Source organism: Salvia splendens, chromosome 15 (genome assembly GCF_004379255.2).
Source record: "Salvia splendens isolate huo1 chromosome 15, SspV2, whole genome shotgun sequence".
NCBI lineage: Eukaryota > Viridiplantae > Streptophyta > Magnoliopsida > Lamiales > Lamiaceae > Salvia > Salvia splendens.
In genome coordinates this window covers 29,249,907-29,321,995 of record NC_056046.1, presented here as the reverse complement: position 1 = coordinate 29,321,995, position 72,089 = coordinate 29,249,907, and the positions used below count along the sequence as shown (strand labels likewise).

Below are 72,089 nucleotides of genomic sequence, written 5' to 3'. Positions count from 1 at the left end.
AATTGTATTCTTTATTGCTATCTACAGTAAGAATATATTTCAGAAAGTTTATTATTTTCTAGTCTATGGAATTAATATCAATATTGTTTATTCAGTCATACGCCACTTTGACTTATCAATATGTGAGAATTTGTTCATGATATCTTGGGTGGTAGTAATTGAATAACATGAAGGTATTGGAATATTATTTCATAGAATTCGCGGGCCCAGTGTGGTATGATTAAATCCCCAAGAGGTGTTTGAAAAAAGAATTTATTATTCAGAAATCTGCGTAGTTGGAATTTATTCCACAAATAATAAATAAAGTTTCAAACTAGAAAACTCTTTGGAGAATAAATTTAATTCAAGTCATATAGCAGACGAAAGAATTAAATTGATTGATTAAGATAATCTTAAACGCGGAAAATATTATAAAATAAAATGGACCCAAGTTATTTGTAATTTGGTGATTTAGATGGGAGTGCAATATTATTCTTTAGTGGAACAAAATAATATTCCATTGATAATATATTAAATCATGGGTCATTTAATTTAAGTAGTTATTTATCTAATGGGTGAGCCCAACATATATTTCATTCCATGGACCACCATCCTAGCCCAATAAGTCTAAGTCTATAAATAGTGAAGAGATGGGCAAACCCTAGCACACCATAGACCACAAGACAACACACTCCTCCTAAACCCTAGCCGCCAAGTCAGCGGTCTCTCTCTCTCCCTCTTGGTCTCGAATTTCGTGCCTAGCACGTGGGAGAATTAGGGTTTTGATCTTTGTTCTTGATCTATCCTAATTCCTAGGAATAGATCGAGGTAATCTCGTGTTTGTGATTGGTTTTCCCTAGATCTCATATCACTTTTATTTGGTTATTCAAAATCCACCCACACGGATGAGTAATCAAGGACAAGGGAATAGTATGGAAGATTCGTGGCCGATAAACCAAAGATATCTGAGTGGTGAAGCGAACAACATCAATCCAATGATGGATCAAGAGGTAACATAATTATCTACACGTCAAATTGCATGATTATGTGTTTATTTGATGTGTAATCTATAGATCTATGTTCATTGCATCACCTAAATAGATCCGTTTTGAGGACCCGTTTGGGTTCCATGTCTTCCGCTGCGGATGCGCCAACAATAAATTATGGTTTTCATCTTTGTTCTTGATCTATCCTAATTCATAGGATTAGATCGAGGCAATCTCGTGTTTAGTATTTGGTTTTCCTAGATCTCTTCAAAGCTATTTGTTGATTATCCAAGATCCGCCCACACGGATGGATGATCAAGGACAAGGCAATACGATAAGGCAAATTTCATGCATCGGTTATGGGGTTAAATTTAATAATTTTCGGGGCCTAACGCATTTTTTAAGCCAGGTATGTGGAAAAATCGCCAGATCTAGGAAGTGGAGGAGATAATTGCCTGGTGAAGGAATTCAGCAGAACAGTGAGTAGAAAAGGAATAAATTTCCAGACGGAGGAGATCACTAGAAGGAGGGCAAAGTGGAGAATTCAAAAGGAGATTCTAGAAGATCGACTCCTCATCTATAAATAGAGAGCACGCGACACACATGGGAGGATCATCACTCACATCACATTTTCGCTCTTCGCTCACTTTCATACACAATCCACACACACTTGGGGAATATGCGATTCATGGGGGTTCATCGGGGTTTTTAGTTGTTAGTTGTTGTGTACCACCGTCCTCGTGAAGGGCGAAGAAACAATTTACCGCTTTTTAGTTAATTTCTGTGTGGAATTCGTCCGAGACTTCGCTGTTCGAAGCTCGGCTCTCTTTTGCTTTTTTGAAGCGTAATTCTCGTGGTTATGAAAGTTCTAATTTCTGTTATTGCTATGTTTGATTCTGAGGTTGATGTTGATTTCTGAGTTTGGAATTGATTTACTTGTTGTTGATACTTTTCGCACTTGATATGATGGTTTGGAGTTGAATATTAGTTTAATTGTTGTTGATCGGAGTAGATTTGTTGAATCGGAGTTGATGGAGTTGGATTTGATCGTTGTTGGGTTCAGATTGCTTGGATCCGGAGTGGATTAAGCGTTCGACTTATGAATCTGGAGCAGAGTGGTTGGATTCTGCATGGTTTTTGATGTTTGGTTTATGTTCTTCTGTTTGCTTCGTCTAGTAGATGTAGATCTGTTCATTTTCCCGTTAATCGCTATTTCTGACGTTCGAATCATCATGCTCTGTTTTGATCTGGGTTTATGCTCTATTTTCTACATGTTTATGCTTGAATCGTTTGAAGGTATGAAGGTCGTTGTTGGTTAAATTCCAGAGTTAGTTATTTACAGCTTTTCATTCATACCTTGCTGTTTTGGGAAAATGGTCCCCACTGCAGGTTTGATCTCTGTTTCGCCAGTTTAAGCAGTATGTTTGCAAGGTCGAGGAATTTGCGTACTGTTTTCATGAGTTGTTTGAGAAGCTATGGTCCTGATGCATGCGTGCATGATGTTTTCCATTTCCTAGGTCTAGCTGGTAGATAAATTTCGTTTTCAGTCTAGTAGTTAAATTCTCAACCCAAAGTTGCGTGGCAGCAGCCAAAAACCTTTTCCAAAACTCTCTAAATGCATTCGAGCGCATCCGTCTTCGTGGGATCGATCCCTACTTCCCTGTACTAGCCAATAGTATAGCGGGTTGAGGGTTTTTAAACGGGAAATTGTGTGTCCGACGACCTAGATTTGAAGGTTCCTTGAGTTCCTAGACCTAGTGATCTAGCGAATCCTCTGGACCCGATAAGCTTGATATAACACACTGAACACACTGCACTTCCATGTCTTTTCAAATGGCGCCGTTGCCGGGGATGGATGGCGAATCCTCTGGACCCGATAAGCTTGATATAAGCTTGATATAGTTTCATTTTGAATGTTTGTTTTCTTTCCTTTTCAGTTTATGAGCAAGGGCTCAAGGTTCGGACACTGGAATTAGGCACCTGGTTGGAGAAGCGCCCAGTCTAGTTTGCAGGTCAAGGAAACAACTTTCCCAGTTACCACCAGATCGGGGCTAACTATAGGAGATCCGGAACCGTTGAGTTCGGATAGTGACGAGGATCACAAGTCGTCAGTCAAGGAGGAGTTTGAGTCATATTCAGATACAGAGGAAAGAGAGATCGGTGACATGGCACAAGTAGTCGATCCCGATCCTGAGATCGGTTCGCTCACTGCCCATCTAAATGGTGAGGCAGCCCAGGCTATTGTTACAAATCAGCGTCAGAGGTCCATCGATATCAAGACAAACGTGCTAGGCATTCTACTGACGTTCTCTGGACGAAGGAACGAGTGTCCATATGAGTTCCTGAACGAGTTCAGCAAGCTGTTCAGCATTCAGAAAAGGCCCAACGATGCGACGGAGGAAGACTATCGCCTACGCGCAATTCCATTTGCCTTGAAGGGAGAGGCCAACACATGGTTGTTGAGGTTACCTCATGATTCAGTTGTTGAGACTACCTCATGATTCTATCCGTACCTGGAGAGATTTCAAATTGGAGTTCCTATACTACTTTTTCCCCTCAAACAAAACGAATGCCTTCTAGAAGGAGATTGTGGAGTGTAAGCAGGAGTACGATGAATCTCTGATTCAATATTGGTCGCGTTTCAAGGGGTTGTTAGATGCTTGCCCGAATCACAGAATGATAGAGGCTGAAACTTATTACCTGTTTTACGAGGGAGCAACCCCTGAGTCAAAGGATCTGATGAATTCCTCGAGTAGGAGAAAATTTTACCAAGAATAAAGCAAGTGAAGCAAGAGAAACCTTGGGAAGGTTGATTGATGCCAAGAAGGCATACGACAACCCGCAGAGCATTATGAGAAGAGGTTCGGCTAATGCAGTGATGGAGCAGGGGGAAGAAAGGGTAGAGGCAAGGATTGATAGGCTTGAGAAAGTGCTTTTGAGCGCAATCGAGAAGAGCAACCCTCCTACCTCACAAGAGAAAGAGAAAACTCCAGGCCCAGGAGAAGCTCCACCCCAGCAATACTATGGCCCTCAAGAGGGAGACTACCAGGCCCAGGTGAATTCAATGGGAAGCTGGAATCCAGATGGGAGTTGGAATCAAGGGAAACAGAGGGAGACACCATGGAGAACCCACCCAAACTTTAGATGGTCCGACAATGATCCAACCCAGCCACCTCCACAGCAGAACACCAGAGATTATTCGCACCCACCAGAGAGACAGTTTAACTGGTCAGGGAGAAATCAGGAGGGGCAGAACAACTGGGGCAACCAGAATCAAGGGGACCAATCTAATCGGGGCAATAGGAACCAGAACAACCAAGGAAACTCCTATGTACCACCACACCAGAGGAGTAACCAGGGGAATTATCAGAATTCACAACCCAATTATCAGGGTAATCAGGGGCCAGGAAACCAGTACAACAATAACCCAGGAGGTCAAGGGAATTTCCGCCCGAACCAGGGGAGTGGATCTAATCACAGTCAAGGATCAGGAAATAGTCAACTGAATTCCAAGCCATAGAGAAGTAAGGATGACATGGTGAACGACCTAGTCAGTAATCAACAACATATGCAAAACAACATGCATAAACTTCAGGACGCTCAGATGGAGCACAAGGCGGCAATGGACATGATGGCGAAACAGTTATCTCAGATAGCAACCTCCTTAAGTGAGATACGAGGGAACGAAGGGAAGATCCCTGCCATAGTCAAGCCGCCAGACAGGGCAAACATTAGTCAGATTACCCTGAGGTCTGGGCGCGAGTACAAAGGGCCGACAATGAAGATTGATGAAAGCATATCTCAAAGGACATTGGAGAAAGAGAACCCAGTCCCCCACAGAGATGGCATGGAAACAGGGGATGACATCCAGACTGGTGATTTGGAACAACCACTACCTCAAATGACCGATCCATTCTTCCTAGACCCAGAACCTGAGGTGGAAGTCGAAGAAGTCAGGAAAGAGGTTGGGGAATCTTCTAAGAGAAACCAAGAAGAAGAAAGAGGACACAATAGACTTCATGGAAATCTTTGGGAAGCTGGTGATCAACCTGCCGTTCCTGCAGGCCCTGAAGCTGCCTATCTTAAGCAAATTCATCAAGGAGTTTATCGCCGGGAAGACTAAGCCCATTGGAAAAATTTTGATTGGAGATAACGTGTCAGCAGATACAGAAGAAGAGGTTGCCCTCAAAACGTTCTGACCCAGGTATGTTCACTCTACCTATCTCTATTGGTGATATCATGATCGAGCATGCCATGTGTGACTTAGGGGCTTCAATTAATGTGTTACATCTTCCCATTTATAGAAAGTTGGTAGGGGTTAGGATGGTTGACACAAAGGTGGTAATCCAATTAGCTGATAGGACATGCATATGCCCAGAAGGTGTCCTTGAGAACGTAATAGTTAAGGTGCATGAATTCGTCTACCCGGCTGATTTCCATGTTATAAAGATGATTGAGAACGAATCTGCTGAGTCTAGCGGCGTACTCTTAGGTAGACCATTCCTACGTACCGCTAAGACGATTATTGATGTCTTTGATGGAACTATATGCCTGGATTATCATGGGGAAAAGTACACGTTTAACATTGATGAGGCTATGAAAAAAGCTTTAGATGTTGAGAATTTGCATGTTATCGATCTAATTAACCCCTTGGTCCATGAATATCTTGAGACTGAATTAATGCAGGAGCAGATTGACAATTCAGAGTTGAGTCACAACATCGACAGAGAAGTTGCAGGATGGTGTGAAGCCATGAACACTTTCGAGTTGACCGATGAGAAACTGGCCGAGGCAATTGTGAAGTTTTGTAAGAATTCCGATTCTGCCAGGTCAAGGGGATCATCGCAGGTGGCCAGCGTGGAAAATGCTCAGGGGATTCTGCACTTCCATGTCTTTTCAGAATAGTACGGAAGATTCGTGGTCGATAAACCAAGGATCGCCCGGAGGTGCAGCAAGCAACGTCAATCCAATGATGGATTATGAGGTAACAAATTAATACACGTCGAATATGCATGATTATGTGATTATTTGATGTGTAATCTATAGATCTAGGTTTATTGCATGAAATTGGAATTGAATGCATAGTCACAAAATGAAGTGATAGCCTAATTGTATGCAGTAATAAGCACAAGGAATGATCTAAAAACTATTTGAAAGAAGTATGTATAGAAACATTTGAAGTCCTACCGGAATGAAATAACAACTTTGTCCAATGAAGTAATAACGTTTTTGAATGAAGTAATAAACCTATTGGAATGAATTGTATTTTTTTAAGTGAATAAAAACCTAGTTTAATAAATTCGAATGAAGCATGTGTTGAATCATTTCAAAACCTACTGGAAGTAAAAGTAGTAACATACCGTAGTATTTATTTCAAGGTATTATCTACTAAAATGAAGCAATAAACCTACTACAATGATGTGAAATGAGCTTGTAAAGAAGAACAAAATAATTTACACATCAGCGCTTCTCATAGAAAAACTAAATCTAATGGCCCTAATTTGGTCTGTAGTTCTGTCTTCAAAATTAGTTCGACATTGATCACAACATGACGGTGAAGAAAGTGTAACAAATGTATGCTTCAAAATACTCCATCCAATCCTTAACAATATAAACTTTTGAGGGAACATACTTTTTTTAGATAAATGCGTCTGACTCGAGTCAGTGGGTTACTGACTGCATAACGCTGAGAGTGGTTTGTCCTCATTACCTTTGCTCGATGGGCCGCTGACTCGACAGTCAGCTGACCCTGCTCACGGTTTATAATAATGCTCCAACGCAACAAACATCAGATTCAACTAGGCAAACCGTTAGGTCTCTCTATATCTTTTTTTATTATTATTATATTACTATATAAACATTACCCAACGACTGAAAATGAAAATTCAATAAAGAGGAAAATAAAAATCATGAAAACTATTCTAAGTGACTAATTAGCTAACTAGAAATTTGAAGAAAGCAAAAATACAAGATAAACTAAATGACTTGAGTTTATCCTTCAGTCTAAAGAAACATGCACTTTTATACTTTCGTCCTGCTCAACGGAGTTTATCAAGTGTAGCAGCAGAAATTGTACAAACACAATGATTTGACATTAGACAAATAAATTTACATCCTATCAAAGTGTAGCTCTTGTTTAGAAATGATTTGACATTAGACAAATAAACTTACATCCAATCAAAGTGTAACTCTAATTTTTCTAGACAACTCTAAGTTTAATTTACCTTTTCTTGTAGTCCTCCACCCCCAAGCATATCTCAGTTGTAGGTTTCCTTGATAAAAAATATTGATGATTCCTATGTTGGATCAGGTGCTCTAGATGTTAGTGATAAATGAAAGTAATCTAAATTGGTGAGAAGGTTTGAAAATATCAACCATGATTATGTTCGTTTTCACCTTCTTCGTCTCTTTAGAGCCTCCTAGAAAAATCAAGTCTTTTTTGAGCCACTACTAGCTTCAGGAATTCATAAAATATAAAATATGGCTTTTGCTACGTGGCCTTCGTCATAGGTAACTTTCTTTTCACTTTTCGGAGTATGTATGAGAATTTTAGGTTTTCCTTTTTTGGCTCACCTCTTGGTGGTAGCCGGTGATGGAGAGATATGACCATTGTGTCACTTTAACTTGAACTTGGTGGTCCGCTATATTCGTCTTGAATGAACTCGGCTGAACTCTGAGCTACATTTGCAGCTTCCTCCTATTCTTCTTCTCTGATCGGTTAACTGCTCAAGCTTATGGTAATTAGGTCGAGTTTCGCGTCTATCGCCCGGATCTTATCCGATATGATTTTCATTGCCTTTCATCGCGTCAAACCTCAGTGTCTGCTCTCTCTCATAATCATAGAATTGATCGAGCTAATGCCAATCTCTATATTCATTGGCCGCTCGATTCACCTTTCAAGCCTACGTAGTTGCTCGTGATCTAAATGTTAGTTATACAACTGTATTTGTACAAGAGCATAAATTGATCTATTTTTGCGCTTTGTACTCTCCTTAGGAGACAACTCTAGCAAACTATTATGTTAGAAAAGGAAAAGATTATGATTTAAAGATTCAATTACTTCAATTAAGTTATTGACAGAATAACTTGCACAAGATAGGATTATTTTCTCTCCCTTGTAATTAAAGATCTCCCCATATACATTTTGTTCTCTACACTCTATTTAAGGGGTACTCTACATAATGGACTAATCATCTAATTCCACAACCGTAATCTACCTTTCTCCCTTCATTATGTTTTCTAGGCCTGCTTATTCGGTCGGTTCCGGTTCTAACCGGACCGGTTGACCGGTTAACCGGTTTTAATTTTTCATAAATCCTAGAACCGGAACCGGTACTGATTGGTTCCGGTTTGGAATCGGCCGGTTAAGAACCGGTCGATTCCGGTTCTGAACCGGAACCGATGTGTAATTTTAATCCAAATTTATTTATAATATTAATAGTTTAATACTAAAAAATTATAATCCAACATCTATAAATATAACAATAATACCTAAAAATTCAAATAAATACACAAAAAATACAAACCAACAATACAATAATATTCATATATAAGTAAGAGTGATGCCAAATGTAGTAGGTTGGACTAGTTTATGTTGGCAATTTTTTATTAAAAAAAATGAGTTCTAGAATTTAGCAATTTTTTTTAAATGAGTTTTAAAATTGAATTCCATTTTCCCTTTTTATGGATAAACAAATATTCAATGCAATTTCCAATACTAATTGATCTTGTTGTGACTTTTTGGTTTACGATGTAATAGTTAATAAATTATTCACAAACATGTTAAAATCGTATGTTAAATGAATTGTTACATAAATATGTTAGTATAAAGTTAAATTTCTATCATATGGAATAATATTGTATTTGTACAAGTTCTTTTGAAAATTAAAACAAACTTATGATGTCCTACTCATAGTAGTTAGTTAGTTCATAAAAAATAGATTGGAGAAATACTTGTAATTAGATTTATTAGTATATTAAATAAAAAAAAGTAAAATTGAATTATAATTCGGTTCCCGGTTAGGAACCAGTCGGTTCCGGTTAGAACCAGAACCGGTTTTACTTTCAAAAGTTGGAATCGGTACCGGAACCGAAACCGGTTCCGATTTCGGCTCCGATTAACCGAGAACCGGAGAACAGTTTAAGCACCTCTAATGTTTTCTGCACCATTTAACATATTCAAAATACTACCTCTATAAAATACTACCTCTATCCACAAAATATAAAAGATAATTAAATTTATTAAAACTATACAAAATACTACTTCTATCCACACAAAAATAAGACTAATTTTACCCTTTTGGGTCGTCCACCAAAATTAGACCGATTTCTTAATATAGAAACTTTTAAACAATCCACCGCCTTTTACCCCTCTTCCTCTCTTTACCACTTATGCATTAAAATCCGTGTCTTTTACAACTTACTCTATTTTTTGTGGATGGAGATAGTATTACACACCAAAGTAGTAGTATTATCTACCATTTAAAATATCAGCTTAAATGCAATTTATATCACGACAACGATGCCAAAAAATTAATGCACAATTTACTAGGACTATAATCAACTGCATATATACATTGTAGAGATAATATAAGTAAAGGTCAGTACAAGGAATTGAAAAACAACATTATTGACATACAAATGAGTAACAATCGATGAGATATGCCAATATTGAGAATGAATCTTATATTGTTAGATTTCCCAAGTGGGATAGATATCTTATTGAAGTCAAATTGGCTTGTTGAGATAAGCCGTGAGCAATTAGCCTATCCTTTATTTCTAGCAATGATGCCATCAATATATGTCTTGAATTTGAACATCAAAGTGCACCAACAAGGTTCTTCCCAGAAGGTAGAGTAGTTAGGAACCAAGTCTTGTTCTTGAGTAAGAAAAGAAACTCAGAAAGCATGCCAACCTTCCAAATGGGAATTAGTAAAGCTTCAAGGGCAGACTTCGATAAAAAAAATGACACAGTGATAGTAGAGAGTTACACAGTGATAGTAGAGAGTTTGAGTTTGAAGATGCCAAGTTTTGCTCTATTGAGCATGGAATGAGTGACAAGCTAAGGAAGGATGGGCTTATGGATGGGAAGTGAATGAGGGAGAACAAGGAGTCATATTCAGCAGGGGTGACCTAAGAAGAAGATGATACTTTTGGATTTATTTCTTGTAAGATATGTGGATGCATATTGAATAAGTCATAAAACTGAGGATCAACTTGCGAGCTGGGATTCGTCTCAATCTTGTTGGAGGATTCGTGTGCTCTCTCAGTTCACATTGATATACAAATTCAGTTAGTGATGAGAAAGAGAGCGATAATCATTTTCTATGTGAAGAGACAAAAATATTGTAGCTGCGAGTTGATAAGGCTTGCATGCATCGGTTATGGGGTTAATTCTGTGATTTTCGGGGCCTAACATATTTTTTAAGCCAGATGTGTGAAGGAAATCGCCAGGGCCAGGAAGTGGACGAGATAATTGCCTGGCGAGGGAATTCAGCAGAAAGTGAGCAGGAAATGAACAAACTGCCAGACGGAGGAGATCAATAGAAGAAGGGAAAAGTGGAGAATTCAGAGAGAGATTCTAGAAGATCGACTCTGCATCTATAAATAGAGAGCACGCGAAACACAAGAGCATCATCACACATCATTCGCTCTTAGCTCACTTTACACAATCCACACACACTTGGGGGGAATTAGGCGATTCATGGGGGTTCACCGGGGTTCTTAGTTGTTCGTTGCTGTGTACCACTGTCCTCACGTAGGGCGAATAAACAATTTACTGTTTTCGTTAATTTCTGTTGGGATTTCGTCCGAGACTTCGCTGTTCGAAGCTCGGCTTTGTTTGCTTTTGTGAAGTTAAATCTCGTAGTTATGAAAGTTTTTGTTTCTGTTATTACTGCATTTGATTATGAGTTTTGATGTCTGATTCTGAGTTTGAAGCTGATTTAATTGCTATGGATGCTTTTCGCACTTGGTCCGTTGGTATGGAGTTGAATTGTAGTTGAATTATTGTTGATCGGAGTAGATTTGTTAAATCGGAATTGATGGAGTTGGGTTTGATCGTTGTTGGGTTCGGATCGCTTTGATCCGGAGTGGATTAAGCGTTCGACGTATGGATCTGGAGCAGAGCTGTTGAATTCTGCATGGGTTTTGATGTTTGGTTTCTGTTTATCTGTTGCTCGGTCTAGTAGATGTAGATCTGTTCATTTTCTGGTTAATCGCAATTTCTGACATTCAAATCATCATGCTCTGTTTTGATCTGGGTTTGTGCTCTGTTTTCTACATTTTTATGTTTGGAATGGTGGAAGATATGAAGATCGTTGTTAGTTACAGTTAGGAATTCGTTGTTGCAGCTTTTCATTCGTGCCTTTCTGTTTTGGGATATGGTCCCACCTGCAAGTTTGATCTCTGTTTAGTTAGTTAGAGTAATCTATTTGCTAGGTCGAGGAAGTTTCGTTGCAGTTTTCGTGAGTTGTTTGAGAAGCTATGTTCCTGATGCATGCTTGCATGATGTTTTCCGTTTCTTAGGTCTAGCTGTTAGGTAAATTTCATTTCCCAGTCTAGTTATAATTTTCTCAACCCAAAATTGCGTGGCAGCAGCCAAAACCTTTTCCAAATCTCTCTAAATGTCTTCAAGCGCATCTGTCTTCGTGGGATCGATCCCTACTTCCATGTACTACCCAATAGTATAGCGGGTTGAGGGTTTTGAAACGGGAAATTGTGTGTCCGACGACCTAGACTTGAAGGTTCTTTGAGTTCCTAGACCCAGTGATCTAGTGAATCCTCTGGACCCGATAAGCTTGATATAACACACTCAGTACACACTTAAAACCTGTCCTTCAAATGGCGCCGTTGCCAGGGATGGATTGCGTTGTTTAGGTTTGCGTTTAGAGATTTTGGCGTACATAGTTTCATTTTGAATTGTTTGTTTGCTTTCCTTTTCAGTTTATGAGCAAGGTCTCGAGGTTTGGACACTGGAATTACGCACCTGGTTGGAGAAGTGCCCAGTCTAGTTGGCAGGTCAAGGAAACAGCATTCCCAGTTACCACCAGATCGGGGCTAACTACATGGGATCCAGAACCGTTGAGATCGGAAAGTGTCGAGGATCGCAAGTCATCAGTCAAGGAGGAGTTTGAGTCACAATCAGATACAAAGGAAAGAGAGATCGGTAACATGGCACAAGTAGTCGATCTCGATCCTGAGATCGGTTTGCTCACTGCCCATCTAGATGGTGAGCCAGCCCAGGCTATTGTTACAAATCAACGTCAGAGGTCCATCGATATCAAGACAAATGTGTTAGGCGTTCTACCGACGTTCTCCGGGCGAAGGAACGAGTGTCCATACGAGTTCCTAAATGAGTTTAGCAAGCTGTGCAGTATTCAGAAAAGGTCCAATGATGCAACGGAGGAGGACTATCGTCTCCTCGCAATTCCATTCGCCTTGAAGGGAGAGGCCAACACATGGCTGCTGAGGCTACCCTAGGATTCCATCCGTACCTGGAGAGATTTCAAATTGGAGTTCCTAGACTATTTTTTTCCCTCAAACAAGACGAACGCCCTCAAGAACGAAATTGTGGAGTGTAAGCATGAGTACGATGGATCTCTAAGTCAATATTCGTCGCGATTCAAGGGGCTTGCCCGAATCATAGAATGATAGAGGCGGAAACTTATTACCTGTTTTATGAGGGAGGAACCCCCGAGTCCAAGGATCTGATGAACTCCTCGAGCGGGTGAAATTTTACTAAGAATAAAGGAAGTGAAGCAAGAGAAACCTTGGGGAGGTTGATAGAGGTCAAGAAGGCGTATGACAACCCGCGGAACATTATATGAAGAGGTTCGGCTAATGCAGTGATGGAGCAGGGGGACGAAAGGGTCGAGGCAAGAATTGATAGGCTTCAGAAAGCGCTTTTGAGCGCAATCGAGAAGAGCAACCCTCCGGCCTCACAAGAAAAAGAGAAAACACCAGGCCCAGGAGAAGCTCCACCCCAGCAATACTATGGCCATAAGGAGGGAGACTACCAGGCCCAGGTGAATTCGATGGGAAGCTGGAATCCAGATGGGAGTTGGAATCAAGGGAAACAGAAGGAGACACCATGGAGAACCCATCCCAACTTTAGATGGTCCGACAATGACCCGACCCAGCCACCTCCACAGCAGTACACCAAAGATTGTTCACACCCACCAGAGAGACAGTTTAACTGGTCAGGGAGAAATCAGGAGGGGCAGAACAACTGGAGCAACAGGAATCAAGGGGACCAATCTAATTGGGGCAATAGGAACCAGAACAACCAAGGAAATTCTTATGTGCCACCACACCAGAGGAGTAACCAGGGGAATTATCAGAATTCCCAACCCAATTATCAGGGGAATCAGGGGCCAGGAAATCAGTACAACAACAACCCAGGAGGTCAAGGAAATTTTGTCCGAACCAGGGGAGTGGATCTAGTCACAGTCAAGGATCAGGAACCAGTCAACCGAATTCCAAGCCACAGAGAAGTATGGATGACATGGTGCAGGACCTATTCAGTAATCAACAACATATGCAAAACAACATGCAATCCAAGAATGATGTGGTGCATAAACTTCAGGACGCTCAGATGGAGCACAAGGTGGCGATGGACATGATGGCGAAACAGTTATCTCAGATCGCAACCTCCTTAAGTGAAATACGAGGGAATGAAGGGAAGATCCCTACCACGGTCAAGCCGCCAGACAGGGCAAACAATAGTCATATTAACCTGAGGTCTGGACGCGAGTACAAAGGGCCGACAATGAAGATTGACGAAAGCAAGTCTCAAAGGACATTGGAGAATAAAAGCCCAATCCCCCATAAAGATGGCATGGAAACAGGGGATGACATCCAGACTGGTGATTTGGAACAACCACTACGTCGAATGGCCGATCCTTTCTTCTTAGACCCAGAACCTGAGGTGGAAGTTGAAGAAGTGAGGAAAGAGGTGGGGAATCTTCTAAGGAAGATTCTACCAACACGGTGAAATAGGTGAAGCCGTTTCCCAATCGAGGGAAAACCAAGAAGAAGAAAGAGGACACAGTGGACTTCATGGAAATCTTCGAGAAGCTGGAGATCAATTTGCCGTTCCTGCAGGCCCTGAAGCTGCCTATCTTCAGAAAATTCATCAAGTAGTTTATCGCCGGGAAGACAAAGCCCAATGGCCAAATTGTGATTGGAGAGAACGTGTCTGCGGTGATACATAAGAAGACGCTGCCCTCAAAACGTTCTGACCCAGGTATGTTCACTCTACCCATTTCTATTGGTGATATCATAATCGAGCATGCCATGTGTGACTTAGGGGCTTCAATTAATGTGTTACATCTTTCCATTTATAGAAAGTTGGTAGGGGTTAGGATGGTTGACACTAAGGTGGTAATCCAATTAGCTGGTAGGACATGCATATGCCCAGAAGGTGTCCTTGAGAACGTAATGGTTAAGGTGCATGATTTCCTCTACCCGGCTAATTTCCACGTTATAAAGATGAATTAGAACGAATATGCTGAGTCTAGTGGCGTACTCTTAGGTAGACCATTCCTACGTACCGCTAAGACGATATTGATGTCTTTGATGGAACTATATGCCTGGATTATCATGGGGAAAAATACACGTTTAGCATTGATGAGGCTATGAAAAAACCTTTGGATGTTGAGAATTTGCATGCTGTCGATGTAATTAACCCCCTGGTCCAAGAATATCTCGAGACTGAATTAATACATGAGCAGATTGACAATTCAGAGTTGAGTCACAACATCGACAGAGAAGTTGCAGGATGGTGTGAAGCCATGAACACTTTCGAGCTGACCGATGAGGAACTAGCCGAGGCAATTGTGAAATTTTGTAAGAATTTCGATTCTGCCAGGTCTAGGGAATCACCTCAGGTTGCCAGCATGGAAAATGCTCTGGGGTCTGATGGCTTGATGAAAAGAGCCGAAGAAAAGAATCCCCTGCCCCAGGAAACAAATACACCCAAGAAGGAATTGAAGACGTTTCCACCCGGACTCAAGTATGCGTATCTTGAGGAGAATGAGATGTTCCCAGTCATTGTGAACAGCAACTTGACCCAGGAGCAAGAGGGAAGGTTGTTGGAAGTAATCCGGATAATCAAGAAAGCTATTGGATGGACTCTCTCGGACCTAGTGGGAATAAGTCCTGATGTCTGCATGCATCACATCAGACTGGAGGAGGGTGCGAAAGCCCACAGGGATTCCCAGAGGAAGTTAAACCCGAATATGAGAGAAGAGGTCTTGAAAGAGGTGTTAAAATTACTGTCTTTGGGCATCATCTATTCTATTCCAGACTGTGAGTGGGTTAGTCCGGTCCACATTGTGCCGAAGAAGTCAGGGATCCAGGTGGTGATGAATGATAAAAATGAACTTGTTCCCACGCGACTTGTCACGGGGTGGAGAATGTGCATCGAATACAGGAAATTGAATGAGGCCACTCGAAAGGATCACTTCCCATTGTCTTTCATCGACCAAATGTTGGAAAGGTTGGCAGGCAAACAGTTTTTCTGCTTTCTGGATGGGTATAGCGGGTATTTTCAAATTTACGTAGACCCGGAAGATCAGGAGAAAACCACATTTACGTGCCCCTTCGGGACGTACGCCTATAGGAGGATGCCATTCGGCCTATGCAATGCCCCGGGTACTTTTCAGCGATGCATGATGAGCATCTTCTCGGACTTGCTGGAGGTATGTATTGAGATATTTATGGACGATTTTACCGTGTATGGAGACTCTTTCGATTCTTGCTTGGCCAGACTGGACCTAGTGTTGAGAAGGTGCCAGGAGAAGAATCTGGTCCTTAATTTCGAGAAGTGCCACTTCATGGTACCAGAAGGGATTGTCCTTGGTCACGTAGTTTCAGAGAGAGGAATACAAGTGGATAAAGCGAAGGTGGACGTTATCTCGAAACTTCCTCACCCAACTAATCAAAAGGAAGTGAGAGGATTTCCTAGGTCATGCAGGGTTCTACAGGCGATTCATCAAGGATTTCTCAAAAATTGCACATCCACTTACCCTCCTCCTGCAAAATGACGTTGAATTCGATTTCAACGAAGCCTGCCAAAAAAGCTTTTCAGCTCTTGAAAGATAAACTAGTATCTGCTCTTATTATCTGGGTACCCGACTGGAGTCAGCCGTTTGAAATAATGTGTGATGTAAGCGACTTTGCAGTGGGAGCAGTACCCGGTCAAATAATTAATGGGAAGAGTTACGTGATCTTCTATGCATCGAAGACGCTCAACCAGGCCCAGGAGAACTACGACACCACGGAGAAGAAAATGTTAGCAGTCGTGTATTCATTCGAGAAATTTTAGCCGCACTTACTGGGTTCGAGAGTGATAGTTTTTACCGACCACGCGGCTATCAAGTACTTACTGGCAAAGAAGGAATCAAAGCCAAGGTTAATCCGGTGGGTGTTGCTTCTACAAGACTACAAGAGTTTGACTGGGAGGTGAGGGACAAGAAAGGGATAGAGAACAAGGTGGCTGACCATCTAAGTCGGATCTTTCAAGGAGAGACTGAGGAAGCTATACCAGATGCATTCCTAGAGGAACATCTGTACTACATAGGAGAATCTCTTAGACCCATCAGTTGGGAAGAAATAATGACGATAACCAGTCCAGGAGATGCTGAAAAGGAGAAGTATCCGTTGAAAACAGAACCATGGTTCGCCGACCTGGCAAATTACTTGGTCACAAGAGAGGGTATAGTTCACAAGAAATTTCCCGGGCCCAGAAGATGAAGCTCAAAAGTGAGGCTAAGTATTATTTTTGGGACGATCCTTACTTGTGGAAGATGGGAGAGGATCAGATAATCAGGAGATGTATCCCAGAATGGGAGCAGAGGGATATACTTAATCATTGTCATGCATTGGCATGTGGAGGTCATTTTGGACCAAGGAAGACCGCAAGGAAAGTCTTAGATAGTGGATTCTATTGGCCTACATTACATAAGGACTCCTTTGAATTCTGTCAAAATTGTGAACGATGCCAGCAAACGGGAGGAATTTCAAAGAGAGATGGGAATTTCAAAGAGAGATGAGATGCCACAGGTCCCAGTAATTGTCTGTGAAATCTTCGACGTCTGAGGGATGGACTTTATGGGTCCATTCCCATCTTCGTACGGAAATTCGTACTTCCTGGTGGCCGTAGATTATGTATCGAAGTGGATAGAAGCCAAGGCAACCACTTCTTGTAAATCAAAAGAGGTGGCGAAATTTCTTAGAGCTAACATTTTTAACAGGTACGGTGTGCCCCGAGCTATTATATCTAACCAAGGAACGCACTTCCGTAACCAAACCATAGAAGCTCTGATGAAGAAATACGGAGTCCACCACAGGCTTTCTACTCCTTACCATCCCTAGTCTAATGGACAGGTAGAGATCTCGAACAGGGACATCAAGGCAATTTTGGAAAAAACTGTGAACCCTTAACGGAAGGATTGGAGCAAGAGACTTGGCGACGCATTATGGGCCTACAGGGCTGCATTCAAAACACCTATTGGGATGTCGCCTTACAGGCTAGTGTTCGGTAAAATGTGTCATTTTCCCGTAGGAGTGGAGCACAGAGCATATTGGGCGGTAAAGGAGATCAATATGAAGCCCCAGGCCTGTGAAGAAGAAAGGAAATTGCAACTCCAAGAGCTGGAGGAGTTAAGCCTTGAGTCATATGAGTCTGTGATGTGGTACAAGAAGAAGACAAAGTTGTGGCATGACAAGAACCTCCGGGTCAAGGAACTGCAAGTGGGTCAGAAGGTGCTCCTTTTCCATTCCAGGCTCAAGCTGATGCCTGGCAAGCTGAAGTCCAAATGGATCGGTCCATACACCATTGTCGATCTTCGAGCGAATGGAGCTGTGGAAATATAGGGAAGCACTTCTAACTCTATTCCTTTCCTTGTAAATGGTCATAAAGTAAAAATCTTTAGGGATAATTCGGAGTTGTGAGTAGTGGAGGAAGTGCCACTGCGCGCACTCTCTATTATTGCCTTAGTGACAAGTGATTTGAGTATTCTCGGTGAATTCTTGGGTCAGGAAAATGAGAATGCATTTTTAATCTATGCACTGGTCCAGGGAATCTCAAGAATACTCAGATGTAGTTGTAAATAATGTAAATACATTTTCAAAATTAAAAAAGGAAAAAATCCAATCAAAGAAAAATTTAATCTTCCAAAAATATTTTCGAAACACCAAGATCCTCAGGGAAAATGTTGTCTTATCTATAACCCCCTGACCTGGGAACTTGGCGTTTTACCTTTGATAGTTTCCTAAGTGTGGTATTGTTAGAAGTCAAGTTGGCAGTTCTTCGCCGTCTTTTTAACGATGCGAGGGAAGAAGAAATCAGTCGAGGCCACATCCGCACCACCACCACAACAATCGGTTCCCGAAGATACAACAGCCCAAGTCCCGGTCCTACCCACCGAGGAGTCCCAGGTTTCAATTGAAGCTTCTGCCTAAAATCAACCGCATGTAGAGGCAGTCCATAGAGCGAACGAGGAAGGACAAAATTCGGAGAAGGATGACGGAGGGGCGGTCGACGGTGGACTGGTGGAGGGATGGAGCGCATGATGGTGGACGAAAAGGAGGTTGAGGGGGAAACCCTTACTGCTGGTGATGATGGTGAGAAGGGGGACACCCCTATATCTGGTAATGAGGTCGAGGGGGAAACCCTTGTTGTCTCTGGAGTTGGTGAGGGGGAAACCCCAGTTGAATCTGATGAGGGGGAAACCCTTGTTCATGGTGGTCTGGAGGGGGAAACCCCGATTGTGTTTACTGAGGGGGAAACTCCTATTGTTAAAAATTCTGAGGGGGAAACCCCGATTGTGTTTGCTGAGGGGGAAACCCCTGTTGTTAAAAATTCTGAGGGGGAGACCGCGAGTGAAGTTGCTGAGGGGGAAACCCCTATGAATATTGAAGTACAGGAGCCCGATGGAGGTGGGCTTACAGAGATCGTGAATCTGGTCAATGTACCAGAAGATGAGGACACACCCATTAAAAATAGGGAGGCCAGACGGATGGCCAGGAGAAGCTTGGTGGAAGAGGCGGACGAGCCTACCCACCCGAAGAGATTGGTGTTCCGTGCCCCAGTGGCAGGAGTCGAGATGGAGGATGAAACTCCCGGGTCTGGGAATGAGCTGAAGGATGCGGAGGAAAGACGCTTGGCCGCTGAGCGTAAGCGTAAGGGTAAGCATGCTGCTACCATCCCGCCTAAGAGGTCGAGGAAAGCTCCCTCTGTCGAGCGAGTTGAGGAACCACTTACCGCAGCCACTAAGGTCCCCTACGCTAAGGAGTTTAAAGGACCCAGCCCAGACAGTGAGCCAAAAGAAGAAGAAGATGAGGAGCAAGAAGAGGAGCTCAACTACGAGAGGGTCGAGGTTTGGATAACCAAGAAGCTGCTAAAGGAGATGGGCGAGTTTGACAACCCACGGAGGGCACAAACGTACAAGGAACGAAGTGCCCCTGGGAAGCTGGCCAAGTCTGGGAAACAATATGACCCAAAGGCGCTGAGGGAGATTGAGTCGGACAAGGAATTCCTCAACTACATCAGTGCTATAGGGTTCGAATGGCTAATGAACCATAGCACGGCTGAGGTGCCCACAACTTTAGCACGGGAGTTCTTTTCCACTTTCCGACTCAAGTCCACAACTGACTTAGACGCCGACTCCATCACGTTCCGATAATTCAACGAGGAGTATGAGATGAGCATAAGATAGTGGTCCCTGATGATGGGTTTGTTCACCCACGCGGAAGATGAGGAAGGTATCTGGAACGAGCGCATGGTCGGAGCCCCAAAGTACACCCCTGGTTTCAAGCCGCAGTCAGCCTGGGAATTCATTACCCATAAGAGGGTGGGGACCTTTAAGACTAGCCAATCCAAGGGCTTCCACATCTCCGACCGCCTCCTCCGCTTTGCTCAAGTGTTTATCGAATATAATCTGATGGGAACAGCCAACTCTGCCCTCACCACTGCGGACCTCTACTTCACCTGGTGCATGGCAAAGGAGATTAAGGTTCACCTGGGCTATTGGATAGCTCAAGCGTGTCATCAGATGACTACCAACCCCTCCCGCCACATGTACACTTTCCATCTCCTCGGTGCTTACCTCCAACGCAATATAATCATGAAGATAGCCAAATCTGCACCCGAGGTGATCATGTGTGAGCCTCCAGAGTCATTCAGCGTGGAGTACTTTTTCAATAAGGGGCTCCTCTACATGGATGGCAAGGATGTGTGCTTCTATGAAGTAGGGAAGGCGGAGCCTGTGGTGAAGCGAGAAGTGGATGGACTAGAGGCGGTGGCCAGTATAGACTATGAAGAGTTGAAGAAAGAGATGGGGGAGATTTGGAAGGAACTCGGTGGAGTCCGAGATGAGATGCAAGCCCTCAAAGGGAGCATCACTGACCTGGTGGGGAAATCGTCCGCGCAGAGTGATCTCATGGCGGACGCGGTAAAAATTATGATGAAAATGGCCGATTGGCTAGGCAAGAAATTTCCCCTGACCCAGCAAAGGCTGCCTCCTGGATCCAGCAGTGAGACCAGACAGCCAGGTCAAGGAAGCTCATCTCTTCAGAGGCCCTATCCGTATCTAAGCTGTGGCAACCCCATCCGTGTCCAAGCCCATAGCGCCCTTGTCTGGAAGGAAACCCATGTCTAAGCAACCCGAGATCGAGGAAGAAGAGCCGGAGTCGCCGGCAAAGATGAAGGTGAAAGTGAACCTCCCCAGGGTACCACCCAGGTCTGGCTCCCGCGAGGGCCAATGACCAAGTAAATTTACATTTCAGTAATTTTCCTATTTTTATCTTTTCATCTTTTGTTTATTCTCTGCATGTTTGTTTCTGTGAATATGTGTTTTAGCATGTGTGTTATGTATATATGTGTTATCTCCCACTTAGCCCAATCTTTGGTCTAAGTGTGAGAAGTTTGTGTTTATAAAGCATGTTTTTTGTCTATTTAGCAATAGTGTCTTCTCCCACTTAGCCCGGTGTCCGGTCTAAGTGTGAGAAGTCTGTTTTGTACATATACGTTTCGTGATGCTTGTTTTTTTTTTGTTTGTGTGCGCACAAACTGCCCTGTTCCCCCCTTCACTAGGATTTCTTGGAGACAAGCTTGAGTGAAGTGGGATGATATGGATCCATGTGATTTAAGATCCATCTCCCAAGGAATTACCCATTTGTGATACTTGATCTAGATATTTTTGTGAGATTGATGTAAATCCCCAGTTATCTAGGCAAACGAAGGAATTGTTTGAAGAAATTTTGCAGAATGCTAGGACACATAACATAGATCATACAAACCAAAAATTAGCTTAATCCAAGCACATTTGATCGATCCGATCATCCCAACAAAAACAGAGCAAAATAAGGAAAGAAAGAAAACACAAAGAAGCAATAGATCAAACACCTAGTGGGTACCAGGCTCTAGATACCAAATGATGTGGATCCATGTGATTTAAAGATCCATCTCCCAAGGAATTACCCATTTGTGATGCTTGATCTAGATATTTTTGTTAGATTGATTTTCAATTTGACAATAAACACCAAAGATAACAAAAGATCCAACCACAAAAATTGAATCAAACAAGAAAGGATGGTAGATTAGAGATGAAAAACATGTGTATAATGATGAGATAAAAGAGCTACAACCATAGGACCTTAACCAAAGAAATGGAGACAACCCTAGACAACTTTCATTAGCTCTATCACCCTTTGGCTCCACTACTCAATGGATAAACTCCATTGATGCATACCTCTACTTGAATCAATCTATGAAATTGAAACAAGCAACCTTCAACGAAGGAATTTGGATACAATCCTCAAAAAGGAAAAACTCACAAAGGAGATATCTTAATTCATCAATCAACTCTACGAAGAAAAGGAGATAAAGTCCTATTTATAGTTGAAGGCCAAATTCCAAGAAAAGGCCCATAAAATCTAAGTCTCGGATGATTCACCCGGTCGGGTGAATTGCAGGGTGCAAAACACCCACCCGGGTGTTCTCTCTGGACCTCGAAATCATTTCACCCGGTCGGGTGAATTGCAGGGTGCAAAACACCCGCCCGGGTGTTCCTTTTGGAGCTCTGTGCAACTTCTGTAAAACGGCCATAACTCCCTCATCCGGACTCCGATTGGGATGTGCAAGATACCCACGCGAAGCTTATTTCAAGAAGAAGACAATGTGGCAGTTTCATAGCTCTGTGCATCTTGCTATCATTTGGATAGGAAGATTGCCGGTGGAATCCAGCTGTAGTTGAAATCCTTGACACACGGCTTCCATGATCGTATCATCCTCCCCTTCTTGGAAAGGATTTGTCCTCAAATCCGAGCCTTCTCTATTCCTCGCACCCTCAGGAGGCCCTCTAGCTTTATTGAATCCTTGGCATGTCTTCACTCTCTTCCTTGGACCCCAATCAATCCATGGCTCACGTCGAGGTGAAGACTCTTGACGTCTAGCACCCGTGGTCATATCACCCTCCCCTCCTTGGGAAGGATTTGCCCTCAAATCCGGATTCCGCACACCTATAAAATAGAACGAGAGCAAATCAAATATCAATGTAGGATGATAATGATTAAGACCACTATCGACCATAATAGAAGTCATCACACCAAGATGGTGGACACGTCCTAACAAGCTCAAAATTAAGACATAAGGTATGTGGAAACAAAAATCTAGGCAATCTTTTACATTGAAGTCCCAAACAAAACCATGGGATGCATAGTCTTTGACAAAATGACAATAAAACATGCCAACCCCATTGAGCGGCTTAATTGTCATGCATGGAAAACAAGTATTACGCCACATCACACAAGCATCACACCATTTGACTATTTTTGTCTCAAGCATGCTCACACTACCTATTCCCATGTTCTTCAACATCTTCCCAAAAGATTTGGCATTCTTAACAAGACTAGGCATACACAAGAAAAGGTCCTCATATGGTGCAAAAAGGAAAGTTATCAAGAGGTGCCTATGCACAAAAATCTTATTCTCACGCTCTTGCAACAAACAATCATTTTCAATCATAAACACATCATTCTTGCTCAAATAAGAAATACCCTTCCACAAATTGACAAGCTCAAGTTCAACATATAGGAAAGGTTCATCATAATTCACATCAAGTTTGCAAGAAGGTGTCCCAACCAACAAACCAAATCTATTACAAGGGGTCTGTAACACCGCGACTTTTTCTACCATTTTTTTCTTGAAAGGACCGTCGTTTGTACATTTGAAAATTTTTCGACCTTGTTTCTTTTGTCGAGAGAAAAATTTTACTTTTTGAGCCAAATCAATTCTAATCAAAGCCCAAATGTCCTTATTAAATTTTAAGAATGTTGGGCCATCCAAATTTCTTTCTTTTACAACTTAAGCCCAACTCCACAAGTAAAATGTTGAGCCCAAATTGCTTCATGGAAAATTTTGGCTAGTGCAAGCCCAAAAAAATATATATATATTTCTTCTTCTTCCTTCTTTTTGTGCGCCGATTCCTTCCACCATGGAGGCTCTTCATCTTTCAACTCCTCCACCTTCCACCTCCCCCATTTAATCCTACACCCAAAGGTCATACATTATTACAAAAGTTCCTTCATGTATTCCCTCCCCTAACTCCTCACAATATACTTTACAACAAGAACAAAGAGAGAGAGGAGAGGGAGCCGAGAGAGAGCTGAGAGAAGAAGTTGTTGCCATTCTTTCTTCCCAAACCAAGTTCAATTCTTTGAGGTATAAACTCTACCCATTTTTCAAAAGCACAAATTTTTGTTAGCATGTATCTCATCACATATTTCATACATCCACCTCCCACAAGTAATTCAAACAAATTCAACAATAAACGTCAATCGAACACCCGCCGTGGTTAATCGAAAACACGAAAGAACATAATTTGAATGAGAACTTAGCTTTCGAGGCTGTTTTGGGGTTGTTCGGGTTGGGTTCGGGGTGTCTCGGGGCTGTGCGGGGTCGTTTCTGGACTGTTCAAACAGCGAGCTGACCACGGTAGAGACGAACTGCAGACGACGAAGGCGCTGCGTCTTCTGCCACGACCTGACCCGACGACGGAGGGATGCATCGGCGATAGCAGCAGCTCCCTTCCAGCGAAGACAGCAGCGACGACAAAGCTCCTCCCCTCCGACAGCAACCGCCAACGGCAGCAGTGGCGTCAGGCGACGGAGGAGTCGACGTCCAACAGCAGCAGCGGCGTCGCGTCTCCCGGCAACGACAGCAGCGACGCTGAATGGAATATTATTTTGTTCCACTAAAGAATAATATTGCACTCCCACTTAAATCACCAAATTATAAATAACTTGGGTCCATTTTATTTTATAATATTTCCCGCGTTTAAGATTATCTCAATCCTTCAATTTAATTCTTTCGTCTGCTATATGACTTGAATTAAATTAATTCTCCAAAGAGTTTTTCTAGTTTGAAACTTTATTTATTATTCATGGAATTAAATTCCAACTGCGCAGATTTCTGAATAATAAATTTCTTTTTCAAACACCTCTTGGGGATTTAATCATACCACACTGGGCACGCGAATTCTATGAAATAATATTCCAATACCTTCATGTTATTCAATTACTACCACCCAACATATCATGAACTTGAGTTACATACAAACTCTCACATATTGATAAGTCAAAGTGGCGTATGACTGAATAAACAATATTGATATTAATTCCATAGACTAGAAAATACTAAACTTTCTGAAATATATTCTTACAGTAGATAGCAATAAAGAATACATTTCGTATTAGATCCTTTCAGTGCTTTACCACACCGGTGTTACTAATCTCGTCTTAGGTAAGAGAGAATTATCACAAACACTGCAACCGTACCAATAGGTAGCCAAAGCCTATCTATGAATACGTTTTTCTTCTTACTAGATCTGGCCAAGTCCCCTACTGGAAAACTCACGAGGAGATTCATCGAATTTCCCTACTTGACCTTCTTAGTAAAAAGCCTTAGACTTGTTTATCATATTTCAATAATAAACCATTATATTATATTATCTATTCTCATAAATAGGTAAACAAGTGGACGTGGCGTTTCTTGTATACATGCACTGTTGGTTTCTGGATTACAAAAGATAACAAAACCGGGCGTAATACAACCCAAAAGAAAAGAAAAGGAGGAACTGAACTTAAAAATTACAACGTAGAATCGAAACTACTAAACCAGTATGATTAGCCGAGTCGAGGAGGCCTCTTCCCGCAAGACGAGATACGCCCCGGTAGTGCTCTTCGGTTTGGCGTGTCGTCCCCAAAGGTAAAACGGCTACGTCTCTATTGATGCAGCACCGCAATCAGTAGAGCTCCGGCGAACGGGATAGAGGAGAGAGCAGAGATTCGACAGAAGGACAATGCAGAGAGAGGAGAGAACGGGATAGAGGACAATGCAGGTTACGAGCGTGTGGCAGGCGTGTGCCTTTCGCATGTGAAGCGTGTGGATTTCTCACGTGGCAGCCGTGACTGTGCCTCGCTTGACGACGTGTCAAGCCACTTGGATTGCTGACTCGGCGGTGGTCCAAAAAGAATAGTTTGGGCCAAGCCCCAAGCCCAAAGACCACCCAAAGACCAATTGCCAAGATCCAAGATCCAAGTCCAAGATCGAGATCGGGATCGGGATCGGGATCGGGATCGGGATCGGGATCGGGATCGGGATCGGGATCGGGATCGGGATCGGGATCGGGATCGGGATCGGGATCGGGCTCGGGCTCGGGCTCGGGCTCGGGCTCGGGCTCGGGCTCGGGCACGGGCTCGGGCTCGGGCTCGGGCTCGGGCACGGGCTCGGGCTCGGGCTCGGGCACGGGCTCGGGCTCGGGCTCGGGCTCGGGCGGGGCGGGGCGGCAGCGGCGGCGCGCGCGTGTGCGCGCGTGTGGGCTTTTTCACCCATATTGATCCACTATAATTATTAAGTAACATAAAGTCACTTAATTTAAACACATTAAAGATGTATTAATCTTCCAATGTGGGATAATTAACACTAGTTAATTATTCCCTAAGCACATGCTCCAAGCTTTAATTAAAAGCTAATTATGCCCAACTTTAATCCACTATTTCTCACTCACCGGAAATCGGATTTGAGAAAGTGAATATACTACATTTATTTACGTAAAATGTAGATCGACGCTATATCATTTAATTTCACAAAATTAAATGTCTCGTCACATTTATTCTTTGGTCAAAACCATTGACCGGGCATATTTAATCCATGATTTTTACAATCCCCCACATGAGTGGAAATAGCCAAATGCATATGCATGCAGACATAAGCTCAACCCTCGAGAGGTATATAAGCATAAGGATAGGTAGTTGTTGACTTTGAACCCTCCATAGTCGACACCATCGGATACACAGGCGGCTTAGTAGCGCGATGCTTTGAACTAATCCCCCACGGCGTGCACCGAGACAATGGTGTTAACGCTTAAACACCTCAACCTCATCCGTTCTCACGTTTTGTGTCCATTGCGGTCTTGGACACCACTTTGGATTCATAAGTACGTTTTATGAAGCGACCACACTTCGCACTTACATAGGTGATTCTTAGTCAAGTACCTTGCCATACTTGGTCTCTTTGAGAACTCCATCTCTTTGAGATCTTTAAGAACCATTAAAAGTCATAGACTTAGCCTTTACCACTAGGCAAGTTCTCCAACACTCTGTTGCTCTTAGGGAATAGATATGGTTTGAGTGTTTTCCATGAACTCTCATAGCTTAGTTGTCCCTTTGAACCAAGTTCTTGGGATCTCCAGTCATCATGGTTGGGTTACCACTATGACAATTCTTTAGTTTGTGGATTTCAAACCCATTCCCTCTAGCAACTTATTCATTTGATCACGGTTTAACCCTTTGGTTAGCGGATCCGCTATATTATCTATTGACTTCACATAGTCAATTGTAATCACCCCTGTTGTGATCAAATGTCTCACGGTGTTATGTCGTCGACGTATATGTCGAGACTTACCGTTATAGAAGCCATTGTTTGCCCTTCCAATAGCTGCTTGGCTATCGCAGTGGATCAGCACTGGTGGCACTGGCTTAGACCAACATGGAATGTCTTCAAGGAAGTTCTTAAGCCACTCGGCTTCCTCACCAGCCTTATCCAAGGCAATGAACTCCGATTCCATTGTTGATCGGGCTATACATGTCTGTTTTGTGGATTTCCACGATACAGCACCACCCCCAATAGTAAAGACGTATCCACTTGTCGAAAGTGAGTCTCTATTATCAGATATCCAATTGGCATCACAGTACCCTTCAAGTACCGGGGGGTATCTCGAGAAGCGTAGCCCATAGTTTTGAGTATGTTTTAAATATCTCAAAACCCTTACAAGAGCTCTCCAATGCTCTTTGCTTGGATTGCCCGTGTAACGACTCAACTTGTTCACGGCACAAACGATGTCAGGTCGAGTGCAATTAGTCAAGTACATAATGCACCCGATGACCCGTGCATACTCTTCTTGAGCAACGGGCTCGCCTTTGTTCTTGCTCAAGTGAACGTCGAGTTCAATTGGAGTCTTAACCGGCGCGCCATCATAGGCTTTGAATTTATTCAATATCTTCTCAACATAATGTGATTGTGTTAAGATGATTCCATCATTCGTTCTTAGAATCTTCATTCCAAGAATTACATCGGCTAGACCCATGTCTTTCATGTCAAAGTTTCTCTTTAACATGGCCTTTGTATCGTTAATTACTTGAGTGTTGCTACCCAAGATTAACATATCATCAACGTAGAGACACACTATAACATGACCGTTATTAGTGCTCTTGATGTAGACACATTTGTCGCACTCGTTGATTTTAAACCCATTTGATAACATCACATTATCAACTTCAAGTGCCATTGCAATGGCGCTTGTTTCAATCCATAGAGGGATTTAACCAGTTTGCAGACCTTTTTCTCTTGTCCAGGTACTACAAAACCTTCAGGTTGTTCCATATAGATTTCATCTTCGAGTTCACCATTCAGAAACGCGGTCTTTACATCCATTTGGTGAATCTCAAGATTGTGCAATGCAGCAATCGCGAGAAGCACGCGGATGAAAGTAATCCTCGTTACAGGTGAGTATGTATCGAAGAAGTCATGTCCTTCCTTTTGTTTAAAACCCTTTACTACTAGTCGGGCTTTATACTTATCAACTGTTCCATCGGCCTTAAACTTTCTTTTAAGAACCCATTTGCATCCTAAAGGTTTAGCACCTTCGGGCAAATCAACCAACACCCATGTGTGGTTTAGCAAAATTGAATCAATTTCGTTTTGAACAGCTTCTCTCCAATGCAGCCCGTCTGGGCCAGCAAAGGCTACTTTTATCGATGTTGGTTCTTCATCCAACATGAAAGCAATGTAGTCAGGACCAAAAGTTTTTGGTGTTCTGACTCTATTACCACGTCTTAGTACTGTATCTTTTGGATCGGGCCTTGCACGCTTGCGCGATTCAGGTTCCGCATCTGCTGATTTAGAACTAGTGGCTTCTTCTTCCACTTTTTTAGAACTAGTGGCTTCTTCAATTCTTGTCTCAGAATTGGTTGAGACTTTTTCCGTGTCTTTGCAAGGAAATGTATTTTCGAGAAATACAGCATTCCTTGACTCAATTGTTGTTCCTACTGTGATAGTCGATATTTCAGACTTGTGAACAACAAATCGATATGCACTACTGTTAAGTGCATATCCAATGAAGATGCAATCAACCGTCTTAGGTCCGATTGTAACTTCTTTGGGCGGAGGAACCATCACCTTTGCCAAACACCCCCACACTTTGAGGTATTTGTAGGATGGCTTTCTTCCCTTCCACAACTCATAAGAAGTGACATCTTTTCCTTTGAGAGGGATCTTATTCAAGATATAGTTGGCTGTCAAAACAGCTTCCCCCCATATGTTATGTGGTAATCCTGAAGTTAGAAGCAGTGCATTCATCATCTCTTTTAGAGTTCGATTTTTGCGTTCTGCAACACCATTAGATTGTGGTGAATATGGAGCAGTTGTTTGATGAATTATACCACTTGCGTTGCATAACTCCTCAAACGGGGCTACATATTCGCCTCCTCTATCGCTTCGAATCATTTTGATTTTACAACCAAGTTGATTCTCAACTTCGTTCTTATAATTTTTGAACGCCTCGATTGCTTCATCTTTACTTCTTAAAAGATAAATGTAGCAATATCTTGTGCAATCATCTATGAAAGTGATAAAGTACTTTTTACCACCTCTTGTTTGCACCATCTTTAAATCACATACATTCGTGTGAATTAATTCAAGGGGTTTTGTGCTTCGTTCAACCGAATGAAACGGCAACTTAGTCATTTTTGCTTCAAGACAAATTTCACATTTATCTTGATTATCCACTTCATTAGCCTTTAGTAAATCTAAATTTACTAATCTTTTAATGGCTTTTGAATTTACATGTCCCAATCTACAATGCCACAAATTTGAAGACTCAATCAAATAAGAGGAAGTAGATGCTTTATTCTTATTAGCCAGTGGCTTTGGAACACGCAGTGTTGCTACACTAAGCTTGAAAAGTCCGTCGGTTACATAACCTTTTCCGAGGGACTTCCCAAACTTATACAATGCAAACCTATCGGATTCAAATACAAGTTTAAAACCCTTATTCACTAGTATTGATCCTGAAACTAGGTTCTTCCGGATGTCCGGAACGTGCAGCGCATCCTTCAAGGTGATTGAGACGCCAGACGTCATCTTGAGAATTACATCACCAACTCCGAGGATTTCAGACGAGGCTTGATTCCCCATGTTTATCTTTCTCCCTTCAACGTTGTTGTAGGTGGAGAACATACTCCTATCTGCGCAAACATGTGCAGTGGCGCCGGTATCAATATACCAGCCACCCTTGTTGTTGTTAAAAAGGTTGACCTCTTCAGTGACCACAGCAATGAGGTCGTTCTCATCCCAGTCCTTGAACTCCTTCTCAACGACGTGGGCAGCCGGCTTCTTCTTCTTGCTGCGGCAGTCTTTAGCAAAGTGGCCTGGTTTGCCACACTTGTAGCAGTCGCCTTCAAACTTCTTTGAAGGCTGCTTTCCCTTCCCTTTGTCGTTTGGACGGTTTGGGCGAGGGCGTTTGTTGGAGGGACCGCCCCGCTCCAACAGGTTGGCTTTGGCTTCATTTGGGGTGAAGCCCTTAGCCTTTTGATCACTTTTGCGCACGTCGGTCTCAATGCGCAACTTCACGATCAAGTCTTCAAGGGTCATCTGCTTTCGCTTGTGCTTGAGATAACTCTTGAAGTCCTTCCAACTTGGAGGGAGTTTGTCAATGATCGTGCACCTTAGGAACTTATCGGGCAAGGTCATCCCTTCAGCCACTAAGGAGTGGATGATCATTTGGAGCTCTTGGACTTGCTCCATGATGGGTCGAGAGTCGACCATCTTGTAGTCCATAAACTTGGATGCTACAACCTGTTCAGTCCCTGCAGCATTGTCTATGCTATATTTCTTCTCTAGGCTTTCCCACATTTGTTTAGATGTGGTTACATTGGAGTATACATTATAGAGGCTATCATCTAATGCACTTAAAATAAAGTTTTTACATAGATAATCCCCTTTTCTCCAAGCCTCATAGTCCGCCATGATTTCGAGCCTAGTCTCTTGGTCGCTTGGCGCGGGCGGCTCGTACTCCGTGAGGAAGTTGGCGACGCCCAATGTTGTCAAGTAGAACAACATCTTCTGGTACCACCGCTTGAAGTCAGATCCTCCAAACTTTGGTGGCTTCTCGGCGGGTGGCATCATTCTTGGTGCCATAGGTGCCGCACTTGGTCCATTGAAGGAACCAATTCCGTTGCCCCCGAAGGAGCCAACAACTTGGTTGGGCATAAAGCCCCCCATGTTCGTGTTGGGCATAGTGCCCCCCACATTCGTGTTGATCCCGGAAGATCCAACACCAGTATTGAGCCCAAAGGCACCAACACTCGATCCATTAAAGGATCCGAAGGAACCACTAAAAGTGGAACCAACCGAACCACCAAAGGTGGAACCAGTGGACGCCCCGAAGGGGTTGTCCCAAACCCAAGGGACGGTGGATGAGGCAGCTGGGAAGCCGGGGGTTGGCATCATCGAGGGAATCGATGAAGTGTTGACTGGTCCAGTGGTCGCCATGGTGGAGGGAATGGCGGCGGTGGTGGTGGCAGCAGCGTTGTTGGATTCAGTCGACATCTCCAGCAAAGGTTTAAGTTTCGAAAGTTTTTAGTTCAGTTTAAAAGGTCCAAATCCCTTCAAAGGCAAGTTATCTCGTCTTGCGATTGTTGGTTTCTGGATTACAAGAGATAACAAAACCGGGCGTAATACAACCCAAAAGAAAAGAAAAGGAGGAACTGAACTTAAAAATTACAACGTAGAATCGAAACTACTAAACCAGTATGATTAGCCGAGTCGAGGAGGCCTCTTCCCGCAAGACGAGATACGCCCCGGTAGTGCTCTTCGGTTTGGCGTGTCGTCCCCAAAGGTAAAACGGCTACGTCTCTAGTGATGCAGCACCGCAATCAGTAGAGCTCCGGCGAACGGGATGGAGGAGAGAGCAGAGCTTCGACAAAAGGACAATGCAGAGAGAGGGAGAGAGCTTATGCAGAGAATGCTTGCCAAGCCACCATGCAGGGTCAACCGAGCCATGAAGGCTCATCATGGCAGATTCGTAACCGACGAGCGTGTGGCAGGCGTGTGCCTTTCGCATGTGGAGCGTGTGGATTTCTCACATGGCAGCCGTGACTGTGCCTCGCTTGACGACGTGTCAAGCCACTTGGATTGCTGACTCGGCGGTGGTCCAAAAAGAATAGTTTGGGCCAAGCCCCAAGCCCAAAGACCACCCAAAGACCAATTGCCAAGATCCAAGTCCAAGTCCAAGTCCAAGTCCAAGTCCAAGTCCAAGATCGAGATCGAGATCGAGATCGGGCTCGGGCCCGGGCCCGGGCCCGCGGCCCGCGCCCACAAGCACGAGCACGGGCACGGGCTCGGGCTCGGGCTCGGGCTCGGGCTCGGGCTCGGCAGGCGGCGGCGGCGGCGCGCGCGTGTGGGCTTTTTCACCCATATTGATCCACTATAATTATTAAGTAACATAAAGTCACTTAATTTAAACACATTAAAGATGTATTAATCTTCCAATGTGGGATAATTAACACTAGTTAATTATTCCCTAAGCACATGCTCCAAGCTTTAATTAAAAGCTAATTATGCCCAACTTTAATCCACTATTTCTCACTCACCGGAAATCGGATTTGAGAAAGTGAATATACTACATTTATCTACGTAAAATGTAGATCGACGCTATATCATTTAATTTCACAAAATTAAATGTCTCGTCACATTTATTCTTTGGTCAAAACCATTGACCGGACATATTTAATCCATGATTTTTACATGCACAAGCTAACTGTACAAGTGCATGTACGCTCGAAGCATCTTTTAGTATACAAACCCCAACAGTCTCTACGCGAGGCGAAGATACAATCTACTTTCCGTTTGTTTTGTTTCACCGCGATTTCCTTGCCGGAAGCGCGGCGATTTGCCGCTGTTTTTGAACATCAGTTAATTTAGCTATGGAAATGTTTCTTTCTGTTTTTATCTTGGTTTCTGATGTTGGTTGTTGATTTATAGTTGGATGCTTTTCGCAATTGATGTTGGATTTGAGTTGGTTGTTGAATTTTGATGTCGGGTGCTGAGATCGGAGTTGATCGAAGTAGATTTACGTGAATGAGGATGAATGAAGTTGGATTTATGTTTTTGTGACGGTTTATTGACTGAATCTGGAATGAATTGTTGATCGGAGTTTGAATCTGAAATAGGGGAGATGGGTTTTTGCATGATTATGGATGAGTTTTGCTGTTTTCAGTTTACTAGACCTAGTAGTTATAGATCTGTTTAATTTCCATTAAATCACCGTGTTCGAAGTTCGATTTGGTAAGCTCTATTCCGATCTGGTTATTTTCTCTGTTTTGTTTATGTTTGTGGTTTTCGTAATGAAGGAGGTAACAATCACTGGTAGTTAGAACGGATCTGGGATAACCACCGTGTGGCAGCTTTTCTGTCGTACACTTCTGTTTTGGGAAATTGGTCCCCACTGCATGTTTCAATTTAGTTTAGCTGTTTTAGGTAAATCTGTTGCTTGTTAAGGAAGTTTCATGGTGATGAATTTTAGTTGTTAACGTAAGTCTTGTCAAAATGCATGTTCTCGAACTTTCTATTTCCTAGCTGTTAGGTAAATTTCATTCTCGGTTCCTCGATCCAGTAGTTTAAATCTCAACCCCAAGTTGCGTGGCAGCAGCCAAACCTTACCAAAGTCCTCTAAAATGCATTCCAACACGTCTGTCTTCGTGGGATCGATCCCTACTTCCCTATACTAATTAATAGTGTAGCAGGTTGAGGGTTTTGAAGCAGAGTTAGTGTGTCCAACGACCGGGCATCTGAAGGTTCTCTGAGTTCCTAGACCCAGTGATCTAGAGGATTCTCTGGACTTACGAATCAAGCTTATAACATGAGCATAGCACTACACACTCTTGCACTTCAAATCGCAATGTGAGGTTTCTTACCATTAAAATGAAGAAAGGTTGAGCAGTTCAAATAAGCACTTTAGAGACACCCACTCAACAAACTCTTACTACGTTTTCTCCTTCCCGCTTCAACTATCAAACACAAAAAGGATTAACGGAGAAAAGGTTAAATCAACAAGTCACTGAAAGTCAATATAATGTGGTGGTGAGCAATTAGACATGCAACTGCTTCTATAAAAAGGAAACAACAAAATGTATTCATATTCACCTATTATTTCTCCATTAATCTTAATGTAGCGGATATTGCAAATGTTGGGCCATTGGGAATCAGCTGCATCACTTTGTTGTTCAATACTTATTTCTGGGCAGCCTTTAATATCTAAGTATCGAAGTAACGTGAGGCCACGCAGTGCACGTAGACTCCTTAACTTCTTGCAATTGTGTAAATCCACCAATGTTACAGATGAGAGGTTCCCCAACCATTCAGGCAACTCTTCGATTCCATAATTCTCTATCTTTAACCAATGAATAGAGGTGAGATGTTGAATTGATTCTGGCAAATTTCCCCAACCTTCCCTCCCTTTCAATTTTAATACCTTAAGTGAGTAGGAGTTGAGCGTCCACTATAACGTGGACGCGGCTATAGCCGCGAGCGGGGCGATGGCGAGGCGGAAGCGGGGCGGCTTATAGTGGGAAGGGTGTCCGCCGCGGGGGTGGACGCGGCGGGTGAGGGGAGGGACGGCGGACGCGGAATCGCCGCGTGCGGGGCGAGGACGCGGCTGAGGGTGGCAGAGAGAGAAGGAGTGGGGCTATAGCCGCGGCGCCCTATAGTGTGGAAACGGGGCGGATGCGGGCGCCGCGGCGGTGGGGCGGCTGTGAGAGAAGGGGGGGCGGCGCGGCGGTCGGGCGTCCGTGCCATAGTGGACGCTCTTACAATAAGCCATCAACAGTCTCCATAGATCCCTCCATACTAACATCTAATTCTAACTTATAACTAAAATAAATGGCCATAAACTGAGAAACACCATTAATTTCTAAACGTGTTAGACAAGGCCATTTCGGCAGACAATCAATTATTCCGGGTAGACTCTTTAGGCTACTTAAATTCTTCAGCTTCAGTTCCTCAAGCAAGGATCCTACCATTTCACATGGAAAGTATAGCAAAAGCTTTGCATTCACAAATCTCCAACCTTTTAAGACATGCAAAGCTTCCTTGTGATTCTTGTGCACCAATAATTGCTACTCGTTCCAAATTTGGACACTCTCTTATAATCAAATTCTCCAAAGAACTGAGGGTGCCTAGAGCATCTGGTAATTCTCTCAAATTGGAACACCTTCTTATACTTAACTCCAAGAGATTGGGACTGTTATAGAATAACTAATTTGGAAGATTTTCCAGATCATCTATTCCTTTTAAGCAAAGCTCTGTTAGCAAATTTAATTTTGTCTTGAATATGTATGTTAAAGGCATGCTCCCAGTCCCCTTGATTATTAAATTTTGAGGCATGACCACGAATAATTAGGAAAACTCATCAATTGCTTGTACTTAGAGATCTCCAAGTGTTGAAGGTTAGGAAACACCTTGACATCACTTGCGCTTGGAGATTCTACTTTTGCCCACTCTGTCAGCTTAGGCATTTCAACCAACACGAGCCTTTCTAGAGCTGGAAAAATAATACGGGTCTCCTCATTCACTAATCCATAGAAAGAAGAATTTATTTCCTTCAAATTTTTCAATCCTTCTAACCAAAGAGACTTGAGATTTCGCAACTGCCCAAACAATGGGATTTCTTCACATTCTGAGCAATTGGAGAGTTTTATCTCAATCAACTTGTTAAGTGGTACCCAACAACCTTGAGACACATTTTCAATTACCATATTTCCAGTCCATGATGGAAATCTTTTTCCCTTGAATCCTTCAATCTCTAACCTCTTCATATTAGAGTCAGGTTGGAGGCCTTCCAACACATTCTCATCATTTGTAGTTTCAACTTCTCTATGCATGTTCCATGTCAAACGCAACTTAAATATTTTTGACTTGTTAGATAGACGTGCTTGCTCAGCCTCTTCCTTGTTTTCAACCCTTTCAAGGTTAGAAATTTCCAGTGTTCCTTTGAGACTATTCAAACTCCCGAGCTCTTCGATTTTGCATCCATTCATGGCACCCACTATAAAATACTCTAGCGTCCGGAGAGAAGTTAAACTCCCAATTCCGGCTGGCAAGGACGACTTCTTAATATACAGATGCCTTAAATTAACCAAGTACTTCAGAGAACTAGGCAGTTCCTTCAATTTTCTTGTACCTGTGTTTAATGTTTGCAAGTGATGGAGATCACCAATCCAGTTCGGCAAATATTTTATACGCGTCGACGAAATATCAAGTTTCCTTAAATGTATCAACTTCCTTATCGAACTTGGAAACATTCTACATTCATCATCATCAAGAACTAAAACATGTAGATGCTCGAAATCTGCAAACTTGCTACCATAAATGCTTCCCTCGAACAATGATGTACGCAAATATTTTGCCACTTCTTTTGGAATACGACTTTTTTACATCATGAATCATGTATCTCACTCAGCTCCCAACTTTTGTATTATTGGAGGAACCCGAAATTGAACATGCGAGATCATGCACAAGATCATGCATCACATAACTCTCTACATTTCCATAGTCATCTCGTTCTGCAACTTGTAGTAGAGAGTTTTGTAGAAAAACTTTCATAAATTTATCGCCCAAGTACTCCATCTCACTGCTTCCATTAGCTACAAGGAATCCTTCTGCCATCCAGTACTCAATTAGTTCCTGACTTTTAATTTTACGACCTTTAGGAAAAATCGAACAACTTACAAAACACTTCTTGAGTGACGGTAGAGACAAATTATCAAAGCTCAACTTCAATATCTTTGTGATATGATCCCCTTCATCATGTGAAAGCCATTTCTCTTCAATCGAGAGCCATTCTTCTTCCGATTTATTGCATAGTGCTCCACCAACTACATTAGCAGCTAATGGCAAACCTTGACATCTTGTTGCAATCTTCATCCCTATGGCCTCAAACTTTGATGGAATATCCTCTTTTTCAAAAGTTTTTGCTTTGATTATTGACCAACAATCTTCATGTGATAATCCTTTACGCTCATGTGTATGAAGTGACTGTACAGTTGAAGCGACTTCCATATTTCTGGTGGTAATAACAATTGCATTCCTCTTGGTAGAAGTGACGCCAACCAAAGAATTGATAAAATCATCCCATTTGGGACGATCTTGATTCCAAACATCATCAAGAATGAGAAGATAAGTTTTGTCTCTCAAAGCTTCTTGAAGCTTTTTCATAATATCTTCCCTACTCTCAACTTTAACTTGATCGGTAGAAGTTAAGCATATGAGGATTTTCTTGAAAAGAATGATAGGATCAAAAATTTGAGAAACGTGCACCCAAAGATGTGAACCAAAGTGAGTTTTTATCTTTGGATGGTGGAAGACATTCCTAGTCAAGGTTGTCTTCCGCAATCCTCCCATTCCCACAATGGCAAAGATAGAAACTACACGTACATTAGTTGCGGAACCAGTGTTAATAACCTCAACTATTTCCGACACCAACTCATCTCTCCCAATGAAAATTGGATCATGTGAGAAGGAATCAGTTTCAAAAGCAGCATGAGGCAAATTGGGCCCTTCATTGGCAAGCCTCTTCTCGAGGACAAGCCCGGCTCCCTCTTTGTAAATGGACTCCAAATTCTCATTGATATCTTGGATTTTGAGAGCTATACTTCTGGGATGCACAATATGACTCAAGGGTGAGAAGCATGAGAGTACCTTTTGTTTCATGGGTTTAATAGAGTTGATTTGTTTGGAGAGAAGATGGTAATTGAGTTCATCCAAAACGTTGTCAGCATCAAACGCTACATCTTCAAGCTTCCTCAGCCAGCTTTTGATAGCCCCACCGGGAGCATCATTCAACAATTGCTGGATTGTATCTAAACTCCAAGCTAGCTTTTCTGCTTCTTTGTCGAGACCTCGGATTAATGAGATCTCATTCTTGGTATGGTCGATGAGATTTTGAACTAAAACTTTAACGACGGCGGCGACAGCTTCTCCTTCCATTGGTTGAGATTGTAACTGATTCGGGATGAGAAATGGATAATTGGAATAGAGAGAAGGACTGAAGGAGAGAGTAGAAAAAGAAAGGGATAAGGATGAATGGTTTGCTGCAGTACAGTTTACACTTTACAGCCTTTCATGTTGGCTCCCATTTTCATACAGTATCTCAATTCTTGCCGACAACTTTTTCGTATGTGTTTGCAATTAGCATGAATATGCACCTAATTATCAACCTATTACTCCCTCCGTCCCGGTCTAAGTGAGACGTTTCAATTTTAACACAAGAATTTAGTTGGTGGTGTTTAGTGAATTAAATTATTAGTAGTAAAGTAAGAGAGGGTAAAGTAAGAAAGAAAAAGAGAGAAAAAAGTAAAAAAAAAAGATAAAGTAAGAAAGAGAAATAAAGAATAAAGTAAGAGAGTGAATAAAGTAGGAGAGATGATAGGAAAAAGTAGGAGAGAGGAGTGAGTTGATTGTTGCCAAAAGAGGAAACGTCTCACTTATGTTGGGACTTACCAAAAAGGAATACGTCTCATTTAGGATGGGACAGAGGGAGTATTATAAATAGTACTCCCTCCATCCACAGAAAATAGAGTGATTGGTGAATGACACGGGTTTTAATGCATAATTAGTAAAGTTAGAGAGAATTAAAAAAAATAAGAAAGAAGTAGTGTTAGTGGAAACTTTCCATAAATGAATGTGCTCTATTTTTTGTGGACAGCAAAAAAATGGTAAATATGCCATATTTTTTGTGGACGGAGATGGGAGTATAAAATTTGGGAGAAAACGTCGAAAGATAGTTATTGCATTCGAAGTGTTCAATAAAATGTGTAAGGCTATTCTCTATGTCGTTGAATTGGCTTCGGTTTTTATTCTTTGAGTGAAAATTGTTAGAAGTTTCTGGATTCAACAAGTTTTGGCTAAAATTTCGAAGAAATAGGGAGATTATATTTATTTTGTTTGTGATTTGAATTGGCTGTAGAAATTGTTTAATAAATGCCTAAATGAGTTCAATTTTTTCCATTCATTTTTCCTTATTTTTCCTTTTGGTTTGAGTAACCAGATTGAAGATGTTCTTGATACAAAATATAATCTTTCAAAACATACTCCCTCTGTATTCAAAAAATAAAAATATTTGAAACGACACCGATTTTAATACACAATTGGCAAGGTAAGTGAGAAAAATTAGTAAATTAATTAAGAGAGAGGAAAAGAATAATGATTAAAGTAAGAGAGAGAAGAGAAAAAATAGTGAAAAAACAGAGTTAGTGGATTGTGGGGTTCATCTCTTAAAATAAAAAGATTTTAAAATTTTTATTTTTAAAGAACGACCCTGTAACGCCCCGTTTTTCTAAACCTAATTTGAGAACCCTAAAGTACTTGTAATTAATGCTATTATTTTTGCAAAGTCCGTGACTTATGATGGTGAATTAATTGTTGTTGGACGAGATATTTGTGAAATAAATGATTATGCGTATAGATAACTCCTTTCCGTGAGGAATATATTTATTGGACTCAATTCCGTGTTGGATCCGATAAATTAAATAATTAATATAAAAGTCCAGTCCGTGATAAATAAATTGCGGACTGCGCGATTTAAAATAAAATACAATGGGCGGTGAATTAAACTAAACTAATTAAAATTAAATATCCTTGGTTCCAATTTTAATTAAAGATTCTGTGCAGATTTTCCTCCTCCGTGAAAAGATATTCCTCTTCCGTAATCTGCAAATAAAATACCAAAAACAAATATAATTTCAGCCAAATCACATCTATTAAAAAGGAGGAAGAATTCGAAATTATTCTCCTAATCCTAGTTGAAACCGTCCTCCACCTCTCCCACAAATCTCTCCCATATCCCCAACCCCCTTCCCACTATATTAAATCCTATATCAGTTATTCCTTCCCTAAAGCGTTCTCTGCAGTCAATCCGTCTTCTTCAACTTCTATCCAAGTAATCAAAATTCTCCAGCCCCAAGAACCTGCTTCAGCCGTGTGAACTTCAACCCAAATCCAATTCAAAAAGGTATATTTCCTACCCAATTTTAAAACGTGAATTACTGCATTCTGCTCCATACACATCATTATACTTCACTCCCCACACAATTCAATCCACAAGCATCACCGATCAAATCGCACAATCAAAACCAATCGCAACTTTTAAAATCAAACCAGGAACGAAAAGAAACAACCTTGAATAAGAACCGATCACTTCGGTTGAAATCGGGGTTAATCGGGGCTGCGTGGTATCTGTTCGGGGTTGGTTTGGTGATGAGCGATGGATGGATTGGACGACGGCAGCGGCGGCTCAGCTGAATTGGACGACGGCAGTGGCGGACTCTCAAACCAAGGGGGGGAATCAGCGGCGGAGAGCTCGTCCTCGTCACTGGAGAAGTCTGGAGCGATGCGGCGGCAGAGTCCCTCCACCCCGACGGCGACGACGGCCGCGGTTCACCACGGAAGGCAGAGCCGAAGGCTGACCGACGACGACGCCGGCGACAGCAGCCTCTTCCCGACGAGCAGTAGCAGCAGCGGCGCGGCTCTGTGCAGTGGCAGCGGCTTCTCCCGGCGACGTACGGAGGGCGGCGGTCGGCGGCGGAGGTGGAAGGCGACGCCAGAGCTGCTGCAATCCTTGATTTTGTCGAAAGAGAGAAAGATAGGGAGAGAGAGAGGTAGCGTGTAGATGATGGGGAGTGTTTGGGCTCACTTTTGAATTTGGGCCTCTTTAATAAAAAAGGTGCTCATTAGTTGGGCTATGGATTAATTGATTTTGAGCTTTTGCTTTGTCATTAGGAAAAAAAAAGACTTTGTTTGGGCTCCATTTAAATCATTGGGCCGATAATTAATCGTGACGAAATCATTTAATTAAATCCCGAATTAATTTTGAAGTATGAATAATTTATCTCAAGCCCGGAATATACATAATTTTCTTAACAAAGGGAAATAGTTGCGATAGTTCAAGTTATGCGCGTGAATAAATTTTGGGAGTTTATTTAACATCGTGGTGTAAAATACGAGGAGCCAGCGGAGGAATTTTGGGCTGCTGCCGAATAATCAAAAATCGAAAAAAAAAAAAGATAAATAGCTTAAATTAGGAGGCATGCATTTTATTTATTTATTTATTTTGAAAGTGTGTTGATATATGTGTTATGTAAATTCTAAAGGTGATATCTCGCAAGGGAATCGTGATCGCAAGGGAAAGAAATAATTTCGGATTAAGCACTCGAGGTGGGCTTTCTTTTAAATAAGGACAACGTCCTAAATATTTTTATCGATGGAAATGAAACTGTATTTATCATGCCGTGATTTGATTTTTACGTGCCTATCTGATGTGGCTATGCGCCATTGTTATATAAATCGAATTCGGGTCCTCGTAGGGCCGCAAACCCTACTTGGACTAGTGTACACCTATGGTAGATCGTGTGCTAGCGTACGGGCTGGCCGGTCTAGTGGCTTGGTTTGTGGCCACATTCCAAGTCATGTATTGGCAGATATGGCTAACGTCTATGGGAAAATGACTGATCAGTCGACTTTTACTATGGGAAAATGATTTTAGTGCCTCGGGCCTTTCTAAAGCTAAACCCCGGCGGTTACTTAAGTATGGCATGATAAATTGACAACTTTTATTGAAAATGTTTTCGGCATGAGCCCACTGAGTATATTTCACAGTACTCAGCCCTGCATGTGTTTTCCCTATGTGCAGGTTGAGCGGCGACGAGGATGTGGTGGTGTTGAGCAAGTGAATTCAAGAGATTACTATTGTCTTTGAACCTTGAGTGCCGTTGTGTCTTCACACATGGCGTCACTCTTTCTCTTGGTCGTTTCCGCTGTGTCGTTTCGTTTAATTATGTTATATTTGGGCCGACAACTTTAATTATTAGGATAATGGATATTTTGAATTTCTTGTTGGATAATATCAAACTTTTGGTTATTTATTGGGATATTAATTGTTGGTCCAACTTGTGATTGAAACCCTAATTCTTTTCGTCCGTTTCATTAAATTCTTTTCATCACGATCGCCCGTATTTAATAACCCTAAAGGGCGGTCGTGACAGTTTGGTATCAGAGCCTCAGTTTCTTTCCGCTCTGGACCCAAGAATCTTTTGGAGTCAAAATCTATCATTGCCTTAATTGGCTAAAGTGTTAAACATCGAAGGCTCAACACCACAACTCGTCACGCCCAACCACGAAAGAAGAGGTAAGAATATTTTGGCGACTTTTAAATGATTTACCGAAATTTTGAAATTCGATGGGAAAATGGTCTCCTTGTGAAAATGGCAATTTTGGGCCTATGGGAAATTTAAAGTGAATGATAGGGCTTTTGGGAAATGTTGTGATCATATGGGACGTGAGACACTATGGGAGTATGTGATTGAAGGTGTTGAATGTTATGGATATTGAAGTGTGAATATGAATCGCATGCTTGAGGCGGAGACTTGTTATTACATGTTTGAACTGCGAATTTAAGTTGAAGAACATATATGTTGATTACTTGAACTGCGAAAATTCTAATGCATATTTTGTTGGAATTGTATGATTTTGGAACTCTGAAACGCAAAGTATAACGCGTATGTAGTTGCAATTATGTGATTGTGATAGATGGACATGAACTGGGACATGAACTGTATGAATTATGAGATGTGATTCCATGGACGATGGATTGATTGAATTTCTATTTTAAATATTAATATATGCTGGATGAAATGCTATGGAATGCCAAATAGTTTATATGGATAAACATTTTTTTGACTGCGCAATACATAAATGACGTTTTATGTGACAGTTCATGATTGATGAAGTACTATAGAATCATTATGAAAGTGAAATGTGGAATTTTGAACTTCGTTGCAAACGTAGAACCCATATGAAGCTTGAATTAAGCAATGATCGAATATGTGTTGAAGTATGAGACTATGAACTATGTCTGGAAGACATAGAGTGCCTAAGAAGTATGCTAGGCTGAACGTGCTCGAACATAGTTGTAAATTGATAACTACAATATCACTTTCCTGAGTGATGGGACAAACGAAAACATATACTTCGAACTAGACGTATTATTATAACTGTCTATTGTTTTCCCTGGATGATAAGAACAAAACAAAAAGGAAATTTCTAACGAGATCAGGACAAGAAGAAATATTAGGTGATGTATCCTTACAACGACGAGAAAATGTGCCGGCAATCAAATAAAGTGAATGCAATATTGCATAACATGTTAATGCGACGACGCATTACAAATATGACGACACTTATGGCACGTTAAGGCCGAGAGGGTTATTATCATGTTTTAATGAGAATGACTGCTAGGGCGTGCCAAAAACAATATGAAGATGTGACCTTCAAGGACAGTTAATTGTTGTAACGACACTAAGAATCTTGACTTGGAATCTAGAGTCTTCGAGAACGCTTCTATTATCTTCGGGAAACGACGGAGTGCCACCTTTGTAGCTAGAATGAATGAATTTAATTGACAGTACTTACTTGGATTCTCAGAAATTTCTTTCTATGAAGCTCCTTGACAATGATATTCTTTTCGTGCATTTAAAACCTTTGATTGACCTGCAATTTGCAAGTGATGCATCACTGTTTCCTTTTAATGAAAGTAGTGACTCATTCTTGTTCCTCTTGAGTCATTTTCAGAGTCATTCCAATCAAGGGCAATTTCAATAGTCCTCGTGTTGAAACCCGTTCTGATCCAAGTAAGACTGTTAAATAGATTTTCAAATTCTTGATACAAGACTCTCAAGAAAGACAATGGCTCGATCTCTGCAAACACATTTGGGGAATAAGTTTCAAGAGACACATACAAAATGATACACCAACAACACGCAGAGTCGAATATTTACGCATCTATGCTTAGTCGTAGCAAGCAGCCAAAGAATCGAATGTTATGCCATACCAGACATTAGGTCTTGAGAAACAAAAAGTTGAGAGAAGCCGTGTACACCAAATGATCACGTTTCACGGCTCAGAATTTATGTAAGTGGCTTGATCAAGGGATATACGGATAACAACTGAGAGTCGGAGTATTAAGGTCGTCGCATAAGATCATCGCTGTACGATAGTATTGGAATGAAAATACGAGCACCCTGATAGATTATGATATACAAACGAAGGTCGTAGACGAAAGGAAATCGTCCAGCAAGTGGCGAAATTGAATCAACTAAAATGGGAAACAATCGAAAGGAGAAACGCGCGCCAACACCATCACCACCACCTCTAGTGGACCGAGAAATTGTGAAGTTGTTCCTAAAACAAAAACCACCTGTCTTCGATGGAACGGGAAAGCCGGAAAAGGGTGAGAGTTGGATACGCGCATTGGAGTGCATTTTCACGATTTTAATGTGCAACGATGCGGAACGAATGGCTTGTGTGACCTATCAATTAACTAGGAGCTGACTTCTGGTGGGATACCAAAATGAAGACCACGCCACGAGATCAAGTGGGTAGAATGACTGGGGAGAATTTCAAGGAGGCAATATATATAATAAGTACGTACCAAAGAGCTTCCGAAAAGCAAAGGCGGCTGAGTTTTACAACTTAACCCCAATGGTGCATGTCGGTGACCGAATATGATTGCGCACTTTGCGATATGACCCAGCATGGACCTGAACAAGTTGACACCGACGAGAAACTGGCCAAAAAGTTTCGTGAGTGTCTAAGGCATTAGATAAAGATGGCATTAGCTAGTCGTGGGTGACGTAATATGCAGAAGCGTTGGCCCTTGCACTAGATGTTGAGGCAGCTATGCCCAAGGAGAGAGTGACGGAGAACATTACATTGGCTTTACCTCCACCACATCATTCTCGAGAGAAGAGAAAGTGGGATGAAAAATAGGACCCACTATGAAAACAAGAGTTACCAGCCCACCCAAAATCGACCACAGTATGGGGGTAGATAAAATTTCTCTAACCAGAGGGGTGACTTTCGACCCAGACCACCACAATGCAATGTGTGCTCCAAGTACTATTTCGGAGAGTGTAGAATGCAGAACACTACCAAGTGCTTTAACTGTGTGGGAAATGGCCACTTCTCTAGAGAGTGTCCGAGCAAGAATGCGGGGATGGGGTCAAGGCAGAAAAATCAAGGATTCTGTCAGCAGTCGAGGGCACCACCGGCTGAACTAAGGATGAATTGTGATCAACCTCCGCGACAACAACAACCTCACCGCCCAAGACTTCCCTCACAGGCTAGAGCATATGCGCTGAGTTCTGGACAACCCAAGACTGATAAAGGGAGTCACGAGAATTGGAATTTGGCTGGCATGGACAAACTCCTCGATACACCTATTGTTGTGTTGTTTGATACGGGTGCATCGCATTCTTTCATATCAGAACTATGTGTGGACACATTAAGTTTGCCAGTTACTGAATCTGAACATAAAGATGATGGTGACCTCACCAGTGGGAGGGGTAGTAGAGATTTCTCGACTATGCTCGAACGTAGAAATTGTTATGGGAGAACTTAGGTTAGTCGCGCACGACTTACAAGTTATGGCCATGAAGGATGTCGATGTAATCTTGGGAATGAATTGGTTGACTGCAAATTTTGCTACGATTCGATGTAAGGAGAGACAAATATCATTACAAGCCCCCGGAAAGGAACCAATCGTGTATCACGGAATCACGATGAACAGAAAAACGTCTATCATCTCGGCACTCCAAGCCACTACGATAATGAGAAAAGGGCGTCCTGCCTACCTGGTCTATCTACAAGAAGACGAGAAGGAGGAAAGGAAAGTGGAGGATGTCGCTGTGGTACGAGAATCTCCAGACGTCTTTCCTGAAGCATTACCTGGACCACCGCCAGATCGACAATTGGAATTCACAATCGACCTAGAGCCAGGGTCGGCATCGGTGTCCAAGGCCCCATATCAAATGGCGCCAAAAGATTTGGAAGAACTCAAGATACAACTACAAGAGCTTATGGACTTGGGTTTTATTAGACCCAGTGTTTCACCGTGGGGCGCGCCTGTGCTTTTTGTCAAGAAGAAGGATGGATCAATGAGAATGTGTATCGATTACAGAGAATTGAAAAAGATGACTCTCAAGAACAAGTATCCACTGCCGAGAATAGATGACCTATTCGATCAACTTCAAGGAGCTGGTGTGTTCTCAAAGATGGACTTAAGGTCCGGATACCATCAGTTGAGAGTCCGACGAGAAGACATACCGAAGACTGCTTTTCGCACGAGATTTGGTCACTATGAGTTTTGGTAATGCCGTTTGGATTGACGAATGCACCTGCAGTATTCATGGATTTGATGAACCTAGTATTTCAGTATTCATAGATGATGTACTCGTCTATTCGAGGAATGAGAAGGAACACGAGGAGCACCTGCGAATCACTTTGGAGACATTGAGGATTGAGAAACTGTATGCCAAATTCAACAAGTGCGACTTTTGGCTTAAGGAATTGAACTTCCTTGGTCACATTGTGTCAGCAGAGGGAATCCGAGTGGACCCCGCTAAGGTTGAGGCGGTACAGCAATGGAAAGCACCCTCGACACCAAACGAGATTCGGAGTTTTCTAGGCCTGGCAGGATACTACCGAAGGTTTATAGAGGGGTTCTCGAAGATAGCGAGACCCATGACCCAACAACTCAAGAAGGGGGTAAAAGTCAATTGGACCCCAGAGTGTGAGGCAAGTTTCCAACTGTTGAAGGAAAAGCTAACTAGTGCACCGATTCTAGCGGTGCCAGAACATGGAGTGAACTACGTGGTATACACATACGCTTCGAAGGTGGGACTTGGATGTGTGTTGATACAGAACAACAAAGTGATTGCTTATGCATCACGACAATTGAGGCCACACGAGTTGAACTATCCAACCCACGACTTGGAGTTAGCAGCGGTAGTACACGCCTTAAAGATTTGGTGACATCATCTCCACGGAGTCCGATGTGAGATCTTCACGGATCACAAAAGCTTGAAGTACTTCTTCGAGCAGAAAGATTTGAATATACGGCAACGAAGATGGCTCGAATTGGTGAAGGACTACGATTGTGGCATCAATTACCACCCTGGAAAAGCAAATGTAGTGGCAGATGCTTTGAGCCGGAAGGACCATTCCCACCTGGCTACTTTTATCACCAAAGAAGAAATCTTGATTCGCGAGTTTAACAAGATGCGTTTGGAAGTGGTGAGGGCACCTGAAACAGTGGAAGCCCGAATCGCCACTTTAGTCGTTGAACCTGATCTAAGGTCGAGGATTATTGAAGCACAACGGATGGATGCGAACTTGGAGGAAATTCGGATAGAAGTGCGAACTGGCGAATCTGGGAACTTTAGTGAAGAAGGTGACAATGCCCTTACTTTCGAAAGAAGATTATGCATGCCGGATAACGAGGGGCTCAAAAACGAGGTGATGAGTGAAGCTCATGAGACACCTTACACCGCTCACCCAGGAAGTACGAAAATGTATCAAGATCTGAAGAAGTCCTTTTGGTGGAATGGTATTAAGAGGGACATAGCGTCATTCGTCGAGAGATGTTTAGTCTGTCAGCAGGTGAAGATTCTACATCAACGACCGTATGAAGAGTTATAACCACTAGAGATTCCCGAGTGGAAATGGGAGCACATCGCCATAGATTTCGTGACAGGTTTGCCAAGGACTCTGAGAGGGAAACACCGACATTTGGGTAATTATAGATCGACTTACTAAGAGTGCGCATCTCATACCGATTCTTATAAGCTATGGGTCCAACAAGCTAGCTCAAAATAACGTAAAGGAGATAGTCCGATTGCATGGAGTCCCAGTGACTATCACGTCCGACCGTGACCCAAAATTCACCTCAAGATTTTGGATAAGTCTACAGAAGGAGCTTGGAACCAAATTGAACTTCAGCACGGCATTTCACCCGCAAACCGATGGACAGTCCGAAAGAACGATCCAAACTCTCGAAGATATGCTGAGAGTCGTGGTACTCGACCGAGGAGGAAGTTGGGAGGCAGCACTACCATTGATCGAGCTCGCCTACAACAATAGCTTCCAGGCAACGATAAACATGGCGCCGTATGAGGCATTATACGGAAGAAAGTGTAGATCACCGCTCTACTGGGACGAAGTTGGCGAAAGAAGAATACTTGGACCCGATGCAGTTGAAGAAATAGTGGGAATCATGCGGCAAATTCGTGAAAGGATAAAAGAAGCTCAAGACAGACAAAAATCATATGCGGACGTCCGACGAACTGATCTACAATTCCAAGCTGGCGACAAAGTTTTCCTAAAAGTATACCCGTCAAAAGAGATAACACGATTCGACGTCAAAGGCAAACTGAAGCCGCGATTTTATTGGGCCTTACGAAATTCTTGAAAGAGTGGGCCCCGTTGCATATCGATTGGCGCTACCACCAAACGTTTTCCATGTGTCGCAGTTACGAAAATATGTGTTCGACCCGAAACATATGATTCGTTTTGAGGAAGTCGTGTTGAATCCAGACTTGAGTTACGAAGAGAGACCCCAATCTATTTTGGACCGAAAGATCCAAATTGTGAGAAATAAAAATGTTGCTTGTGTGAAAGTACTATGGGAAAATCATGGGCATGAAGAAGCCACGTGGGAGAATGAGGATAAAATGATGGAATTGTATCCAGAACTCTTTACTTGAGGGTAACAAATTTCGGGACGAAATTTCTGCTAAGGTTGGTAGGATGTAACGCCCCGTTTTTCTAAACCTAATTTGAGAACCCTAAAGTACTTGTAATTAATGCTATTATTTTTGCAAAGTCCGTGACTTAATTGATGGTGAATTAATTGTTGTTGGACGAGATATTTGTGAAATAAATGATTATGCGTATAGATAACTCCTTTCCGTGAGGAATATATTTATTGGACTCAATTCCGTGTTGGATCCGATAAATTAAATAATTAATATAAAAGTCCAGTCCGTGATAAATAAATTGCGGACTGCGCGATTTAAAATAAAATACAATGGGCGGTGAATTAAACTAAACTAATTAAAATTAAATATCCTTGGTTCCAATTTTAATTAAAGATTCTGCGCAGATTTTCCTCCTCCGTGAAAAGATATTCCTCTTCCGTAATCTGCAAATAAAATACCAAAAACAAATATAATTTCAGCCAAATCACATCTATTAAAAAGGAGGAAGAATTCGAAATTATTCTCCTAATCCTAGTTGAAACCGTCCTCCACCTCTCCCACAAATCTCTCCCATATCCCCAACCCCCTTCCCACTATATTAAATCCTATATCAGTTATTCCTTCCCTAAAGCGTTCTCTGCAGTCAATCCGTCTTCTTCAACTTCTATCCAAGTAATCAAAATTCTCCAGCCCCAAGAACCTGCTTCAGCCGTGTGAACTTCAACCCAAATCCAATTCAAAAAGGTATATTTCCTACCCAATTTTAAAACGTGAATTACTGCATTCTGCTCCATACACATCATTATACTTCACTCCCCACACAATTCAATCCACAAGCATCACCGATCAAATCGCACAATCAAAACCAATCGCAACTTTTAAAATCAAACCAGGAACGAAAAGAAACAACCTTGAATAAGAACCGATCACTTCGGTTGAAATCGGGGTTAATCGGGGCTGCGTGGTATCTGTTCGGGGTTGGTTTGGTGATGAGCGATGGATGGATTGGACGACGGCAGCGGCGGCTCGGCTGAATTGGACGACGGCAGTGGCGGACTCTCAAACCAAGGGGGGGAATCAGCGGCGGAGAGCTCGTCCTCGTCACTGGAGAAGTCTGGAGCGATGCGGCGGCAGAGTCCCTCCACCCCGACGGCGACGACGGCCGCGGTTCACCACGGAAGGCAGAGCCGAAGGCTGACCGACGACGACGCCGGCGACAGCAGCCTCTTCCCGACGAGCAGTAGCAGCAGCGGCGCGGCTCTGTGCAGTGGCAGCGGCTTCTCCCGGCAACGTACGGAGGGCGGCGGTCGGCGGCGGAGGTGGAAGGCGACGCCAGAGCTGCTGCAATCCTTGATTTTGTCGAAAGAGAGAAAGATAGGGAGAGAGAGAGGTAGCGTGTAGATGATGGGGAGTGTTTGGGCTCACTTTTGAATTTGGGCCTCTTTAATAAAAAAGGTGCTCATTAGTTGGGCTATGGATTAATTGATTTTGAGCTTTTGCTTTGTCATTAGGAAAAAAAAAGACTTTGTTTGGGCTCCATTTAAATCCTTGGGCCGATAATTAATCGTGACGAAATCATTTAATTAAATCCCGAATTAATTTTGAAGTATGAATAATTTATCTCAAGCCCGGAATATACATAATTTTCTTAACAAAGGGAAATAGTTGCGATAGTTCAAGTTATGCGCGTGAATAAATTTTGGGAGTTTATTTAACATCGTGGTGTAAAATACGAGGAGCCAGCGGAGGAATTTTGGGCTGCTGCCGAATAATCAAAAATCGAGAAAAAAAAAAGATAAATAGCTTAAATTAGGAGGCATGCATTTTATTTATTTATTTAATTTGAAAGTGTGTTGATATATGTGTTATGTAAATTCTAAAGGTGATATCTCGCAAGGGAATCGTGATCGCAAGGGAAAGGAATAATTTCGGATTAAGCACTCGAGGAAGGCTTTCTTTTAAATAAGGACAACGTCCTAAATATTTTTATCGATTGAAATGAAACTGTATTTATCATGCCGTGATTTGATTTTTACGTGCCTATCTGATGTGGCTATGCGCCATTGTTATATAAATCGAATTCGGGTCCTCGTAGGGCCGCAAACCCTACTTGGACTAGTGTACACCTATGGTAGATCGTGTGCTAGCGTACGGGCTGGCCGGTCTAGTGGCTTGGTTTGTGGCCACATTCCAAGTCATGTATTGGCAGATATGGCTAACGTCTATGGGAAAATGACTGATCAGTCGACTTTTACTATGGGAAAATGATTTTAGTGCCTCGGGCCTTTCTAAAGCTAAACCCCGGCTGTTACTTAAGTATGGCATGATAAATTGACAACTTTTATTGAAAATGTTTTCGGCATGAGCCCACTGAGTATATTTCACAGTACTCAGCCCTGCATGTGTTTTCCCTATGTGCAGGTTGAGCGGCGACGAGGATGTGGTGGTGTTGAGCAAGTGAATTCAAGAGATTACTATTGTCTTTGAACCTTGAGTGCCGTTGTGTCTTCACACCTGGCGTCACTCTTTCTCTTGATCGTTTCCGCTGTGTCGTTTCGTTTAATTATGTTATATTTGGGCCGACAACTTTAATTATTAGGATAATGGATATTTTGAATTTCTTGTTGGATAATATCAAACTTTTGGTTATTTATTGGGATATTAATTGTTGGTCCAACTTGTGATTGAAACCCTAATTCTTTTCGTCCGTTTCATTAAATTCTTTTCATCACGATCGCCCGTATTTAATAACCCTAAAGGGCGGTCGTGACAGACCCAATATGAAAATAGTTGTTATTTTTAAAAAACGGAGGAAGTATATTGTAATCAACGAAAATCTCTGGAAACCTTTTTAGGAACTTACAGTTTTTGTTTCCGGGTCGTGGGTTTGAGCAGGTTTATTTCTACTGGGCCTCGACTTAGCATGGTGTTGGGCCCAATCATCTGAAGCTTTTAATTATTTTATTCGGCACATTAAAAATGCACACGTGTTTAATTACATCGATCATAGAATCAGTTTTATTTATTGAATCGAACTGAGATTTCATTTTGTTTAGTTCTGCGCCAAAGTTGGGTACACATGTAAGTCTCTTCGTTCGTGAATAGGAGTTCCATTTTTTATTTTAGTCCATATACAAGTAAGACTCATATTCTATTAATTTTTTTCATTATTTTTCTTAATAATTCTTAAAATTCGTACCGTCAAGGAATAAAGAGTACATGTTAATTTAATAATTTTTTTATTTTAAAATAAATACAAATGCATTATTTATATTTTTTTTGCTAAAATTAATCCTCTTACCTATTTTATTTACTTTTATTTTTCCGTCATCCACTTCTTAAACTCTGCATTATAAAAAAGACATAGTAACAGATGGAGTATATATGGGAATTGAGCTGCAGATTTTCATCTCCAATGGCCGCATTTGTGGAAGACAAAACTTCAAAGGCATGTGCACCATTTATCACAGTAGAATTTTACAAATTGATAGTCAAAGATGGCGGTTTCCACTTGCGGTGGTGGATGATTATCTCAACATTCTGTTCTCAATTATGCAAGCTTTTACGCTCAATTATCCAAAAAAGATATTGAATTTTTTGAGATTCAATGTATCGGAACTATGATAACTGGGAGAAGTTGGTCGCAGCTGTTCTAAAGAGAGAAGAGTTCCGGCGGCTTGCACTCTGCGACAGCTTCAGCACCTCAAATTCAACTAATTTCAGCTTTGATTCCGATGTTCCTATCGGTATTCAATTACTCCATTTGTTATCAATTTTTGTGCCCTATTTTGTTATGAGAAATATGATGATGAGGAATTAGGGGTTTTTTTTTAGTGATTATATTTTGGCTTAAAGGCTTGATTTTGTTCATTCTCTTTCGCTACATTATTGTGAAGAGTTGATGAAGTTTTAGAACAAATCGGATTCCAATTTTTTGCTATTATATTGAACGGGATGTGATCCATTGCTAACTTTTCTTAAATTGTTAACTTGCTAACTCATTAACGTATTGTATTAAAAATGTCAACATAAACTTAATTTGATATTTTAATACATTGTGTTGACATTAATATTTAAATGTCAACATAGTTCATCAAAATGTCAACACAAATGTGTTACTACATTTTAATGTGATCGTGTTGACAATTTTAATACACAATGTTAATGAGTTAGCAACTTTGCAATTTTAGAAAATTTAGCATTATAACGCACCCTATATTGAACACTATATGGTTCAATATAATTTTGTACTATATCTAAGTTCTTGCAATTATTTTATGTTTTGATTTCTGTAAAGAGACAATGTTGGTTTTAGTATTGGAAAGTGATAAAACAGTGTGAAGTAGTAATCAAAGCACCATTCTCAGGGAAGATTGTCAATTATTTAGATATATAAATTGGTAATTTCATGTAATGAGCAATTTTTAGTCCATTCCTACAGTCCCCAAAGTTTTTCTGTGTCGATATATGATTAGATACAACTACTTTCTGACTTGCATCTTTTTATATTCTCTTGTGATCTTGATGAGATTATAGATATTCGGGCGAGAGACTCGATCATGCAGATCTATCTAGTCAGGAAACTTTCGTTTTCCGTGATGTGAAGGCCATAGAGTATGGGGAGATAAAAAAAGCTACCAAAAACATTCACCCAGGCATGTTGTGGGGGAAAGGGGCAGAGGCAAATGGTTGTGTTTATAAAAGATGGATCCATGAACACAATCTTACCGCAGAGAAGCCTGTAACTGGAATTACTGTTGCTATCAAGAAGTTGAAACACGAAGGTTATCAAGGAAATAGGCAGTTGGCAGTAGGTGTTTCCCCTCTAACTTCTCTTTAGTGCTTAGTTTTACAGTGCAATGTTTACCAACCATTCAGAATTGTTGCAGGATGAAATACATTATTTGAGTCAACTCCATCACCCAAATTTGATCAAACTTGTCGGATATATCTGCAGTGCAGACAACAGGATTCTGGTATACGAGTTCATACTCAAAGGAAGCTTGGACAACCATTTGTTCACAAGTAAATTTGGCATACTTGACTTACTTCCATAACATCTCACCATTTTCTTCGTAAAAATTGTTAGATGTCTCCTCTCGAAAAATAGCATTATTAAACATTAGTACTCCCTTCGTCTCCTCTGTCTCATTAGAGTAAGATTATGGTGTAAAGGTGTGTGGCCCTCATTAGCCAAACAGAAATAAGCCAAGTTTAATAGAAGAACTCAAAAAGGAAAATATACCAAGTCTACTCTGCTGTTTACTATGATGGATTGAAACTTTGGAATATGACAAGCCTCTTGCTTATTAATTTCCATGATTTATGATAAAAGTATCCAATCGTGAATATTCTCAATACTTTATAGTAGACAACCCTTTGACTCTTGTTTTCGATAAAAGCATTCTAAATGGCATCAACAAAATATGCACATATCCATTACAATTTGTGAGTTACTCTTTACAATGTGGATTTTCATGGTCATAAATGTCAATTTTTGTGTTTCGATAGGAGGGCATAATTTCCTTGATTGGGCAACAAGAGTCAAAGTGGCTATAGGTGCTGCAAGAACTATTTCCTTCTTGCATGACTTGGAAATACCGGTCATACATCGAAATATTAAGTGTAGTAACATTCTTTTAGATGGCGTAAGTTTGGCGAAGTTTTTGAATCTTTCTAAACTGTTCTCGTACGTAATCAAAACTCAATTTTGGCTCTATTGTAGGACTTTAACAGCAAGTTGTCGGGCTTTGGTTGTCACGACCGCACTTCCTAAGGATAGGAAGCATGGGAAAATCGCGACTAATGGGGGAATTAAGAAGCGGGGAAGAAGGGGGAAAACGATCAAGACAATACAACTTATCGATCAACGATGAAATTTCATTTATCAACAAGGTTTCAAATCCCGAAGGTACATAACGTGAATGACATAGTTTGACAATTCAAAGGAATTAAAAGAAATTCTTAAAACTTGACGTAGCGGAAGCATTTGAGAGTTAGCTACTACTATGTATGAAGACACAATAGCAACCGGATCATTTATTGAATATTGTCTCTGTCCAATGCTCAACATCCTCCGTCCCCCGTCCACGCTCAACCTGCACATAGGGAAAACATATGCAGGGGCTGAGTACTTGATGCACTCAGTGAACTCATGCCCGAAATACTTTCATCGATTAAATTATGTCAAGCCATCGTCGAGTGAATCTCGGGTTTTACTTTAAAAAGGCCAAGAAACACTAAAATCATTTCTATCATAAAACATGGCTGCGCAGCCCATCATCATCTCCATCATGTACCATATCTGAACTATCGTGTGAAACGAGACTGTGGCCACAATCTTGATCACTGGACCGGCCGACCTAGGGGACGGCTCACGATCCCTATCAGTGCACTAGTCCGAGTAGGGACTCACTCCCTAGTCAGACCCGAATTCGTTAACTATCAAAGTCTAGTAGGATATTATCCCAGTAGACAATCAGATGGCAATTCAAAACATAAAAACGGCATGACATACTATTTTAAACCACCCTTATTTCACCATAAACATATCATTTCAAAATAAAAGAATTTAAGTAATAAAGCCCACCTCGAAAGCTTAGAATTTCCGAAAAATTCCTCGTTCCGACTGTTAGTGTGCGTGCGAACCACCTCAAGAAGGATTGAATTTGGTGGTGGAGGAGCAAGAATGGTAGCAACCCACTTCCTTCACTCTCTCGGCTCTCTTCTCTATCTCTCGGCCCTCTCTCAAATTTTGTTTTGTTTGAAGTTGAAGTAGAAGAGTAGTGGAAAGATGGATGAACATAGATTATATCATGGGTGACTCTTGGTTTTATAGGATTAAATGTGGAAGGTAGAAGGTGAAGAAGTGGAAATTTGGAGGGTCTCCACTTTGAAGGGGGGGGGGCGTCGACTAGGAGGGAGGGAAGGAAGAGAAGAAGAAGAAGAAGAAGAAGAAGAAGGGTGGGTCTTTGGGCTTGAATTACTTTAATTCCATGTTGTTGGGCTCAAGTTATGGTAAGCCCATGTTAGAAAATATCATTGTTTAGTTAGACTTTTAAAATAATTAGGGTCCAAGCTATTTTGTAGATAGACAATTGGACTCTAATTAAATTTTGCAAAGCCCAAAATAAATTCATACTTTATATTTTTCGTACTTTCCTTCGTTAATTAAATTCACGAGTCTTTATTTAATTTTTGTTATCTCGTTCTTCATGACCAAAATTAAAGTACGTTTAACGGCATAATTTATATTTGGTGTTGTTCCAAATATAATCCCTTCGATCGTTCCTCGATTTACGCGCGTTATCTTCCATAAAAAGTACGGGCGTTACATTGGTCTTGCAAGAGATGGTCCTTCGACTCATGTATCAAGTCCAGTTATTGGTACATACGAATATGATCCTCCGGAGTACATGACAACAGGTTCTATTCTAAGTACTGATTGAAAAGAATGATTAGAATTTAGAGCTGTAAACCAAACAAACTAGGCCTGAGCTCAAACTCAGCTCGTTTGGTTTCTACTCTACACCTTATATACGAACTCAGCTCAATCTGTGGTTCAGTCACATCTCTAAACCTAGTTAGTTTATATGTCTAGCTACTGGTCTGGCTGTCTTTTTTGAATGCTGCTGTTTTTTTATGTACAGGTCACTTGACTACGGGATCTGATGTGTATGGTTTTGGAGCCGTTTTGCTCCAAATAATGTCAGGGCATTGAATTATTGACCCTAAACAGCCTGCGGGAGAGTATAATCTAATTGATTTTGCAAAACCTTATTTTAACTAAACCCTGTCCGCAATGTCTGTGTATAGAACCAAGACTACGACCAAAAATGTCCGAGGTTGTAGGTGTGCTTGAATCACTGTAATACCAATGTATGCTTGGTTATGTTTTAATGCTTGTAAAGGAAAATTGTTACAAACTCTCAATTAATGTATGAGAGTGTATCTATAAACATATGACCATTACTATGCATCTTACTATGTTTTATCGAAGTCATTCCTCTGAACATGGAATGGTCTTAGCAGATGAAAATGTTGACTGATGAAGTGAGATGAGAAAATGCTGGTATGACTTTATTGTTGAATCAATTATTTCATTGTTGAATATTAGTAAATGAGATTCAATTTTGGTGTTAAATTGTGGTGATTTTTCTAGTCATGCTCCAAATCGTGCTGGCTTTCATTCTTTTAATATGGGCAAAAGTTAGCTACAATGTCTGGATTAATGATTTACTCATATGGTTAATATGTATTAACCCCACATATTTCGATAGATCAATAAATGTATCTTTAATTTATATTATTCATTCTCAAATTTTATCTCTCATTATCCATTTCAATTTCAGCTATGTAATGTGCAAGTTGGTAATGTGCAAGTTGCAAATGTCCGCTATTGTTTAAAGTTTAAGTGGAGAGAGAAATAAAGTATGAAAAAAAAGAGAGAGTTAAGAAGGAGAAGGAATAAAGTTTTAAAATCATTTGTTTAGTATTTTAAAGTTGTAAAATTAATATTTATTTTTTCTTTTTTCTTTTTTATTTCCAATTATTCGAGTTCTTAGATAAATTCACTCTAAAATGCACCACATTAAAATTTTACAGTATGCAAATCAGTATTTTATTATAAATTCAAATATTATTTTTTCTACAAATTTTTACCTGGATAATTTATTAAATGAAAAAACGAAATGAAATAAAAAATAACAAAAACTCAGAAGTTACATAAAAGTAATAATATTGTTTTACACTTTTAGTTTATAAGACTAAACCTATTTTTGACTTCTCATTTGGTTAAATTGTTCACTAAGGTTCATCATTTGTTCTAACAACCTCTCATTCTCCCTCTAAATCCGAGCGCAACTCCGCATTTTGCCTTTCTATCTTAGCGACCATTGGCTCATGTTTCTTCTCCAAGTCCTCGTGCACCTCGATAGTGACTTGCTCTCGCATTGCTTGTACCTGTCGCTGGACCTCTTCCGTACTAACTCCAAATGAGCCACAAGCGGACTAACTGCTAGCATTAGGGAAATAGATGCTAGTTGTTTGTCCGGCTCCAGAAATTTGCTTTCTCTTGTTTAGCTTCCCAAACAGCTCAAAGTAAATGGCATCATAATCTGGATCTACTATCCCGTTGGCCCGTAATTCATCTGCCCTTGCACTAACTTTCTCCTTTAAACAGCAAAGACATAGTAGTAAGTATTCTAAATTAACAAACAAATCAATTTAGAAAATAAATCTAATTCTATCCATCAAGTAAAAGTGTAACAAATGATGTTCTCTAAATCCATCAAGTATACACTATGTATTCTAAATTAGCAAACAACCTATTTATTAGCAAACTACTATCCATCAAGTATACAATTGTAAGTGTAAAAAATAAATAGGTTTACAGTTAAGGCCGAGAACATTTGGTGAATGCAAAAAAAAATAGTAAAATACCACACAATGAAGCAAAAGTAGTTACCATGTATGGAAAAAAAGTGAAAATTTTCAAGTAATCCGGAACTCACAATCTGAATCAACTAAATCCATCAACTAAAACTGAACAAACAATTACAAGGTCCAGAAATAAATATGCTTTTCCAATCCACATTGAAAATATCCTTAGATCTATATAAACAAACACATTTAAGATCTGACTTTACTTTAACTTCAACATATTCCAAGCAGTAGCATTAGACTATAGCATCATAACCTTACCAACAATGCTACAAGTCTAAATATTCTAGCTGAATACTTTCAAAGGCATATTCTTGTTCTCAAATTAGTTAATATATTACTCCCTCCGTCCCACAAAAGATGTCACACTTGTGGGATGGCACGAGATTTTATGAGGTTTTTGTTTTGTGTGTTAAATGGAGAGAGAAAATATAATTTTTATATTAATGTGAGAGAGAACTTTTTCCAAAAATGGAAATGTGACATCTTTTGTGGGACAAACTAAAAAGGAAAGTGTGACATCTTTTGTGGGACGGAGGGAGTATAAATTTTGGGACAGCCTCTTACAATCTCACGAGTAGATGTTATGGTACAACCAAATGCAAAATCATCAACAAATCAAGTATGTGCAGATTCGCATATGTCAAGAATCACAACCAATACCAAAGTTGATTGAGCAAATACGATATCAACAGATGGTAAACCCCCTTCCTAACTGCCTTGGTTTTTCAAAAATTGCATAGAATCAACCATAGAAGCATAGCATAGATGCAAGGCAGTTTCCATTTTCTTCATTTAAAATTCCAAATGCAAGATCAAGAAATGCTTCATATCTTCTTTGATATTAGATATTAGTAAATATTCCAGCAGTTGTCACTCAAAATAATTGTAGACAAATAAATTAGTATGCATATTAATATGAATATGAAATTACCATTGTTTCTATGGCGCGATGCAAACACAACACCCCTTCTTCTGAATCTTTGCCTTTTAGCGTGTGAGTTCTTTTATAGACTTCTATAAATTCAGGACACTTCCCGTTATTCTCTTTGGTCTGCAAACAATATTCAAAAAGTTAACAATAATTACAAACTGTAAACAAGTTAAATTATAAAATGCAATATTTACCATTCTTTCTACAGTGACTTCAAATGAAACAGATCCATTAGCATGTGTGGGCGGGGCCTTTTCATACCCCTGTTTGCGGTTTTCTAAGAATTTCTTGGCAACCGGATCCTCCCATGCATTAGAGTAAGCCTCCCATAAAGCTTCAATGAAATAAGGTGGTTTTTTTTTCTTATGTTTCAATTTGTTTATATGATCACCGTATTTGTTTCTGCATCTTCTACCAAAAGCAAATTTGACGTGGTCTTGATTATATTGCTCAGTGTTAGCATGGTTCTGTAAAATAATTAAAAAAAAAAAGTTAGAACAACATATCAAATATATATATAAGATTACAGTTACATCAAGAAATTCTAGGATACAATCAGAACATAAGTAAAACCTTGACCATTCTTTATGCTAATGGTTTATACAATTACCTGAAATTCCAGCCAATATGTTTAACATCTTCGTCAGTAAGTTTATTTTGTAAGAACGCATGCGGGAGTACTATATTCTGAAACCAATCGTGTAATACGTTTGCCACAACTCTCGAAGGGTGCAAACTGCAAATCACTATAGGTTTAGTAACTTCAAAAAATTATAAAAAATGTATAAAATTAGCTAACCACTAACAGTCCCTTCCTGAGTTGTAGTATACACGACCATCTTGATCATGTGTAGGTGAAGGACTATCCCTCATTGTATTATTTCTCTCCCCTTCTTCCCCTTCGACATTATCCTCTTCATCAACATCAATTTCTTCCTCCACATCGAATAAATTCAATGGGGTTTGAGGCCCTGCGTCCTGTAGCTCAACATCGAAAAGACCCAACATTTCTGGTAGCTGAGCCGTGTTCCCTACCCGAGCTAGAGGGCCAATGGGGGCTGAGGCTCTGCGTCCTGTAAATCCTCCACGAGGCATTTCTGCAAACCAAAGGAATATAGAGTTTTTCAATACATAATGTTAATAAACATTTTCACCACCAACACGCCTACAGGAAAGAAAAATCTGAACCCACATTTCAATTACAAGCAACGAGTAAGTTTGATCAAGTTGATCATGTTACCATCAAGGCAGAAAGTAATCTGTATCATGAGAGTATGTTTCTCTTAAACCGAGACAGAATATCAATCATCTAATAAATCACACCAATCAAAATTAATACTTAGCAGAGGTTTCAAGGACTATAAGAGGTTGGTAACCTGTATTTGTCTTTGAAACTATTACAGGTTGAAACTATAAACATGTTATAGCATAGGTTTCAAGGACTATAATAGTATTTGTCCCACTCGAAAAAGTTGCTAAGAATGAAGAAAACGGTTCTGGATAAGAACTAAAGATTTTGCTAGCACCTTTACTCCCACTCGCAAATTTGATAGCACCTTTACTCCCACTCGCAAATTTTCTAGCACATTTACTCGCAAACGGCCGGTGGAAATGATTATGTTTCCTTTTTACATGAAAATTTTTTGCTAGCACATACGAGTGCTCGCAAACGGAAGGAAATTTGACTAGTGGGTAAATTTTCAATATTTCAAAAAATGGTCGTTTTTTCCATTTATGCTCACAGATGTGCTAGAAAGTATTTCGAAAAATGGTAGCAAACGGCGCCTTTTTTTTGTAGTGTGAGTTTACTATTTTAATTTTATGAATTTCATAATTTTGATTTTAATTTTTTTACTTTTGAAAATTTTATTTTCTTTTAATTCTTAATTTTTGAAGTATTACATAGAAACTTGATAAAAAAAAATAAAGACATGTTTTCATTTCCAACTCATTTGTTTCATTATTTCTAAAGCTATGAAGTTTTTTTTCTTCTAAGATATTAGAGTTCCTATCTCAATTAACTATGCAACAAACTAAATCCATTACATGTATTTATACTAATAATTTAAAAAGTAATATATTTAACATTTAATCTTTTTATTATAGTTATTATATATTGTATCTATGATCTACATACTAGTAATTCAGTCTTCATAATTGACTTCCGGTAGGTGTTCTTCTGGATACCCTTCTATCTTTAACAAATCACTTGTTTTTCTACTTTTGTTCTTTGAAGACTCAGTCTGGATTTTAAGGAGAAAAATACTGTTTCCAGAATAATCATTAGATAATATTGTTAAGTGTGGTTGGAGGATTGGTGTTCATGTAGAGATGTTGAATAATAGAAAAGGATCAGAGAATGATGCAAACTGCTCCCTGATGTTTACTTACTTCTTACACAACATTGCACATGTTCTGATTTTACTAGTTTGTTGCATTGCATAGTGCAGAGATAGAGATTTGATAATTTTGTGTGTAAATTGAGGATGTGATGAATGCATAATAATTACTATCAATTAAAGGGAATAAAAATGGCAACCAACACTATTTTTCATATTACATGAAGCATATCTTACAACATGTTTGGGTGTCCAAAGCTGATATGACTGGTGCAGTCTTCGGCCCTGTCGAACGAATCCAAGCATACCCAGCAAACATGTCTCCCGCACCTACACGAAACGTGGTTGCACCCGTCCACCTTCTCAACCGTGAACCCACACCCCGGGCACGTCTTCACGTTATCTTTCCCTATGCACCACTCCCTGAGCGATACATCGGGATCAACTTTCAGCTCGCGATACCTCTCGCAGGACAGGAGCGGGTGGTACTCAACGTGGCACTTGGTACACGTCTCCATGAAGCACACCCCGCATTTGAAGGCTGCAGCGGGGCCACTGGGACCCGCTGCTCTGTACACTGAAGGACAGTCGGTCGACGGGCAAAACTGCAAAGCACCTCCACTCGCTTCCACGTATGCACCCAACGAAGCCTCGAAAAGTTCATCGAGTTTCTCTTTACACAGCAAAGACCTCAAATCAGCAACCGCGATTTTAGCCTCGCAATCCCATTTAGAACAGAGCAACGGGAAACGTCCGCGACTTTGGATAACAGATTCAAACTGCCTCAACAAACATGACTTGCAGGCTTTGTGATGGCAGTCCTCAAGCATGTGAGAATCGCACGGCTCCACTTCACATAGACAGAGGAAACAAGCACTATCATGATCATTCTCCGGGCTTTGCAACGCGCTTGGCTGTGCAAGATCGCGCAGTATGCTTTCGACTTCTTGCATCAATGCTCTGCTACCTTTAACAGATATAGCGTGACGTCTTGCATTTAAAGACAACTCCACCTCTGGCACTTTATCTCTAAGTCCGTTAAGATCCGGCCCGAAACGCTCAACAACTCTCTTCATCATATCAGAAGGGAAGACTCCATTGCAAAGTCGAATCTCGAGTTGCCTACTGTCATATAGGGTTAGGAGACCTTTGACTAAACTCTGCTGTGCATACTCCATCTTTTCTGGGGGACCATAGACTCTCAAAGTCATTTTCTGCTTATCGAAGAATATATGCGTTCCAGTCCCTCCCTCAACAGATTTCATAAGCATTACCCCATCCTGCGAAAAAAGAATCTCAAGAACAGCCGGGGTTATATCCGGATGATGTATAATTGTCCCTCCAACGAGCTCCGACAGAGACTTTTCCAACTCGAAAACAAGTCTAGTGGCGCTAGCCGATATCTTTACTCGGTAGCCACCATTATTGGTTTTCTCCATACACCATTCTACACCTGCACAAAATTGAACATCAGCAACATAACAGTACATTTAAGGCATTTTAATGAAATGCATTTCCACAAATCAAAATCAAGGCATTTAGTACCTTGATAACGCGGATCACGCTGAAGCCTTCTGAGGGGATGATGAAACTCGTTCTCGATAACATGATATACAGAGGGAGGGCAATACACAGAGCCATTAAACAGTGGACGACATACAATTTTTTGCCACGAGCCACACCCAGGTAGTACTTTTCGGTCGATATGCTCCAGGGCCCTGGCTGCCTCCAAATATAAATTTCCATCAAAATCAATTTGGGCTCTCATGATACTGTCCTTTGCTTCTGGTGGAAATACCTTAACGTTAACCGGGGCACCCTGGATCCTTCTAGGCATGAAGGAAGAAATTTCTCGCAAAATGGCATCCTCACAAGCCGGTGGTGGTGGTAGAAGATCGTCATTTGCATTCTCTAGCAACAGAAAGAAGTCCGTGATTTGCCTACTTGTCGAAGCTCTTATGACGGGACGTATATCTTCTTGAGAAAGCTCCCTGTCAAGCCCAGTAATTCTAATGCTGTCTCGAAACTTAGCACTTGGTGTACACCAAACACGCGTATCACCAATAACTAGATTGGCGAGATCATTCACCATTGCTTCGACATCATCTGGATTGCATTTCACAAATGCAATCCCTTTGCTGCGCCGACGAGGCCACGAAATTTTGGCTTTGATACGATTGGACGACATCATTCTGAGATCACTGTCTTGATTTTTTATACAAGGAACGACCCTTAACAAACCACCACTAAATTCGACATCATTCAACGCAGAAGCCTTCTCTGCAGCATCAGGAGTAAAAAATGTCACCCTTCCCCACTTGTCCTTCTCTTCATTTTCCTGACTAGAGACATAGAACCTGCTAACAGAGCAAACCAAACCCGAAGTGAAACTCTCAATAAAGAGTAGAAGCTCTTTCCGATCAAGTGCGCTAACATTAGAATGATATATGTCAACAGACAGGCATCTGTTCTCAAGTTCCAGATGCTTTATCTCAGCACCAGCACCAAAGAGAGCAACGGAGTTCAAGACCTTAGGGCCATACATAAATTCCTCAATACACTCATTCCGCAATAGCTTCTTTTCATACTCCAATGCTTCTACAACTAAACCCATCACTCTCTCAATATGCTGTGAAGAAGCATACACAAGCACCTCATTCTGGTCAACATCAACCACAACACCAATCCTTTCATCAGCACACGACTCTCTTACTTTTGATTCAAGAAAGCGCACATTGCTATTAGCTTTCCCACAAAACCTTTTTAACTGAACACTTCCAAACCCTGATAGAACCCTCTTCTGCAACCGTTGCCTGTTCATTGCCAAGAAATCAAATGGTAGAGAAGGAGACAGGGTCGGAAAACAATCAAAATCACATGCTGTAACACATGCCAAATACTCATTTGACACAGATAATATTTCCAAGAAAACCACCCAGGCCGGCCTTTGGTCGAAGTTGAACAAAGAACACGCAGGATGCAACTGCACATGTTTCTTTGTTAGTGCCACTTCATAACCGTGTTGATCGTGGCCAGAGTACATAGCCACATTTCCAGGCAAGGAAGAGAGTGTTACTTTTTTCAAACTTTTTTCATGCTCACCATTCCAAAGCCAATAGTGTGGCACAATGATATTCAATTCATTTTTAAGGCAAGCTTCCATTTCCATAACAGTGTCCTGGCATCTCCTTAATGTCTTTGCATTAATGCTATTTTCCCAACACCAAGTGTTTCTCTTTTCACGCGGAACAGCTTCCCACTCTCTGTAAACGCCAAGAAATGTGAAAAGATCGCCGCTAGGATGGCAAAACATCACTTTCAGGCAATCAGATTTCAACTTAGCATCCACCGTTCCGACTCTGCAAAATATGCTACTAGAATTTGCCATTACTGCAGCAAGAACAAGACCCTCTTTACCCAACCGCTGGCGGAAGGATTGTAAAATTATTTTACCAAGCCGAGGCTCAATACTCAACTTCACTATGTCTTTCCCTTCACTTGTTAACTCATACGCATCGTTTTTCAGCACAATTGCTCCTAGCTGAACAAGATTTCTGACATCCATATCTATGGAACTGGCACTAGGTGCATCAACAAAGTCAAACTCCTGCAGATCCTTCACACCCAATGCCACGATTTTTAAAATTGCTACGCCAAGATGCACCTTGCGAATTTCTGGTTCCTGGTGTGGTAGCATTGATTTAAAATCATCTTCAGAGTAGAGTCTATAGCATGTCCCAGGCTCTGTTCTCCCAGCACAACCAGCTCGTTGTTTAGCAGAGCTCTGACTGATTCTGCTAACCTTGAGAATGTTCATCCCTGTAGCAGGTTCATACATGCTCTCTTTTGCCATTCCAGGGTCAACCACATACTTGACGCCGGGTATTGTCAGTGATGTCTCAGAAACATTGGTGGAAAATATCACTTTTCTTTTACCTGGATAGGTTAGAAACACTTTATGCTGTTCTTCATATGAAAGTTTTCCATGTAAGGGCAATGCTACAACGTACGAAGCTTGGAAATTCTCACAAGCCCATTCTACTTCACTCTGCTGACGTCAAGAATGCGAGAATAGTGCCTTCCCTCTCAGTCTTGTTGATCTTCACTACTGTAGTTAGAACATCATGTACATACGACGGCATTAATTTAGACACTTGAGAATGGCAGGGTTCATATTTAACAACAGGGAAGTTTCTCCCAGACACATGCAAGGTCCTACAGCCAAAAAAGTAATCAGAGAATCGGTCTGCATCCACGGTAGCAGACATGATGATAAGCCTGAGACAGGGCCTCTGACAGAGTAGAGTCTTGAGCAAAGCCAGAAGGAGATCTGTGTTCAAGCTCCTTTCATGAGCCTCGTCAACAATAATGCAAGATACCATGGATAGTTGATTGTCGCTTATGTAGTGCTGCAACAGGCAATGATCAGTAGCAAACACCACGTTGGACTCAAACTCCTGAAGCGATGAATATGACTGGTGACACACAACTGGAGTATCATCATAGCACCCAAAGCTTTCATCTTTCACCCTCTCCGCCAATGTGATTGCAGCAAGTTTTCTTGGATCCGTGCAAATAATGGCACCGTCTCCACATATTCCAGAATCAGCAAGAAACTGAACCAACTGCTTGCTCTTTCCTGAACCGGTCTCACCTATAAGTACTGTCACCTGTGAAAGTTCCCATCGAAACAATTAAAATACATTCCGAATGCTTTACCAACAATTGCAAGTCTACATGAAATAATCAACATCAATAAGCAATCATTCCTATTAAAATAAGAACCTCCAAAATGACCTTAAAATGTAATAGACATCAATTTTGTTTCTTTATACAATGATTTTTATATGATGTTAACTTCCATCCTTGCATAAAAGTTGATTGAGTTGGAAATTGTCACCCTTTCTTTCATATAATTATAATTTTCCATGTTTGAAATGTGACAATTAATACTACAAGAGAATGAGGCTAGAGCAACCTGTTAGCAGTATATCTGCTTCATGATCTCGCGGCGATGGGCATAAATAGGCAGTCCGTCATCGAGCCTCCTGCATTCCCTCATCATCAGCATATAAATCCTCCTCAATAGACCTAATGCCATTTCTGAATTCCTCAATCCTGTTGGATATAAAGGTAGTCTCACCCACCAAAACCTCCCTTTTCTCACACAGCTCATTGAAAACCCGCAACCTTCCCTTATCTCTCAAGACGCTAGAAATCCTTCTAATTTCATCTTCCACATAATCCAATTTCTTCATCCACTTCTCCACCAACACACCCTCCTTCAACCCCTTCAATTTCTCGAGAAACAACACCTTCAGCCTATCGTTCAATTCCAGCCTATCCGAGGGAAGCTCGATTGATACGAGATATTAATGGCATATCTTCCATATCTTTTATTTAGTTATCTTGTATTTTTTCCATATCTTTGTTTTCTTGTTCATTAAGTTAGTTATTAGCATTATAAATAGGAGTTATTGTAATCGTTTGAGCAATCAATCAAGAATATCAATATTATCGTTCATTCTCTTCTCCAAGTGAGAAACCGTCGTGCTCGACGGGCACTCGCCCGCGACAAACATTTATCGATCGCCGATCTACGGACGCCGATCAGCCTGATAGGAGGTTTATCCTATCATCGATGTTGGAAACAAGGTGGGGCACAAAGCCAAACCCCTTTCCTTCCAATTTCATCTCCCAGAGCTGAACCACCGTCGCCAGAGTCTCGCACCACTGCTCGTAATCGAGTGAGACGGAGATAGAATTCGACACGGCGAAATTCGATCACTGCGGCGGGTCTCCAGACCACGGCCTCCGCGTCGGCCCGCTTATGCCTGGGGCGGTGGGCGATCGTAGTTGCTGGAAGGGAACTGTGATCTCCAGTGGTACGGTGCGGTTGACGAAGGCTGACGGCGGCCGGCAGAAGAAGAGGCGTTGGATTGGTCCATGAACGTGCATGCAATGCAACTGGGATACCGTTTTAGATATCTACAAAAAGGCGCCAAAATCGAATTAAATAGTTGATGAGAGTAAAAAGTGAGTTTAGAAGCGTGGCTGAGTAAGAGGAGAATTGTGGGAGAAAGGTGGACGAACGGAGGCTGTTGCACGTTAATCTGAGACGGCCTGTTAAGGACCTAAAGATAATCCGGCGCCCGTGAGGGTCGGCGGAGATAAAGATCTGGGCGGCTGTGCGCGGGTTCCAACCCGTCGGGCAACGGCTACAGATCAGATATACGTTCCGGCTGTGCGCGGAGACCTTCCGTCGGGCAGCAGGTAGCGTAGGGAATTATGGATTCAAAGCATAACTCGAAGCATTTGGCTAAAATAATATATTCATTGATTCATTGTTGGATGATTAAATATGATAACAAGCTCTCCTATTTATAATACTAGAATACTACCCTAACTTATTGAATAAGAAAACTAAGATATGGAAAAGATTTGGTGAAATAAAAGATAACTAAATAATTGTGATTTCCTAAGATATGGGATCGTATCAACTCCCCCACGGTTAAAATCCACCTTGTCTTCAAGGTGGGAACCACGAAGCTACGAAGAGTTGAAAGAAGCAGCTTTGGCGATTTATCTCCTCCTGGATCAAATGCCCATCGAATAGTTGTGCATCTCCCTTCATCATTTCCACCCAAAATCACCAATAGAGAACCATGTTGGGTATAAGATATGGTGGACACCCCCGCCACATTGTTGTCATGACAATTCAACGCTAAAATGAAAAGTTTTGCCACACCTCCATGAATGCTCAAACACGGCGTGTCATTTCCCGGAGGAATCAACCTTGCATCGGCGTCGAGCGACGGTAATCGAGGATTCATACTTGTAACATTAATGACATTCAAATTCACATAGACACAAACAAGTGCTTGCGAACCAGAGTGAGCATCCCCTGTCTTACCCAATTCTTCCGCGTTTAATTTAAGCTCATCCTCACACAACCTTCGCTTCTCCTCCATTTCCTCTTGATTGTCCTGTTTTTTCATATCAAATCCAGCCAGGATGTCATTAACAAGGCTCTGATTCTCCATGCTCTCTCTCTCTCGCTCGGCTTCTCCATCAACACACTAAAACCTTTCTCTTTCGGCTCTAAACTAGATCGAAGGGCTTCGTCTTTATTTTCTTTCTCTAGCAAAGTCTCTATATCTTCTCTCATCTCCAATTCCTTGTGTGTTGGAACACTAAGATCATCAATCTTCTCATCATATGCCCCGACGAGCACTTGCCGCGGCGTATTGCCGGTCTTGACGATCTCTTCTAGGGACTCGTCGATTGGAACATCAACATCAGGATTAGCGTCCCCATTGTGAGCGGTGTTGTTGGGAACATCCTCAACTAGATTTTCGTCATCTATATTTTCCTCAAACGTTGCATTCAACTCAGCGAGGAGGGAGGAATGATTCAATCTATAAATACGCAACTTCTCGTTGTAATCACTTACTGCAGCTAGGTGGGATGGGTAAGGAGAACAAACCTTGAGACTGGGAATATTGGGCAGACCACGCTGTTTCCCCAAATCAATAAACCTGTTGGACTGTTGAGGCGGGTGCGTGGCAACGGCAGACAACGGAGCTGTGTGGTGACTCAACGGTCGGTCAGACTTCGTAGGCTGCAAGGTCTGCGGGCAGCGATAGTCGGGCTGATCCCAACGACTAGGCGGACCCAGTGGTGGCTGATCATAATCCGAATATCCTCGCGACCAAGAGGGCTGCCACGACTGTGGTGGGTCGTAACAAGTGGCTGGCCGAATAAACTGCTGATCATACCCGCCTATTTGTTGACGATGTTGTTGATATCTTAGTGGGTCCCAACATGAACCCCTGTGATTTCTCCCCTCGCGATGATATCGATCTCTCTGCAGGCTGTCACGCGTGCCAAAATTAGGGTTTCTAGGGCGAGGCCCCCTCTCCCAATTACGTCTACGTCGTGCCCCGTCACCATCAGAATCGTCGTCGTCATACCCTGTTCGCTGATCATACCTGCGGTTAGGTTCAAGATTATCGAACCGGCGATCCATTTCATCCCTCCAAGAATCCCATCTGTCGAGTCTATCTATCAAGCGATCCCATTTATAACTCACGGAATCATCGTGGTTCGTATCCTCCGTTGGGCGACCCTCACGGTCCCCCTCGTCGGTATGCTGTCGGTTGAAACCGACGTTGTCTCGGCGGCCAATCGCGTTATCACGGCGCGACGAGCCATTCGGAAAGTAGTCGGGTCGGTTTGCGCCCCAACCTTGCCTACCGTTGTTGTTGTATCGTCTCATGAGTACACAGATGGAAGCACCAGTTGTTAAGGACCTAAAGATAATCCGGCGCCCGTGAGGGTCGGCGGAGATAAAGATCTGGGCGGCTGTGCGCGGGTTCCAACCCGTCGGGCAACGACTACAGATCAGATATACGTTCCGGCTGTGCGCGGAGACGTTCCGTCGGGCAGCATGTAGCGTAGGGAATTATGGATTCAAAGCATAACTCGAAGCATTTGGCTAAAATAATATATTCATTGATTCATTGTTGGATGATTAAATATGATAACAAGCTCTCCTATTTATAATACTAGAATACTACCCTAACTTATTGAATAAGAAAACTAAGATATGGAAAAGATTTGGTGAAATAAAAGATAACTAAATAATTGTGATTTCCTAAGATATGTGATCGTCTTCTTGTTGAGACGTTAATCTCTTCGCTTAATTATCAAAATTAACAATTTAGGGATCAAACTATTGTTGATTTATTTTACAATAAAATATAAGATTAATAATATAATTTGTGAAATAGATAAATACATTAAATAATAATTTGAATCCATTATTTAAATTAATAAGCATATTAAGCGAAATAGAAAATAACTAAATTAATTAAATAAGCTTGGGCCATTAAAAATTCCTTTCACTGTATTATATTTGAATTATAACATACTAGCATAGAATATATAATATTCCAAATTTACGATTTTATGTTAGTGTATTTTTTATTGTATATATTAATTAATTTGTAGTAGTATAATCTATTGACAACGTGTTGTGGAGTTAGGGTGAAATGTAAATAATATGTAGGTATGATTGAAAAATATAAAAAACAATAAGTGAATATTGAATATTTTTTTTGAATTTGAGTTTGATTTATTTGATTGAATTAAAATTATGATTAAGTGACGTATAAGTTTGGGATAAATGGTTAGAGACACTCTTAAAAAAAATCAACAATTTAATTTTCAGTTTGGTATCAAATTTCAATATCTCAAAAGTTTTACTATCTAAATTTATAATCATAATTAAGTGACTATTCAGATTTGAAGTAGAAATATTGGGATGAAAAGGATAAGAGGAGAAAATAAAAATAGATGGTGGTCGGCAACGGTGAAGTCCGTGACAACTACTCATTTCGTTGTTTTATGGCTGCTTTCGGATCTCCATCTTCTTCTTCTTATTTTCGTTGTCTTAAAGTGTGATTGATATGTTATTTTTTTATGAGAGACATGAATACATGATCAACCATACACCTGCGCTGAGCCTTTGTTCATGATTGTTGTTATTAATCTTACGAAAAATACTGTAATTACCATTTTTAAAAAGTTCTTGAAACATGTTTTATGTGCTACTTCCTCCGTCCCTGAAAACTATAAACATTTAATGTGCTTGAAGTGCACTAATATGAATTGATTTATAGAGTATATCAATATGTACTCTATCAATAAATCTACAAATTTTACATTATTCTCTCTTATTATATTCTCTATCTATTTTAACTATTTAACGTTTCTAAAAATGGAAACAACACTCTCTCTACTTTTTCCTCTCTCTTACTTTAACATGTACTCATTAACTCACAAAATAACACTACATAAAATCTCATGCCGAAAATCAAATGTTTCATATTTAATGGGACGGAGGTAGTATAATTTTTTTTCAAAATGAGTGTAAAAAAATGACTTAACGTGGGACATATGGAGTAGGTATTAGTGTAATGATTCGCAGTATAATGCATCACTAATTAATTGACACACCAATTTACTTGTCCCTACACCATGCTCACATAACCCAAATATTACGACAAGATATTTTCTTTTCGAGATGCACTGAAATAAAATGAAATACTATGGAGTATTTGGAATTAAATCATGGGCTATTATTGGGTTTCATCATTTAATGTGATCAAATGCAGCTATTTAATTTTCAACTTGTTTTCATTCAAAATGAAATATTGTGATTGGAATTAATCCATGTGCCATTGTTGGGTTTTGTCATTTATTGTGACATTTCGTGTATTAAAATGTCCTCATTCTATTTTATTCATTTATTTATTCATTCATTTATTCATTTATTTATTTGTTTGTTTATTTATTTATTATTAAAATTATTATTATTATTATTATTATTATTATTATTATTATTATAATAGTTATACTGCCATTTCTGTCTATTCCTCAAAACTCCCCTTTAGCTAAAGAATGATTCTCAAATGTCTTAAATTAAGGATTTAATTAGAGTAAGATAATTTTAAAATAATGAATGAATTTATCAAAGAAAAGAATTAGAGTACTTATTAAATTGTAATATTGTCGGCTGTTTTTAGGGTTGGATTTTAGGGATATTTTCCATGTATATTGATTGGGCTATATATATTATTTGATAACATTCTAGATTTATTTACTTAACAATTCTAAATGGAATAATTCACGCCCATATTCGAATAGAACAACCATGAGATCTTGCGCTATGTTTAATATAGACAGATTAGTAAAAATCCATCTCTATAATTATGTATGATAAGGTTAATTTCATGCATCGGTTATGGGGTTAAATTCAGTAATTTTCGGGGTCTAACACATTTTTTAAGCCAGGTGTGTGGAGGAAATCGCCAGGTCCAGGAAGTGGAGGAGATAATTGTCAGGCGAAGGAATTCAGCAGAAAGTGAGCGGAAAATTGCCAGACGGAGGAGATCACTAGGCGAAGGGCAAAGTGGAGAATTCAAAGAGAGATTCTAGAAGATCGACTCCGCATCTATAAATAGAGAGCACGCGACACACATGAGAGGACTTACATCACATTTTCGCTCTTAGCTCACTTTCATACACAATCCACACACACTTGGGGCATAGGGGATTTACGGGGGTTCATCGGGGCTCTTAGTTGTTCGTTGTTGTGTACCACCATCCTCACGTAGGGCGAAGAAATAATTTACTGAT

The 72,089-nt window shown here is 41.0% G+C and overlaps 4 protein-coding genes and 1 long non-coding RNA gene across 9 annotated transcripts; 1 reads left to right on the top strand and 4 right to left on the bottom strand.

Annotated features, from left to right (window-relative positions):
- Positions 1–21,569: 21,569 nt before the first annotated feature.
- Positions 21,570–37,572, bottom strand: LOC121768966 (putative disease resistance protein RGA3). 5 transcript variants are annotated; one of them, XR_006043453.1, is made up of 3 exons: positions 33,733–37,572; positions 33,504–33,596; positions 21,570–22,490 (listed from the first exon to the last, which is right to left on the bottom strand). XR_006043453.1 is itself a non-coding variant. In XM_042165590.1 (2 exons), exons 1-2 carry the CDS (start codon positions 37,570–37,572, stop codon positions 36,231–36,233), a joined length of 1,272 nt encoding a protein of 423 aa, XP_042021524.1. In that variant the 3' UTR covers positions 35,820–36,230. The 5 variants fall into 5 exon arrangements, 1 of the variants encoding a protein (XP_042021524.1); XR_006043452.1 differs by having other exon boundaries at positions 33,504–37,572; XR_006043455.1 differs by lacking the exon at positions 33,504–33,596.
- Positions 34,956–35,624, bottom strand: LOC121766985 (disease resistance protein RGA2-like). The gene has a single exon (XM_042163206.1). The coding sequence runs from the start codon at positions 35,622–35,624 to the stop codon at positions 34,956–34,958; it is 669 nt and encodes a 222-aa protein (XP_042019140.1).
- A 14,208-nt stretch (positions 37,573–51,780) lies between the features above and the next one.
- LOC121766984 (probable serine/threonine-protein kinase PBL3) lies at positions 51,781–53,949 on the top strand. The gene is made up of 5 exons (XM_042163205.1): positions 51,781–51,919; positions 52,703–52,983; positions 53,063–53,198; positions 53,685–53,821; positions 53,899–53,949. Exons 1-5 carry the CDS (start codon positions 51,781–51,783, stop codon positions 53,947–53,949), a joined length of 744 nt encoding a protein of 247 aa, XP_042019139.1.
- A 3,041-nt stretch (positions 53,950–56,990) lies between these two features.
- LOC121768078 lies at positions 56,991–59,824 on the bottom strand. Its single transcript, XR_006043277.1, has 5 exons — positions 59,741–59,824; positions 59,159–59,645; positions 58,743–59,015; positions 58,549–58,668; positions 56,991–57,344 (listed from the first exon to the last, which is right to left on the bottom strand). It is a non-coding gene; the product is annotated as an uncharacterized LOC121768078 (long non-coding RNA).
- A 1,213-nt stretch (positions 59,825–61,037) lies between these two features.
- On the bottom strand, positions 61,038–66,241 carry LOC121768088 (ATP-dependent RNA helicase DEAH11, chloroplastic-like). Its single transcript, XM_042164443.1, is given in 4 exon segments — positions 61,038–62,340; positions 62,433–64,938; positions 64,940–65,557; positions 65,866–66,241. Coding segments are annotated over 4 exon segments (4,542 nt in total). The 5' UTR covers positions 66,064–66,241; the 3' UTR covers positions 61,038–61,120.
- Between the last annotated feature and the right edge of the window lie 5,848 nt (positions 66,242–72,089).

Excerpts from the sequence above, each read along its gene's own strand:
- LOC121766985 (XM_042163206.1), bottom strand. The coding sequence starts at position 35,624 with ATGAATGGATGCAAAATCGAAGAGCTCGGGAGTTTGAATAGTCTCAAA.
- LOC121768966 (XM_042165590.1), bottom strand. The coding sequence starts at position 37,572 with ATGGAAGGAGAAGCTGTCGCCGCCGTCGTTAAAGTTTTAGTTCAAAAT.
- LOC121766984 (XM_042163205.1), top strand. The coding sequence starts at position 51,781 with ATGTATCGGAACTATGATAACTGGGAGAAGTTGGTCGCAGCTGTTCTA. Across the intron at positions 51,920-52,702 it reads TGATTCCGATGTTCCTATCG|ATTATAGATATTCGGGCGAG; the intron begins GTATTCAATTAC and ends GATCTTGATGAG. Across the intron at positions 53,199-53,684 it reads GGACAACCATTTGTTCACAA|GAGGGCATAATTTCCTTGAT; the intron begins GTAAATTTGGCA and ends GTGTTTCGATAG.